The sequence below is a fragment of the Mytilus trossulus genome, unplaced genomic scaffold (assembly GCF_036588685.1).
Source record: "Mytilus trossulus isolate FHL-02 unplaced genomic scaffold, PNRI_Mtr1.1.1.hap1 h1tg000373l__unscaffolded, whole genome shotgun sequence".
Classification (NCBI taxonomy): Eukaryota; Metazoa; Mollusca; class Bivalvia; order Mytilida; family Mytilidae; genus Mytilus; species Mytilus trossulus.
In genome coordinates this window covers 4107153-4179241 of record NW_026963340.1, presented here as the reverse complement: position 1 = coordinate 4179241, position 72089 = coordinate 4107153, and the positions used below count along the sequence as shown (strand labels likewise).

The 72089-nt window shown below is 33.6% G+C and overlaps 3 long non-coding RNA genes across 3 annotated transcripts in view; all 3 read right to left on the bottom strand.

Annotated features, from left to right (window-relative positions):
• Positions 1–27577: 27577 nt before the first annotated feature.
• Positions 27578–30342, bottom strand: LOC134701961 (uncharacterized). Its single transcript, XR_010104275.1, has 2 exons — positions 30303–30342; positions 27578–27643 (listed from the first exon to the last, which is right to left on the bottom strand). It is a non-coding gene; the product is annotated as an uncharacterized LOC134701961 (long non-coding RNA).
• Positions 30343–65193: 34851 nt separating this feature from the next.
• On the bottom strand, positions 65194–67957 carry LOC134701960 (uncharacterized). The gene is made up of 2 exons (XR_010104274.1): positions 67918–67957; positions 65194–65259 (listed from the first exon to the last, which is right to left on the bottom strand). It is a non-coding gene; the product is annotated as an uncharacterized LOC134701960 (long non-coding RNA).
• A 1522-nt stretch (positions 67958–69479) lies between these two features.
• LOC134701929 (uncharacterized) overlaps positions 69480–72089 on the bottom strand; it is a 2828-nt gene continuing 218 nt past the window's right edge. The window contains exons 2-3 of the long non-coding RNA XR_010104261.1: positions 70850–70937; positions 69480–69584 (exon numbers count right to left, since the gene is read on the bottom strand). This is a non-coding gene — a long non-coding RNA (uncharacterized LOC134701929). The remainder of the gene's footprint in view (positions 69585–70849; positions 70938–72089) is intronic.

The following is a 72089-nucleotide window of genomic DNA, read 5'->3' as shown; positions in this document are numbered from 1 at the left end:
CATTTTTAGACACCCTCCTAAAAAACAAGCCGGGTGGGGGTTCAGAGATGCAAATTAAGTACTTAAATCAATATTTTATATTTTCGTGTATGGTTTATCACCCCCTCCTGTGGCCTGTCAATTACGAAAATGTGCAAACTGCAATAGTATCAAAACAGCACAGACAATGAATAATAGAGATATAATGTTGTACATATACAATTATCAAGGGGAAACTTCTTGCAAAGCATTATTATTTATAGTTCATTATTGTATTTAGTAGAAAAAAAGAATTTGGTGAAAATAAAATCACTATTTTTGTCGAAAATTCACAGATATTTGTACAGAAATTTTTGTTATGTTTAGCATGGGATCAACACAAGGGTACATTATCCTCAAAAATCTATGTAAAAGTATTTGAAACTAACGTTTGCTTTGTTAATTGTGCCTTCAATTTCAAAAATTAAGATATCTCGTAACTTCATACTACCAATTGAGTATAAAACAAGTATATAAGTTTCAAAAAGAAATTCTTAGATTAAACACCTAGATTTAACTTTAAAAAGTCATACCATTTAAAACAATACAAATCTACACACACAAACTACTGGCTTAATTTCAACTGATTTTCAACCCGAATCGCTATAAGATCATATATAAGCTCAACTGTGTCGAGGGGTCGTGTGAGGTTCATTTATTGTCTTGGCGTCCGTATTAAAATTTACTTGAACAAATGTTACGAAATGATTTCAAGACTGAATCTTGGAAAACCAATATTCATCAACAAACATGACCACTGTCTGTTAAAATGTATTCGAGTTTTTAGTTACAGCCGATTCCATTGGGTATGTAGGCAAAGGTTATATCTTTGGTTTGCTTGCTTGTTAGCTAAACCGTGAAGTCATTGTTAAGTAAGGTATATTACCCTCCTTTCGAATAAGCCTGGTTCTACAGACAGAAAGATATGTCATTTGTCTTAAAGTAGGGTAGTTTACATAACCTAACAATGACTTTTCTGTTCAGCAAGCAAGATAACCAAAAATATTCCCTTTGTCTACACACTTATTGAAATCGGCTTTAATATTGCAAATGTTCAAGCAATTAGGGCAAAACTTACCGAGTAAAAACGAACAAAATGTCTATCTACCTTGCACATTTCAGAAAATTCAGATCAGATAACGAAACTGGGTCCAGCAACATTTATAAGCAATTTATGATTTTGACCCTCACAGTTTCCATTCACCACAAATATTCTCGTTACAACGAATCATTTTAAATACAAAAATACCAGTTGCAGCCTTTTGTTTATCTATTGATATATGTATACGGATACAGTTATGAAAGGTAGCAGGGTTACCAGGGTGAGGAGTCCATGTCATCTGAAATAAATGCTTAGCATAGATCTAGAAAGCGGCAGATAATCATGACATTAAAAAAACTCTCTTCTTTTCGACTTTTTTCGAACAAATTGACACATAAAATGAATTATATAGTATTGTGGAATTTTTAACTTGTGTACAATTCATTGGTTACACCTTTTACTAGGATAACAGTCCTGTCAAGTATGAGCTGGGTAAAATATTTCAGAAAAGAAGATGGAAATGTGAAAGTTTCCGTGCGTCAGGTGCAACAGCATACGAACAGCTTACATGCCTCGTCAGAGTGGAAACTAAAAAGTCCACGAAAATTTGATTTAAAACCTTTATTCGTTCCAACAAAGTTATTGAGATTTTGTTGAGGATTTAACCATCTACGACAACAAAATTTCTTTTTTTTTTAGAATTTACAGCTCTTCTATAAATAAATGCAAAGCAAACCATTGATTAAATTGCTTGCTATGATTGTTTGGATGTTTGTAAACGACAGGTAAGTAGTCTGTTTACTATATACTACAATTTGTTTGGAAAATAAACATTAACTTAAATTCCTGTCAGTTTGTATTTGTCGATCAATCAAATCCCAGTATGTATTGAAATTCCGCCTACCTATTGTTTGAACCATCCAAGCAAACATAGCAAGCAAGTCAATCAAAGTTTTATAGAAGAGCTTAACTATATAAAGAAAGAAGCGTTTAAGTCTTTCGCCAAAAAATACTATAAATTTCGTTTTGTCCTATGTAAACTTCCGTACCATTTCCTTCCATTCATGATCATTAAATTGAACTGTAAAATATTTCTTGGTACCTTCTTAATTCCTTTATGAGTCTTATGTAAACATAATTATGACAATAACTGTTGTGAGAACAAGATTCACTGCACACTTTTAAAGTTCTGCTTCATCAAACATTAAAATGAGAACTTAAGTTTTGAGACTTTTTTAATCTACACGATTGGGATTTTTGTATATGAGAACATGGTTTATCTATCAGTTGAAAATGCGGCTTTGAACTAGCTTTCAGTACCTGCAAGCATTCGTTATTCAATAATGTGTGTCTTTGTGTTATTATTTTATGTAATAAATTGTTGTGTTGGCACACCACTGTAACAATGAAGGAGGAAATGAGGAGGGTTGGTTGGGTGGAAGTGGGAATGTCTATGCGGCATTGGCTTTGATCATTGTTGAAGCATCAATGTAAGGGCATTTAAAATATCTTAATAAAACTATTCTTATTTTAGATACTATATATTGTTATCTGATATTGGACGAAAGATGTTGCTCTTTTATGTAATTATTTAATACAAGTTACGATCATTTCAAAACACATATTAAACAGCCAAATGGATGCACAAGAGCTAAAATAGGAGTCATAGATCCTATTGACAACAATTATCTGCCCTATTTTATTGATTTTGTAACATTTGTTTCAAATATGACCAACTTCTTATCCAAAATCACCAGCACCGTATCAGGACCCACCAGCACAATGACAGGACCCACCAGCACAGTATCAGGACATGAATAAATTGAGAGAATGCTAAATTTTAATAAATTGCAATGTTTTTTCACAAAATAGTTTTGTCGCGTGGATTGCGGTATAGAAAGCGGACTCTATGAGCATTTTTGTTTTATTTTTTCAGTTCGAGATTTTCTGAAAATGAGCATTTCTGTGTTACGCTTATTGAAACAGTTTAGAGGGTCAACTTTTTAATGGTTTACATATGAACCCATAAGAAACAAAATTGAAAAATCTCAACTGTTTTCTTCCATTTTTTATGAGTGAAAACGTCAAAAATCATTATTTTTTTACATTTTGTCATTGATCACCAGCACCCGTCAGAACTAAATCACCAGCACAGTACGTTCTCTCGCAGGACAACCATACCCACCGTGTAACTAGTCAAAAAGGGTACAACATCACCATGAAATAACTATAAAATGAACAAATATTAGATATTTCGGATAACAGATATCTTCTTTAATAATAGCACGATGTCAAATGAATCATGTAAATATATTCAAACTTTTTCTAAATCTTGAAATTTATACAATGTGAGCGAACATCACAGACTCTGATACAATTTAAAAATTTCCAAACACGGCGCACAGATTACAAAGATATGCCAAATGAAAATAGTTATTTTCGATGTGAACTGGCACAACTCTAAATTTCCATAGATTGTGACAGTTTAGATGTTATAACTGCATTGAGGGCAGTCCTCAAACAAAAAAATCAAAAATGTCCATGTTTTAAAATATTATTCATTACTACTCCCCCATTGCAATTTCCAGCTCAGCTTATATTGTACTGTAGCGTCCCGTCTACAATGTCTACGGTTGAGTGTACATTAACTTTGCCAAAACGAGATTTTGTCAACATATTTTGTTTATATAGATTAGACCGTTGGTTTTCCCGTTTGAATTGTTTTACACTAGTGGTTTTGGGGCCTTTTATAGCTTGTTGTTCGGTGTGAGCCAAGGCTCCGTAATGAAGGTCGTACTTTAACCTATAATGGTTTACTTTTTTAATTGTTATTTGGATGGAGAGTTGTCTCATTGGCACTCACACCACATCTTCCTATATCTATGAAACAAAAAACAAAAAAGAACGGAAATGTTAAGTCGTTTACGTGTGAAGAATTGTTATCTGTTTTGATAATACTTGACAATTTCCTAATGGCTGGGCCTCGAGGATAGTAATTCGAATTGGACCAGATTTATTATGCTGCATACAGGTTATATATGTATAACTCAGTCATTAAATTTACTTCAGGTACACATACGTTACATTTTTATCATGATTTATCAAATATATTTCTAATTAAATATAAATTTGAATGAATTCATTTATGCCCTTTTCTGCAAGAATATTCTAACTTTATTTTTAACGAAGGCTTCTGGTATGTTAAGAAAACATAAACGGTTCTTGAATTAAAGACACAATAAAAACTTAAGATATAAAGTAAAACGCACAAGTCTGGCAAAAATTAACAGACAATGAGCGAAAAACGAAAAACTACATATCTATAATACTAAAATTACGAGGTCCAATTTGTCAGCCGTCATCAAGTAAAAACGACGAATCACAGAATTCAACTTTAAATATAACTAATATAGGACAAAGGTTTAGATAAAAATTACACCACTCCAGGCCCTTTTGTTTTCCACGTAATTAATATTGCCAACAATTAAGAAGTTCCGGGTCGAGTTCGATACCGATACCAATAGTATATTCACCTGTTACCTATTACTTTATCTGTACGTTCCGCATCTGACAGGCGTACCACCAAACGGTGTATTCAGGATTAATATGCTATATACACGGATCATAACCACAGGGTTGACACTACTGAATTGTCAAAATGTTACCTATTGTAGTATTTTAATCAGTAAGAATTACTAAGATAACAATACGAATACTAAAAATCTGGACTAAAAATAGGTACAGTTGTGAATTTGTTATTGGGCATGACGTAAAACAGCGAATCAAGGAATTCAATTTATTTTATAACTTATATAGGACAATGCTGTTGATTAAACAAATACTTCATTCCAGGACCTTTTGTTTTCAAAATAATTAATAATACCAATGATTGATAAGTTCCAGTTCGACGGGTTCAAACAGAAAGACTTGAAAGCAGAGAAAAACTGTGTATCTTACAATACTAATACTAAAATAAGGCTTACGCATAGTTATATACTTTAATTCAGTCACGGACCCATGATATCACGGGTGTGTTCTAGTTTTTATAAAAGTTATTGTTTTTTCCTGCCTCAAATTTAAAATAACTCACATGCAATGTATATAGGTAACATCTAAAATTAAATAATAATGCATATTCATTTATAATATCTAGTAAAAATAGTTAATCTACATAAAAAATTGAATTAAACATATTTAGATCACGCTTTCCAGTGTTCACGGTTGATATCCATAATTTTTCATTTTTTAAGGGTATAAAAATGATCTATTATGCCAAGGTGACATTTTTTCCGCACGGCACCAGGCTGTAATTGAATGAATATTTATTTGCAATCACTTGTAAACCATTAAATATTACTTTGGCACTGAATCTGTTGATTTTTAACTCAAGTCGCAGCAGTTTTTTGCAGCAGTATGACTTATTATAGGGCTTATTATTTCAAACATGCATACGCCATACATTCTAAAATAGTTTCCAGTATTGTACAAACCACAGTGGATTTGATGCTGGATGCACAAACCTCAACATATTTGAATAATTCGATGTACAAAAGCAAGATTTTGTGTTGATCCATCTTTGAAATTCAAAATGGCAGCTATTTTAAAAATAGCCACCTTGAAAATTAAGTTTGTATTCATTATTGAAAATTGACCTGAATTTAATCATTTTATCAAAGTGTAATGTCATTTAGTCACTGTTCTAGTTCCAGTTCGTTCCTTTTGATTTTGCCTAGCTTGTCATTTCATATACAAAGAAAAAGCTGTCATAAAAAGCTGCAATATTTTTTGTCTTGTGTCACACAAAAGCTGTGATTTGACATTATCATCTGCTGTAAGATGAAAACCAGTGCCTAACTTGTTTCTTAAGTTGCAATATATTACAATTTTAGATATAATATTGAGATATGTATGGAATATCAGTGAAATGGCAGGAATTTAGTACAACAAGACAAGAACATTGGAATGGCAGAAACTGAATCACTTAGAGGTATGGAGAAAACAACAGCTGCAAACACTTTTAAATAAAGGCAACAATAGTATACCGCTGTTCAAAACTTATAAATCCATGGACAAAAAACAAAATAGAGATAACAAACTAAAACCGAGGGAAACGCATTAAATATAATAGGAGTACAATGACACAACACCGAAACGCAACACACACAGAAACGGACCAAGCATCAGACAAAACCCCCACAAGAATAACACATATAACATCTTTAACACAGGACAACACAGAAATGACTTGTCAATAATTGTACCGAGAACTTTTAGCAGATAGTAAGCCTGATGCTCAAGGTACAGTACAGATTGACCGCAACATATAACAGAGCGAAGCTTGGATTGATGAAATAAGTGTTTGTCTCATAACGATGCAAGCCAGAAAGAGGCAATGAATATTTATGAGATCCTATCTGAAAAGTCTAATTGTCATGTCCCACACTTTACCAGCAATTATTTTTTTATTCAGGCACCTTTTTTGTAAAATTTTAAGTCACAGTATTAACTAGAGTATATAATGCACCAGCTGCAACCAATTAAACCGTCATTTTAAGGTGGAAGACCTAGGTTAAGGGAAATAACTCTGACAATCATCAGTACGTTTGTGTCAGCCATTTTCATAAATACGTTCTAAGCTTCTAGGATACATAGATTATTTCAATCTGTTTCAGGTAAATGCTTAAAATACATGAAAAAAACTTGACTATTACAAACGCATAACTGAATTTAAGAGTTATCTCCCTGGACCAAGGTCTACACCCTTAATATTTCTTCTAATAAAATATTATAATTTAAATGGTCAACCCCCCAAAAACACATGTTGTTATCCGTGTTATTGTCTGACATTAAATCATTCAAAGAATATCTAAATTAAGTAAACAGTCTTCTATTTTCACAAATCTGATAAATTATATAACAGAAACTTCTCCACTACTAGTTTTGGTTTGTTAAAACTAAAGGATGTGAGAACATTTTTTATTTTTAAGGGTGTTTTATATGTTGTCCCCAGGGGTAAATTCCCTCCTGTTACCGCTTGGTTTTTTTTCCACCCGTGAACATGTTTGAAAGACCAAACATTTATTTCTTGTAATGCAATGTGAAGAGCATCATTTCCCTAATGTATGACTCTATATGTTTAGGTGAGTAGCAACTAGTACACAAAATCTGAACTCCCCAAAGTTCAGAATTTTGAGAAAAATAATTTTGTTGTTCTCTCCTGTTACAGCCTTTTTGTATACCTTCTGAGAATATTTCATTGTCAGCACTATACCAGTACATGTGTTTTTATAGTATCTTATCAAATTGACATGTATAAGGAAGTAAATTTATACACAATTCAAGTAAATGAACACAAAGTACTGCGTAATTCCTTTCTGTTTCGTTCTGTCATGTTACCTGATTGAAAGTAACAGCATAAACATGACAAGTAACAGGAAGGATGTTCAAGACAATTTCACTGATGAATCAAGAAAGTTAATCTACTATAAGCCAACTATTACATTTAATATAAGTTATCATCACCATATTAAATAAATTTCAAAATAATATACAGTATATTGAATGAAAAAATAAGTATTTTGCTTATGATAACATCATAGAACATTGTGCAATTTTAGTATAGTAGATAGTAACAGAAAGGAATTTATTTTAGAAGTTTTCATTACCTAGGCACATTTTTCATCTTGCAAATAGTTTCAAAAGATAAATGACATTGTTTGGTGTTATCTTCCAATTGTGACCAGTCTGAAATGATGTATGTTTTCTAAACTATAAAACAAAGCATTTTTTTGTAGAAAAAAATCCTTTCTGTTACCAACTCTGTCCTGTAACCGCTGTCCTGTTACACAAGATACTTTCATGTTACCGACATATCTGACTATATTTTAGGATATTTGTATTGTAAATGTTAAAATCAATAATTGGCACTTGATAAACTATTGCAGGATATACTAGTAAACCACAAATAGTATCTTTAACTTATTCCTTGTTACCACATTTAACAATTGTTTAAATTACTGACAACAGTTCTTAGATCCTAAATGTGTGTTCTTCGATTTGTGTTATTAAAATACCGGGTCCAAAAATGTTCTCTTTTTTTTTTATAATTGTCAAAAATTAGTCTTTTTCAGATATTGTCTCCTATAATGAACAGATAATAGCAATATATCACTAGCTCCAGCAGTTTGAAGACAAGATAAACCATTATGCTAGTGGTAAGCTCTTGGTGGAATTGAGGGTTAGGCCAAAGAAAAAAATCACTATTGTAGTGAGACGAGTGGATAAGCTGACAGCAACTGAGGAAGCAGACACAGTTCAACTTCAAAGTGCATTTGCACAGTTGGGTACTTTCCAACAAACGGTGTATGTTGTGAGTGTATAAGTGGACAAAGCGAAATAAAGAAGATAAAATTCCTGCAATGAATACATCATCTAAGCCAAAATTTTACTTTAGCTAGTACAACGCAAGTATACCAAAATACATAACAAACTCCCTGCCTCGGATACTTCCAAAATGAGTTCGCATGAACTTTCAACGACACCAACTTTGTTGAAGTCCTATGTCAGGGCACTTGGCCTTTCATGACACTGTTTAAATTATTCAACAATAATCTTCATTTGAGAACATGCAAGACACTTCTTGTACTGATCAAGGATAACAGCAAATGGCTTTCGTGTCTTCTTACAGAATTTCAGAATTTCAAATGTGACGTAATTTTTGTGCATTCTAACCACTTTGTTTGTGACGTCACTTTTTTTTTACTCTTTACGTTGAGGTCTTGACTAAGTCGGATGTGTTTTTTTGTATTGGTTTATATAATGTATTAAGGTTTTGTTTTCTGCAATTAGTTAATACTTCAGTTTTATCATGTATATCTTTTATATTCATTTGATAAAATTTACTGTTTGCAATAGCACAAATTGTTCTAAATAATAAGGATGTTCTTATCACAAGCAGAAAACCTTAGCTGTATTTGGCACTACCTGTTTGAACTTTTGATCCTCAATGCTGTACAACTTTGTAGTTGTTTTAACTTTTGAACTTTTATATCTTGGCGTCACTGGTAAGTCTTGTGTGGACGAGGCGCGATTCTAGCGTATTGAATTTTGAACCTGATGCCTTTTGTTAGATATTTTTGATGTGTTTCTCTGTCTGATATGTTCTCCTATTTATTTGTATTTTAGTCCTGTAATATTATGTTGTCATATTTAACATTGCTATGAAAGTGCGAGGTTTGGCATGCCACAAAATCAGGTTCAGCCCACATTTTTGACTGTTCCAATTCAGGAATATGGCCATTGTTATATATTATAGTTCGTTTCTGTGTGTGTTACATTTGAACGTTGTGTCGTTTGATTTCTCTTATATTTGAGTGTGAATTCACATTACTTTAAGACGTGTCACGGTACTTATTATCCCAAATTCATGTATTTGTTTTTGATGTTATATTTGTTATTCTCATCGGATTTTGTCTAATGCTAAGTCTGTTTCTGTGTGTGTTACATTAAATGCTGTGTCGTTGTTCTCCTCTTATATTTAATGCGTTTCCCACAGTTTAAGTTTGTTACCCTGATTTTTTTTTCCATGGATTTATGAGTTTTGAACGCTGTATACTACTGATGCCTTCTCCTACACGCTCTAAACGAATACTATGAGTCAATCCTAATTGGTTCAGAGCAGCACACCATTACACAAACAATTGGCTCCAAGAGGATCCTGTTAAATTTATCCAATGCAGAACCAATGATGTCGAGTCAATCATTTCAATGGCAAATCCTCCTGATGCCACATTTATGACTCCAATAATGACAAACTCGTCAGTTCCTGGAGCTCTACACGCTTGCAGAATAGCGAGTTGACTCCACTGACGAGTAATACTAAGGATTGGCAGAGGAAACTGAAGGGAGCGTAGAAACAGCAAGAACATGCTGGTGCCCGAGGCAGGAGCCGAAGCTAACAACTCCCAAATATGCTAATATTCCATCAAAGAGGAGTAATGACTTGGATGGCGTTTATTTATCAATTAAACTGACTGTCGGTAGACGACAATGGGGAAAAAAAGGTGTGTAGGCTTTTTGATTGCCTGGCCGATGTTGCCTTTGGGTACGCTCGCAGGGTAAACATAGAGAGAACCCCAGTGACGATCAACAAAGCGTTAAAACAATTAAAAAAACTCAAATGACGATACATGGATAAAATATTCCAACAATACATAATAATGAGTTGGGCCAGCAGGCCAACGATCGGCTCCCAAGTCTTTTTGCAACACAACATCACCTAATGACAAAACCGAACAGAGGTCTACGTCCTCGTTCGATATGTCATCAAACGAACCATTTAAGATGCCTATCAGTGCGAGGCATTCTATATGACCACAATTTTAGCATGATTATGGACACTGCTGCAATGATAACATCAAGGATTTGCAAAATTAATTCTAGAAGATATCGAAGATTTTGATACCGAAACGCTTCGTGGTTTGAGTAAACCGGGGGTTAATAGGAATATTATAAAGAACACCTCTCTCGACATTGATAGAGTAAACATACAATGGGATGTGTGAAAAGCGCCGTTAACGTACGATGTGTGGTAAAGTGTTATTTTAGGATATATGTATTTTATATATAAGTAATACTGTAGTATTATATTGTTGCATGGTTAAACTATACAGAGTGTATATTTCAGGTTCGCTCAGGTGTGACTTTTATCAGGTGTTTCAATTGTGTTTTATTGGTATTGATTAGTGGTCAATTTCTTTGGCGGGAACTTCACATTTCTACATGGTCACTTTGTGTAATGGACACCATTTTCATTGTCTAGTAAATTGTAATATTATATTCTATTTGGAGTTTGGTTTTCCTATTTATAAGGTCAGTTATTCTTCTTATACTAATATATTAATTATCTATCCTTCTAATCATATGTATACATGATTTACGAATGTTATGAATGAATACATGTTTGAATGATGCGTAGATGTGATATGTTAGTGTAGTAATATAAAACTTAAAAGAACTTTAAATCTCTTTAATAATTGTGCTTTTATAGTTAAAACAGTAAATTATATAAAACAGCTAAATTTCAGTAAATAGATTAAACTATTGAGTTTTATGGATTGCATGTTTTATAATAATTTCAGATATTAAATAAAGTCATAAATCGATAAAGATAATAGCTATCTTATTTTGATATGCAGATTAGGTTAGTTATGAATTTAGTATTTGTACTGCAGGTAAATTCCATATTGATGACCCACCATGTCGGCATCAACCTGATGTGATTGTACTCTTATTGTATTCAAGCCTTCACAAATACCTGTGAGGTAGGTTATGTTATGTTGAATCTATGTGCGTTTTGCTTATTGTATTGTCTGCTCTAGAAAGTGCTTTATGCTTTGTTTGCACGTATGTTCTTGCTTTGCATGTATATGTTATTTTTTAAATATGCTTATTTAAATTTGGTATTTAACAGTTCATTGCATTACTGTTATAATGTATTACTAATGCATCGACATATGCATTATGATTAGATTTGGTATTTAGATGTATTCATGAGACAATAGAATTGGAGATCACTATTTCCGACTTAATGAAATTATATAGTATTATTGAAATGCTTGGAAAAGTAAACAGTTTCCTTGTTCATAATTGTTAACATAATGTTTTAAACCTTTTATATAGTTACTTAATTATATTACATCCATTAATATAATGTATTGTTATTACAGGGTGTTTATTTTGGATAACAATATAAACGAAATAAAGAATCCATAATTTTATATTGTCTTGGTGTATTCATTTGCCACGAAACAAGACTACAGATGTCATACATGGGCCATATATTTTGGACACAATGGAGGCAAAGAAACATCAGATTACTCCCACACTCACCATCAGCAACAATGTGATAAAGACGGCATTTGTTAACAGTGGAGGTGATATTTCAACTCTGCAAGTTCCACCAAACACTGTAATGACTGTTACCATTCAAATTAATAACCGATAAGTGGTTTATTTTAGAACAATGACAAGTTACGTATTGCTCTCGCACATAGTTGAAAAAGAAAATAGTTGTCTTTAACAATTTTCAATAATAGCAATCATTATATCCGCCTAAAGAAAGGTATACATATTGGTTACATATAATAATCTGACTATATGGTGGGTACGAGAGATGAAAACTCGTAAGACATGGTATTGCAGAGACACGAGACAAGGTGCCCTCGACCGTACCTCAAAGTTTACACAAGTACATTTTAAACATGCCACCACATTTAACCAACCTATAGTAACGGTCAAATGACTTAATCCAACCTATTCCATTTCAACTGAAATCTATTACAGAACAATTATAATAACATGTTACATACTGATTAACATTTTGATTTTCACTATTTTTTTTATATGCAGCCATATTTTCAAATGTGTGCTTTCTAAAAATAACCAAACTGTTTTATTTATATTTTTGAAATGTATTGAAAACAAATTCAAGAACATAAAGACCTTATAAAAAACATTACTTTTAGATCCGAAATTATATAAAATACTTTGCAGACAGGACAATCTTGATATTTATAACGTTTTTCCGCCTTCTTGAAAATGGCACCAATTTTGGATTTTTCTGAGTGGCTGAAATCAAAGGGTATACAATCAAGAACTGCTGTGCATTGTACCATACTTTCTTAAACAATTGACCAGTTCTGCTCTATATCTGCACCAATTAGCCGGAATAAAACAGAAGTATGTGACTAAGGAAAATAACATTCAGAAACACATTGCACATTTACGTCTTGTTAAATATTTTTCGGTAATCACAAGCCACGAACCGTTATCCGGCTCTTTGTAATTAAAATCGTATAAACATACTGTGTAAACAAGGAATGTAGACCATGGCATAGTATAATGTCATTCCACTGAGAAGTCTCACATTGAGAAAGAAATCACCATTCTACTCCTTTGTGTTCAGCATTAACATTGGGTGAATTAAATTAATTTGATAGTGTAAATTTTTGCAATACACAGTTTCACTATAATAAACATATTTGTATTGAATTGTTCAAAATGAAAAATCAGAAATAATTATTTATACATGATGATGCTTTTTTTCTAAATAATTGAATTATACATTTTTTTTGTTTGAACAGCCATAGGTTAAAGGGTTCGTGTATTGTTCAAAGTCAAGGTCCTATAATGCAGTTTTGATGTAACTGTAGGATACAATAAAAACAGACTGAGTTTGTAACATGGCGGAATCAGAAAATTTACCTACCTGAAATGTTGAACACTGTTGATGCTTATTGCATCAATTCCTTAATTGTAAACTAAATAGTTATGATTTACTTTTTTCATCATGTAAAGGTTTCGATCAGACTGGTTTAAAAAGACGAAAATTAAAGAGCTACACCACAAATTATACTGTATATTGGAGAACACTTATTTTAGAATCCTTTGTCAGGTACGTAGTCTTTCGGACATTTTTTAAAATAAACAGGCAGTGCATAGTTCTCATGTTGTATAAGCCTAGCGGAGTATAAAAATGTAAAAGACTGTCATCAAAGCTCACAAGGAAAATCTACATAAAGAAGACTTTCTTAATATTACTCATTTGACATTATCATTGCAACCATATGTCATTACAATATCTAGTTCCCTTATTTAGACATTTCCTCTAAATTGTCGGAAAAGAGTACGTAGTATTAGGGCGGTAGGAAGAGGAGCGAAAGATATGAGAGGTGCAGCCAAACTCATAGATCGGAAATAAAGTGAAAACGCCATAGTTAAAAAATAAAAATAGATATAAGAAGATGTGCTGTGAGTGCCAATGAGACAACTCTCCATTCAAATAATAATTTAAAAAAGTAAACCATTATAGGTCAATGTACGGCCTTCAACACCGGACCATACACTATAAAGGGTCCCAAAATTACTAGTGTCAAACCATTCAAACGGGAAAACCAACGGTCTAATCTATATAAAAAACGAGAAACGAGAAACACGTATAAGTTTCATAAACATACGACAACTACTGTACATCAGATTCCTGACTGAAATGTGGCGTAATGTTTGTGCCTTTTCGCCATCGTATGTGACGTCATTATAAAATGATTTACTGCGTTTAGGCCTGAACTGAGTCGGGTGTGTCTATTCTGTGTTGGTCTTAGCTTTATGTATTCGGGTTTAGTTTTCAGTAATTAGTTTATACTTCAGTTTCATTATGTATATCTCTTTCATATTCATTTGATACAATTTACTGTTTACAATATCATTAATTGTTCTAAATAATAAGGATGTTCTTATCCCAAGCATAAAAACTACGCCGTATTTGGCACAACCTTTTTCGACTTTTGATCTTCAGTGCTGTACAACTTTGTACTTTTTTTCACTTTCGATCTTTTATATCTGGGCGTCACTGGTGAGTCTTGTGTTGACGAGGCACGTTTTTGACGTATTAAATTTTAAACCTGATTTTTTTTTGTTATCTATTAATCATGTTTTTCTTTGTCTAATATGTTCTTCTATTTATTTGCATTGTAGTCCTTTAATATGATGTTGTCATTTCAATGTTATATTTAACTTTGCCATTTAAGTGCGAGGGTTGGCATGCCACAAGACCAGGTTCAACCCACCATTTTTATTCCCCTTTAAAAATGTCCTGTACCAAGCCAGGAAGATGGCCATTGTTATATTATTGTTCGTTTCTGTGTGTGTTGCATTTTAATGTTGTGTCGTTTGTTTTCTCTTATTTTTGATATATTAAGATAAGACGTGGCACAGTACTTGTTTATCCCAAATTCATGTTTTTGGTTTAAATGTTATATTTGTTATTCTCGCGGGATTTTGTCTAATGCTTGGTCCGTTTCTGTGTGTGTTGCGTTTCGGTGTTGTGTCGTTGTTCTCCTCTTATATTTAATGCGTTTCCCTCAGTTTAAGTTTGTTACCCCGATTTTATTTTTTGTCCATGGATTTATGAGTTTTGAATAGCGGTATACTACTGTTGCCTTTATTTAGGACAGGTGCAAATATTTGCAGCGGGATTACACGTTTTAATAGTACCAAACCTTCTCCTTTTTTCTGAAACAACGGCATAACATCATAATAATAGTACACATATTTTTACTGCGGTGATAAAATTTTCTCGAGGATGCGTTATATCATTTTTAAAGAAATATCATGATGCGGTTGATTAAAATGGCCAGAAAGAAGTATGAAGAAAGGATCTTTATTATCAGATCGCTGATGAATAATCCTTTACGCAAAGTACATTGTAACCGTTAATTGGTACTATTTACTAAATAATTCTTGTTAATAATTGTTTGAGAAATAGATATAGGAAGATATGGTGTGCGTGTCAATGAGGCAACTATCCATTCAAATAACAATTTATAAAAACTAAACCATTATAGAAAATGTTTGAATGATAAAATTGAGAACGGAAATGGGGAATGCATCAAAGAGACAACAACCCGACCATAGAAAAAAACAACAGCAGAAGATGCATTTTTAAATATTATCTCGTATCATCGTCATATACAACAAGTGTTAAATTTCATGCTCATTTCCAAAAGTCTAAACAACAAAGTTTCCATTCATACAAGTAAACTAACATATTATATATTAAATTATTCAAATCCGTCAAATATCAACCAGGCAAACTAATACAATTACCGAAAACACACGAATCATGAATTTACCGGAAATATGTCCCAAGCAAACATTAGATATTGAGTTGCTTTAAACAGAGGGGTTACGATAGTGAAGGCTTTAAACAGAGGGGTTACGATAGTGAAGCCTTTAAATAGAGGGGTTACGATAGTGAAGGCTTTAAATAGAGGGGTTACGATAGTGAAGGCTTTAAATAGAGGGGTTACGATAGTGATGGCTTTAAACAGATGGGTTACGATAGTTAAGGCTTTAAACAGAGGGGTTACGATAGTGAAGGCTTTAAACAGAGGGGTTACGATAGTAAAGGCTTTAAATAGAGGGGTTACGATAGTGAAGGCTTTAAACAGAGGGGTTACGATAGTGAAGGCTTTAAACAGAGGAGTTACGATAGTGAAGGCTTTAAACAGAGGGGTTACAATAGTGAAGGCTTTAAACAGAGGGGTTACGATAGTGAAGGCTTTAAACAGAGGGGTTACGATAGTGAAGGCCTTAAACAGAGGGGTTACGATAGTGAAGGCTTTAAACAGAGGGGTTACGATAGTGAAGGCTTTAAATAGAGGGGTTACGATAGTAAAGGCTTTAAACAGAGGGGTTACGATAGAGAAGGCTTTAAATAGAGGGGTTACGATAGTGAAGGCTTTAAACAGAGGGGTTACGACAGTGAAGGCTTTAAACAGAGGGGTTACGATAGTAAAGGCTTTAAATAGAGGGGTTACGATAGTAAAGGCTCTAAACAGAGGGGTTACGATAGTAAAGGCTTGAAACAGAGGGGTTACGATAGTAAAGGCTTTAAACAGAGGGGTTACGATAGTAAAGGCTCTAAACAGAGGGGTTACGATAGTAAAGGCTCTAAACAGAGGGGTTACGATAGTAAAGGCTTTACACAGAGGGGTTACGATAGTAAAGGCTCTAAACAGAGGGGTTACGATAGTAAAGGCTCTAAACAGAGGGGTTACGATAGTAAAGGCTTTAAACAGAGGGGTTACGATAGTAAAGGCTTTAAACAGAGGGGTTACAGTAGTAAAGGCTCTAAACAGAGGGGTTACGATAGTAAAGGCTCTAAACAGAGGGGTTACGATAGTAAAGGCTCTAAACAGAGGGGTTACGATAGTAAAGGCTCTAAACAGAGGGGTTACGATAGTAAAGGCTCTAAACAGAGGGGTTACGATAGTGAAGGCTTTAAACAGAGGGTTTACGATAGTAAAGGCTGTAAACAGAGGGGTTACGATAGTAAAGGCTCTAAACAGAGGGGTTACGATAGTAAAGGCTCTAAACAGAGGGGTTACGATAGTAAAGGCTCTAAACAGAGGGGTTACGATAGTAAAGGCTCTAAACAGAGGGGTTACGATAGTGAAGGCTTTAAACAGAGGGGTTACGATAGTGAAGGCTTTAAACAGATGGGTTACAATAGTGAAGGCTTTAAATATAGGGGTTACGATAGTGAAGGCTTTAAATAGAGGGGTTACGATAGTGAAGGCTTTAAACAGAGGGGTTACGATAGTGAAGGCTTTAAACAGAGGGGTTACGATAGTGAAGGCTTTAAACAGAGGGGTTACAATAGTGAAGGCTTTATTATTTGTCAATCTTAAAAAGATTAGATACGAGTTTTTTTTTGCTTGGTCCGTTTCTGTGTGTGTTACGTTTCGGTGTTATGTCGTTGTTCTCCTCTTATATTTAATGCGTTTCCCTCGGTTTTAGTTTGTTACCCCGATTTTGTTTTTTGTCCATGGATTTATGAATTTTAAACAGCGGTATACTACTGTTGCCTTTATTTGTTTTTTGTCCATAGATTTATGAGTTTTGAACAGCGGTATACAATTGTTGCCTTTATTTAGGACAGGTGCAAATAATTGCAGTGGGATTAAACGTTTTAATAGTACCAAACCTTCTCCTTTTTTCTGAAACAAGAGCATAACATCACAACTTAAATAGTACACATGTTTTTCTCGAGGATGCGTTATATAATTTTTAAAGAAGTATCATGATGCGGTTGATTTAAATGGCCATAAAGAAGTATGAAGTAAAGGTCTTTATTATCAGATCGCTGATGAATAATCCTTTACGCAAAGTACATTGTAACCGTTAATTGGTACTATTTACTAAATAATTCTTGTTAATAATTGTTTGAGAAATAGATATAGGAAGATGTGGTGTGCGTGCCAATGAGGCAACTATCCATTCAAATAACAATTTATAAAAAGTAAACCATTATAGGAAATGTTTGAATGATAAAATTTAGAGTAGAAATGGGGAATGCATCAAAGAGACAACAACCCGACCATAGAAAAAAACAACAGCAGAAGATGCATTTTTAAATATTATCTCGTATCATCGTCATATACAACGAGTGTTAAATTTCATGCTCATTTACAAAAGTCTAAACAACAAAGTTTCCATTCATACAAGTAAACTAACATATTATATATTAAATTATTCAAATCCGTCAAATATCAACCAGGCAAACTAATACAATTACCGAAAACACATGAATTATGAATTTACCGGAAATATGTCCCAAGCAAACATTAGATATTGAGTTGCTTTAAACAGAGGGGTTACGATAGTGAAGGCTTTAAATAGAGGGGTTACGATAGTGAAGGCTTTAAATAGAGGGGTTACGATAGTGAAGGCTTTAAACAGATGGGTTACGATAGTAAAGGCTTTAAACAGAGGGGTTACGATAGTGAAGGCTTTAAACAGAGGGGCTACGATAGTGAAGGCTTTAAACAGAGGGGTTACGATAGTGAAGGCTGTAAACAGATTGGTTACGATAGTAAAGGCTTTAAACAGAGGGGTTACGGTAGTGAAGGCTTTAAACAGAGGGGTTACAATAGTGAAGGCTTTAAACAGAGGGGTTACGATAGTGAAGGCTTTAAACAGAGGGGTTACGATAGTAAAGGCTCTAAACAGAGGGGTTACGATAGTATAGGCTCTAAACAGAGGGGTTATGATAGTAAAGGCTTTAAACAGAGGGGTTACGATAGTAAAGGCTCTAAACAGAGGGGTTACGATAGTAAAGGCTCTAAACAGAGGGGTTACGATAGTAAAGGCTCTAAACAGAGGGGTTACGATAGTAAAGGCTCTAAACAGAGGGGTTACGATAGTGAAGGCTTTAAATAGAGGGGTTACGATAGTGAAGGCTTTAAACAGAGGGGTTACGATAGTGAAGGCTTTAAACAGAGGGGTTACGATAGTGAAGGCTGTAAATAGAGGGGTTACGATAGTAAAGGCTTTAAATAGAGGGGTTACGATAGTGAAGGCTTTAAATAGAGGGGTTACGATAGTGAAGGCTTTAAACAGAGGGGTTACGATAGTAAAGGCTTTAAACAGAGGGGTTACGATAGTGAAGGCTTTAAACAGAGGGGTTACGATAGTGAAGGCTTTAAACAGAGGGGTTACGATAGTGAAGGCTTTAAACAGAGGGGTTACGATAGTGAAGGCTTTAAACAGAGGGGTTACGATAGTGAAGGCTTTAAACAGAGGGGTAACGATAGTGAAGGCTTTGCACAGAGGGGTTACGATAGTGAAGGCTTTAAACAGAGGGGTTACGATAGTGAAGGCTTTAAACAGAGGGGCTACGATAGTAAAAGCTTTAAACAGAGGGGCTACGATAGTAAAGGCTTTAAATAGAGGGGTTACGATAGTGAAGGCTTTAAATAGAGGGGTTACGATAGTGAAGGCTTTAAACAGATGGGTTACGATAGTAAAGGCTTTAAATAGAGGGGTTACGATAGTGAAGGCTTTAAACAGAGGGGTTACGATAGTAAAGGCTTTAAATAGAGGGGTAAGGATAGTAAAGGCTTTAAATAGAGGGGTTACGATAGTGAAGGCTTTAAATAGAGGGGTTACGATAGTGAAGGCTTTAAACAGAGGGGTTACGATAGTGAAGGCTTTAAATAGAGGGGTTACGATAGTGAAGGCTTTAAACAGAGGGGTTACGATAGTGAAGGCTTTAAACAGAGGGGTTACGATAGTGAAGGCTTTAAACAGAGGGGTTACAATAGTGAAGGCTTTATTATTTGTCAATCTTAAAAAGATTAGATACGAGTTTTTTTTTGCTTGGTCCGTTTCTGTGTGTGTTACGTTTCGGTGTTATGTCGTTGTTCTCCTCTTATATTTAATGCGTTTCCCTCGGTTTTAGTTTGTTACCCCGATTTTGTTTTTTGTCCATGGATTTATGAATTTTAAACAGCGGTATACTACTGTTGCCTTTATTTGTTTTTTGTCCATAGATTTATGAGTTTTGAACAGCGGTATACAATTGTTGCCTTTATTTAGGACAGGTGCAAATAATTGCAGTGGGATTAAACGTTTTAATAGTACCAAACCTTCTCCTTTTTTCTGAAACAAGAGCATAACATCACAACTTAAATAGTACACATGTTTTTCTCGAGGATGCGTTATATAATTTTTAAAGAAGTATCATGATGCGGTTGATTTAAATGGCCATAAAGAAGTATGAAGTAAAGGTCTTTATTATCAGATCGCTGATGAATAATCCTTTACGCAAAGTACATTGTAACCGTTAATTGGTACTATTTACTAAATAATTCTTGTTAATAATTGTTTGAGAAATAGATATAGGAAGTTGTGGTGTGCGTGCCAATGAGGCAACTATCCATTCAAATAACAATTTATAAAAAGTAAACCATTATAGGAAATGTTTGAATGATAAAATTTAGAGTAGAAATGGGGAATGCATCAAAGAGACAACAACCCGACCATAGAAAAAAACAACAGCAGAAGATGCATTTTTAAATATTATCTCGTATCATCGTCATATACAACGAGTGTTAAATTTCATGCTCATTTACAAAAGTCTAAACAACAAAGTTTCCATTCATACAAGTAAACTAACATATTATATATTAAATTATTCAAATCCGTCAAATATCAACCAGGCAAACTAATACAATTACCGAAAACACATGAATTATGAATTTACCGGAAATATGTCCCAAGCAAACATTAGATATTGAGTTGCTTTAAACAGAGGGGTTACGATAGTGAAGGCTTTAAATAGAGGGGTTACGATAGTGAAGGCTTTAAATAGAGGGGTTACGATAGTGAAGGCTTTAAACAGATGGGTTACGATAGTAAAGGCTTTAAACAGAGGGGTTACGATAGTGAAGGCTTTAAACAGAGGGGCTACGATAGTGAAGGCTTTAAACAGAGGGGTTACGATAGTGAAGGCTGTAAACAGATTGGTTACGATAGTAAAGGCTTTAAACAGAGGGGTTACGGTAGTGAAGGCTTTAAACAGAGGGGTTACAATAGTGAAGGCTTTAAACAGAGGGGTTACGATAGTGAAGGCTTTAAACAGATTGGTTACGATAGTAAAGGCTTTAAACAGAGGGGTTACGGTAGTGAAGGCTTTAAACAGAGGGGTTACAATAGTGAAGGCTTTAAACAGAGGGGTTACGATAGTGAAGGCTTTAAACAGAGGGGTTACGATAGTAAAGGCTCTGAACAGAGGGGTTACGATAGTATAGGCTCTAAACAGAGGGGTTACGATAGTAAAGGCTCTAAACAGAGGGGTTACGATAGTGAAGGCTTTAAATAGAGGGGTTACGATAGTGAAGGCTTTAAACAGAGGGGTTACGATAGTGAAGGCTTTAAACAGAGGGGTTACGATAGTGAAGGCTTTAAATAGAGGGGTTACGATAGTAAAGGCTTTAAATAGAGGGGTTACGATAGTGAAGGCTTTAAATAGAGGGGTTACGATAGTGAAGGCTTTAAACAGAGGGGTTACGATAGTAAAGGCTTTAAACAGAGGGGTTACGATAGTGAAGGCTTTAAACAGAGGGGTTACGATAGTGAAGGCTTTAAACAGAGGGGTTACGATAGTGAAGGCTTTAAACAGAGGGGTTACGATAGTGAAGGCTTTAAACAGAGGGGTTACGATAGTGAAGGCTTTAAACAGAGGGGTAACGATAGTGAAGGCTTTGCACAGAGGGGTTACGATAGTGAAGGCTTTAAACAGAGGGGTTACGATAGTGAAGGCTTTAAACAGAGGGGCTACGATAGTAAAGGCTTTAAACAGAGGGGCTACGATAGTAAAGGCTTTAAATAGAGGGGTTACGATAGTGAAGGCTTTAAATAGAGGGGTTACGATAGTGAAGGCTTTAAACAGATGGGTTACGATAGTAAAGGCTTTAAATAGAGGGGTTACGATAGTGAAGGCTTTAAACAGAGGGGTTACGATAGTAAAGGCTTTAAATAGAGGGGTAAGGATAGTAAAGGCTTTAAATAGAGGGGTTACGATAGTGAAGGCTTTAAATAGAAGGGTTACGATAGTAAAGGCTTTAAAAAGAGGGGTGACGATAGTAAAGGCTTTAAACAGAGGGGTTACGATAGTAAAGGCTTTAAACAGAGGGGTTGCGATAGTAAAGGCTTTAAACAGATGGGTTACGATAGTAAAGGCTTTCAACAGAGGGGTTACGATAGTAAAGGCTTTAAACAGAGGGGTTACGATAGTAAAGGCTTTAAACAGATGGGTTACGATAGTAAAGGCTTTAAATAGAGGGGTTACGATAGTGAAAGCTTTAAATAGAGGGGTTACGATAGTGAAGGCTTTAAATAGAGGTGTTACGATAGTGAAGGCTTTAAATAGAGGGGTTACGATAGTGAAGGCTTTAAATAGAGGGGTTACGATAATGAAGTCTTTAAATAGAGGGGTTACGATAGTAAAGGCTTTAAACAGAGGGGTTACGATAGTTAAGGCTCTAAACAGAGGGGTTACGATAGTAAAGGCTCTAAACAGAGGGGTTACGATAGTAAATGCTTTAAACAGAGGGGTTACGATAGTAAAGGCTTTAAACAGAGGGGTTACGATAGTAAAGGCTCTAAACAGAGGGGTTACGTGGTGAAGGCTTTAAACAGAGGGGTTACGATAGTAAAGGCTCTAAACAGAGGGGTTACGATAGTATAGGCTCTAAACAGAGGGGTTATGATAGTAAAGGCTTTAAACAGAGGGGTTACGATAGTAAAGGCTCTAAACAGAGGGGTTACGATAGTAAAGGCTCTAAACAGAGGGGTTACGATAGTAAAGGCTCTAAACAGAGGGGTTACGATAGTAAAGGCTCTAAACAGAGGGGTTACGATAGTGAAGGCTTTAAATAGAGGGGTTACGATAGTGAAGGCTTTAAACAGAGGGGTTACGATAGTGAAGGCTTTAAACAGAGGGGTTACGATAGTGAAGGCTGTAAATAGAGGGGTTACGATAGTAAAGGCTTTAAATAGAGGGGTTACGATAGTGAAGGCTTTAAATAGAGGGGTTACGATAGTGAAGGCTTTAAACAGAGGGGTTACGATAGTAAAGGCTTTAAACAGAGGGGTTACGATAGTGAAGGCTTTAAACAGAGGGGTTACGATAGTGAAGGCTTTAAACAGAGGGGTTACGATAGTGAAGGCTTTAAACAGAGGGGTTACGATAGTGAAGGCTTTAAACAGAGGGGTTACGATAGTGAAGGCTTTAAACAGAGGGGTAACGATAGTGAAGGCTTTGCACAGAGGGGTTACGATAGTGAAGGCTTTAAACAGAGGGGTTACGATAGTGAAGGCTTTAAACAGAGGGGCTACGATAGTAAAGGCTTTAAACAGAGGGGCTACGATAGTAAAGGCTTTAAATATAGGGGTTACGATAGTGAAGGCTTTAAATAGAGGGGTTACGATAGTGAAGGCTTTAAACAGATGGGTTACGATAGTAAAGGCTTTAAATAGAGGGGTTACGATAGTGAAGGCTTTAAACAGAGGGGTTACGATAGTAAAGGCTTTAAATAGAGGGGTAAGGATAGTAAAGGCTTTAAATAGAGGGGTTACGATAGTGAAGGCTTTAAATAGAAGGGTTACGATAGTAAAGGCTTTAAACAGAGGGGTGACGATAGTAAAGGCTTTAAACAGAGGGGTTACGATAGTAAAGGCTTTAAACAGAGGGGTTACGATAGTAAAGGCTTTAAACAGATGGGTTACGATAGTAAAGGCTTTCAACAGAGGGGTTACGATAGTAAAGGCTTTAAACAGAGGGGTTACGATAGTAAAGGCTTTAAACAGATGGGTTACGATAGTAAAGGCTTTAAATAGAGGGGTTACGATAGTGAAAGCTTTAAATAGAGGGGTTACGATAGTGAAGGCTTTAAATAGAGGTGTTACGATAGTGAAGGCTTTAAATAGAGGGGTTACGATAGTGAAGGCTTTAAATAGAGGGGTTACGATAGTGAAGGCTTTAAATAGAGGGGTTACGATAATGAAGGCTTTAAATAGAGGGGTTACGATAGTGAAGGCTTTAAATAGAGGGGTTACGATAGTGAAGGCTTTAAATAGAGGGGTTACGATAGTGAAGGCTTTAAATAGAGGGGTTACGATAGTGAAGGCTTTAAATAGAGGGGTTACGATAGTGAAGGCTTTAAATAGAGGGGTTACGATAGTGAAGGCTTTAAACAGAGGGGTTACGATAGTGAAGGCTTTAAACAGAGGGGTAACGATAGTGAAGGCTTTGCACAGAGGGGTTACGATAGTGAAGGCTTTAAACAGAGGGGTTACGATAGTAAAGGCTTTAAACAGAGGGGTTACGATAGTGAAGGCTTTAAACAGAGGGGCTACGATAATAAAGGCTTTAAATAGAGGGGTTACGATAGTGAAGGCTTTAAACAGATGGGTTACGATAGTGAAGGCTTTAAATAGAGGGGTTACGATAGGAAAGGCTTTAAACAGATGGGTTACGATAGTAAAGGCTTTAAATAGAGGGGTTACGATAGTGAAGGCTTTAAACAGATGGGTTACGATAGTAAAGGCTTTAAATAGAGGGGCAAGGAAAGTAAAGGCTTTAAATAGAGGGGTTACGATAGTGAAGGCTTTAAATAGAAGGGTTACGATAGTAAAGGCTTTAAGCAGAGGGGTGACGATAGTAAAGGCTTTAAATAGAGGGGTTACGATAGTAAAGGCTTTAAACAGATGGGTTACCATAGTAAAGGCTTTAAACAGATGGGTTACGATAGTAAAGGCTTTAAACAGAGGGGTTACGATAGTAAAGGCTTTAAACAGATGGGTTACGATAGTAAAGGCTTTAAACAGATGGGTTACGATAGTAAAGGCTTTAAACAGATGGGTTACGATAGTAAAGGCTTTCAACAGAGGGGTAACGATAGTAAAGGCTTTAAACAGAGGGGTTACGATAGTAAAGGCTTTAAACAGAGGGGTTACGATAGTGAAAGCTTTAAATAGAGGGGTTACGATAGTGAAGGCTTTAAATAGAGGTGTTACGATAGTGAAGGCTTTAAATAGAGGGGTTACGATAGTGAAGGCTTTAAATAGAGGGGTTACGATAGTGAAGGCTTTAAATAGAGGGGTTACGATAGTGAAGGAATTAAATAGAGGGGTTACGATAGTGAAGGCTTTAAATAGAGGGGTTACGATAGTGAAGGCTTTAAATAGAGGGGTTACGATAGTGAAGGCTTTAAATAGAGGGGTTACGATAGTGAAGGCTTTAAACAGAGGGGTTACAATAGTGATTATTTCTCCATCTTAAAAAGATTAGATACGAGTTTTTTTGTATTAATTAGATGAAGGAAGATGTGATATGAGTTCCAATGAAACCTAAGTCACAATTTATATAAGTAAACCATTTAATGTCAACATTCGGTCTTCAACATGAAGGTGTGCATTAAACCAAACAGGAAACTTAACAATATACAAAGGGCCCCAACAATGACACGTGTTAAGCTATATAAACGGGAAAATCAATGGTTTAATTCATTTACAAACGAGAAAGAAAAACGCGTATAAACCACACCAACAAACGCAACCACTAAACACCAGATTCTTGAATTATGACAGGTGCATACAGATGTAGAGGGTTTAACTGTTTTAATATGTACCGTTCATCCTGCTCTTGAACAAAAGTGTTACATCACAACATGGAAAGACACACTACAAAATGTCAAATGTAATGTCCTTACTCAAACTCCAAAACAGTGGTGACGTTGCTTCGCTAAACATAAAGTCAACGTAGCGTAGTAAAGAGGACGTAACGCTGTTTCGGAGTTTGGTCCTTACTCAATCAAAATACATATTAGCACATATGAACAATAAACTAATCGAACAAAATTGGTGTATGAAACAATGTTAATACATATTTTAAAAAATATACAATTCTAGCTGTTTGAATTGTTGTTTGTGTGTAAAATTAGTTTAACAGCTCTCGTTTATGAGCTTTTTATCTTTTAATTGCCGAAGTTTTTATTTTCATTTTCCTCTAGTGTGTTTCCTATAAAAAAAGCTTTATAAACCAAGAGTTTCGTTTTAGTTTACGTTACGTTTAACGAATGCAATTAAAAGCATTGCAGTTGCAATCATGGCTTAATTTCTCCTTTTAGAATATCAGCGTCAACATAAACTACGAATATATGCTATCGTTGCGGCCACAATTCTTAGATTTGCTCCTAAATTATGGTGGTACATAACACTACGGGGATATAACTTTCTAGAAACAGCTGAATCTTTTAACAACGTTCTAATAATAATGAAACATTAAGCTTCTCGATGATCAATATTAATGTTTGTTCAATTTCAAAGAAATTTTTCATAGACAGTGTGTGCTACTGTGGTCGACGTTTGATCCCCGAGGGTATCATCAGCTCAGTATTCATCTATTCGATGTTGACAAAAATATCAATTATAAGGTCGCTTTTATAAATTTCCAGTTTACCAAATTATGAACTTTCCGAACTACTAAGGATTTTTGTTTATTCCAAGTATAGATTACCTTACCGGTATTTGGTATAATGCTTTGGAATTTTGGATCCTCAATGCTCCTCAACTTTGAACTTGTTTAGCTTTTTTTTTCTTTTTTTTCTAAACGTCAGAGACGAGTATTATGTAGACGAAACGCGCGTCTAGCGTGGTAAATTAGAATCATATTCAAAACAGTATGGTCCTGGCCATTGATTGACGACCTACATTATCCCATTGACTGGGACAGATTAGGTGAACGTTTGTCGGTAACAATCACTGCTCACTTTGTACTTGTTAAAGACACTGAATCTGTGGGGTCACCAAAGGTTCTCAACACCTAAAAAAAGCAATTCGAAAAACGAATCCGGAATAATACGATGTTTTGATTTATATCAATAATATAAATCAAAACATAAAGGTTATTCCTGAATAATTTTTCGAATTATTTTATTATTAATTGCGTTAAGAACCTTTGGTGACCCCACACTTTAAATTCTATAATAAGTAAGAAGTGAGCAATGGTCGTTACAGACAAACGTTCACCTAATCTGTCCCAGTCAATGGGATAATTTAGGTCGTCAATCAATGGCCAGGACCACACTGTTTTGAATATGATTCTATAAGTCTGGTGACTTTATAACTATCAAGCTTTTCGAATTTTGTTCTTATATTTGACAAAGTGGCAAAGTAAATATTTTGTCCAAATATTATGAAAATTAAACGAGTCACATTGATTTAAATCAAGGTGTTTGGTATCAAGCCGAAATCGACGTACTATTTAAACACTCATATGTGTAACCATGACATGACCATACCAACCAATTGTCATAGTAGAAAAGAAACTGATCACTTCTATCTTACCCCAGGAGTAGGTTACCTTAGCCGTATTTGGCACAACTTTTTGGAATTTTTGGTCCTCAATGCTCTTCAACTTTGTATATGTTTTGGCTTTTTCACTATTTTGATCTGAGCGTCACTGATGAATCTTATGTAAACGCGCGTCTGGTGTAAGAAATTATAATCCTGGTACTTTTGATAACTACAAACTATAATTGATTGTTTTTGGTATTGTTTATTTTGCATTGGGATATTTCATTTCTATTTTATTTTTCAAGAAAGGAAAAATCTGCTTCAACGATTTTATTACATCAAGTACTGCAATGGCATACATCCTCTCTACGGACAAACTCTCTGAAAAGACAATACTATAAATTAACAGACACATAAAAATAACTACTATCTGATTTAAAAATGGAGATCACATGATATGTTTAAATTGTATAAATTGAAAAATATTTGTCAACAAGTGATTCTGTGTGCTATTGCTCACTAATAATATCCCCGCCTGTCAATCAATAATGCTGTAAATATTTTACTTTTTGTGGTTTGAAATCAGCAAGTTGCATAAACCTAAGATGAGCACAGGATTGATTTCAAATTTGATTTTTTTTTTATCAATTTTTTGAAAAAAAATCGATTCCCTTAATCAAAGACAAGATAGTTACTCTTGAAATCGGTGAGTAATCAACGATTATTGACCTCGTTAGGCAAATGTGTCATTTTGCACATAGGTGTTAATAATGTAATATTTAAAACAGAGAATCAATACAAAGGAGGTTAAGCAAATTTTCAAAATTGTAATGTAATAATGCTGGATTTTGATTGGATGATAAACATAGTATTTTTCACTTATTTCCTATATATTGAGAGATTTTTTCTCTGTTGGTGTATTTTTAACTAAAGGCTCTAAAGAGCCTGTGTCGCTCACCTTGGTCTATGCGAATATTAAACAAAGGACGCAGATGGATTCATGACAAAATTGTGTTTTGGTGATGGTGATGTGTTTGTACATCTTACTTTACTGAACATTCTTGCTGCTTACAATTATCTATATCTATAATGAACTTGGCCCAATAGTTTCAGAGGAGAAGATTTTTGTAGAAGATTACTAAAATTTACAAAAATGGTTAAAAATTGACTATAAAGGGCAATAACTCCTAAAGGGGGCAACTGACCATTTCGTCATGTTGACTTATTTGTAGATCTTACTTTGCCGACATTTATTGCTTTTTACAGTTTATCTCTATCTATAATAATATTCAAGATCTTAACAAAAAAAAAAACAGCATAATTTCCTAAAATTACCAATTCAGGGGCAGCAACTCAACAACGGGTTGTCCGATTCATCTGAAAATTTCAGGGCAGATAGATCTTGACCTGATAAACAATTTTACTTCATGTCAGATTTGCTTTAAATGCTTTGGTGTTTGAGTTATAAGCCAAAAACTGAATTTTACCTCTATGTTCTATTTTTAGACGCGGCAGCAATCTTTGTTAGTTAGCCGGGTCACGCCACACATTTTTAAAACTAGATACACAATGATGATTGTGGCCAAGGTTTGTTTTATTTGGCCCAGTAGTTTCAGAGGAGAAGATTTTTGTAAAAGATTACTAAGATTTACGAAAAATGGTTAAAAATTGACTATAAAGGGCAATAACTCCTAAAGGGGTCAGCCGACTATTTCAGTCATGTTGACTTATTTGTAAATCTTACTTTGTTGAACATTATTGCTGTTTACAGTTTATCTCTATCTATAATAATATTCAAGATAATAACCAAAAACAGCAAAATTTCCTGAAAATTACCAATTCAGGGGTAGCAACCAAACAACGGGTTGTCTGATTCATCTGACAATTTCAGGGCACATAGATTTTGACCTGATAAACAATTTTACCCCGTCAGATTTGCTCTAAATGCTTTGTTTTTTGAAAAATAAGCCAAAAACTGCATGTTACCCCTCACGTTCTATTTTTAGCCATGGCGGCCATCTTGTGTGGTTGGCCGGGTCATCGGACACATTTTTAAAACTTGATACTCCAATGATGATTGTGGCCAATTGACTCAGTATTTTAATGAGAAAATATTTTTACACTTCCTAAATTTAAGTGACGAAATTGATTTGAAAAACTTTCGTCAATGAGAAAACTTTTTCGTAAATTACGAAAGTGACGAGCGCTAGCAAAATTGTGAATTGAGAATGGTAAAGGGGTATGTGTCAAAGAGAATACATTCCGATCAAAGAGTAGACAACAGCCGACGGCCATTAATCAGTGTTAAGTTAACATTCCGTTAAAGTGGATACAAAGAACATTTGGTAGAATTGAAATAATTGTATCATGCTTACAAGTGGCATCTGTCAAAAATACCAGTATCGAGGTAAATCATTTTTCCTTTAACGAACGGCTTTAGAAATTTGCTCTTAACTAGGTTTATTTTGCAAAAACCACCTATACGAATGAAAGTACCAATACATTGTTTTTAAACAAAACATGATATACTAGTATCGAATACCAGGCGGTTGTAATAAAATCAACGGTACCAATTTTGTTGCACCAGATGCGCATTTCGAACATACATGTCTCTTCAGTGATGCTCGTGGCCAAAATATTTGAAATCCAAAGCTTATATAAAAGATGAAGAGCTATAATCCAAAAGGTCCAAAAAGTATAGCTAAATTCGTGAAAGGAATCAGAGCTTTGCATGAGGGAGATACATTCCTTAATTTATAATAATTTTTGATATTTTGTAACAGCAAATTTTAATAACACAAAAAATCCGTATTTTCATGCCAGTACCGAAGTACTGGCTACTGGGCTGGTGATACCCTCGGGGACTAAAAGTCCACCAGCAGAGGCATCGACCCAGTGGTAGTAATAAAATCAACGGTAACCTATCTGTGACATGTACTGAAGCTTTCATTATGCATGATGATGTTGCAGTTATATATTAATAGTTTGAAGGAAATTTAACATATTTTCTATTAAAGGCTAAACGAAGGAATATACTTACTCGTTGATACTCGCATATGTAACGAGAAGTATCAAATTTGTTCCAATCATACCAAAACCACAAACGTTGACCAATTACATAGTGTATCGTCACATAGACATTGCCAGGATTTAATCCAAAATCGGCTGAAATACACATGAAATGAACCAAATATTTTTTACGTATTGAAACAAGCAAGAAGAACAATTCCAAGTGACACACAATCTTGCGCAACCCTCTTAGTAAATTTAAAAAAACCCAGCTTCAATGTATAGTCTGCCTCGTCTTGTGGAAGATCTATCTGCTGCTAGTGTAGTATTCTCATAAATAAATTGTTCCTTACTGTTAGTTTAGAGGCACTGTTATATTCGAATATTTTTTCCACAATAGTTGGAAGAATATATCTGTCCACAATAGTCACCGATATCTATTCAAGTGTCATTAAACCCGATTCTTTTTCCAATAACTTTCTGTCGAATTTCAAAAAGAATAATTTTTACATGGAAATAACGTCAAGTCATTGGTTGAATTTCAAATGATTAGGACGTTTTTAACCAATCAAGACGCTTTGGTGTACACTTTTGAAAATATTACCAAGAATGCATTAGAATCTCAAACGGCATATTAAATGATAATATATGATTTGCTATGTTTAACCTCAAATAATTCTTATTTGAAAACGTATTCTGGAATGTAATGTCAATGAAAGGTACCTATCTAGTTTAAATAATATAAAAAAGAGATGTGGTATGATTGCCAATAACACTGTCCACAAGAGACCAAAATGACACAGACATTAACAACAATAGGTCACCGTAAGGCCTTCAACAATGAACAAGGCCCATACCACATAGTGTATTTTAAAGCGACACATCGACAGATTTAACTATTTGGACAGCAGCGTTAATGCTGCAATTGATTGTACTAATCTTTTTCAATACCATTTATTGAATTAAATCATATTAAGATTGTATAAAATAACAACATGCGAAATATGCAAAACCGATTGAATTTCAACCTATTAAGTCGAAAAAACGTTGTTGCTGGTCAGTTTGAACAAAGGTTCCGTACTTAAGGACCGTACTTTGACCTATAATGGTTTACTTTAACAAATTTTAACATGGATGGAGAGTTGTGTCTCATTGGCACTCATACTACATCTTCTTATATACATTGACAGCGCCATGAAAAAAAAATTTTATTAAAAGAAAACAGCAGTAAACGAAACACAATATTTAAAGACTAGCGGTGATATCAAGTGCTCTGGAAGTGTAAGAACATTCAGCACAAATAGTGCTCACCGTCGGGTTGTGAATGTAAGAACATTATCGGAAGATAACATTCGAAAAAAAACTACTTGTATTTGTTTTCATCCTTTTATCTAGTTACAAAGTACCTAATGCAAAAATGCTGATCTTTATTAGTCTATTAACTTTGTTTATACCTTTTGTATACACATCTATTGTTTGTTACATGTACTGTTCTACATTTATTCTTTTTTGTGTTGATGTTTACTGTCTCATCAACGTATCGTTTATATAATGTTAATGAATTATCCTAAATAAGTCAAATTTACCTGATCCAAATGGGGGAAGATCTTTTGAAAATGGACCATTTTCTTTGTAAAATGTATAGGTCCCATCACCGTCTCTATCATTTGCACCAGTCCATAAAGTATTTTCATTGGCTGTAAAAAGAATTAAATGTAAAATTAAAAAATCAGTAGAATAAAAATACAGTATGAACATAAATATCAACTCAAATGAATAAAAAAAAAGACCTTACAACTTGAAACAATTCATTACTTAGCGAAACTGATTAGAAACAACTCCCGTATTATTGGCCAGAATTGTTCAAAGAAACAAGATAAAGTGATACTGTTGAGGTTTATGGGAACAAAAAGAATAAGTTCAAACGATGTACACTGTTATGGTGCGTAACCGTATTGGTACAAATCTAACAAAAACTGTTTGCCTTTATAAGAATTAGTTTTGTAAATATAGAAAATATATTATATAAAATGAACATTTCAAATGTGATTTTTATTCATCATTGACTAAGTTAAATGTGTTTATAAAATCGCCTTCGTAGCTCACGAGTATAACCGGTTTTTGACATCCGGGTGAAAATACACTATTGTTTCTACGTCATGTTTAATGTAGAGAACAACGTACCGAATCTACATAATCAAAGATTAATTATTTTTTTGAGTGAGTTTATTAAAGCAAGAAAGTGTTTTTTTTTGTTCGCTGCTCTTTCCTTTAGTTTTCTATCTAACATTTTGTTCGCTGCTCTTTCCTTTATTTATCTATCCAACAATGTACCTCAAATACTTGGAAGCAAGTCTTGTAAATTGACTATTTCGTATCTCTGCAACTTCCTACTCGAAACTATCATTGAGTATCCATGTTCGAAATTGGCCGTTTCAAAATCTTAAGCATCATGGGTAAGTTCATTGTTCGTACTCCAAAGTGAAAACAACGTTACGTCATTGGTTAAATTTCCATTGTTTATAACGTTTCAAATCAATCAAAACGCTTTGGTGTACGCTTTTGAAAATATTACCCAGGATGCATTATATTCTGAAACGGATAATTATTTCGTACCTGATAGGTTAATAAATGTAAATTTTTGCTTATCATATACATTTTTAAATTAATGACATTGTGTACGAACATCGTTAATTGGCGAAAACTGAAAAAGAGAAGGATTGTCCATTCTACCCAATTGTAAGTTTTGAAATGCTTTTATATTTAATGTTTTAATACTGTTACATTTATCGAAATATATTTGAGATCATTTTGATTTGAAATAAAAATATATTTAACACAGATGAAATACTTCTAAGCATTATAACATTTCTAAAGAGTTATAATTGGTTGAATTAGGCAATACATAGAAACTTGGATATTTCTTCATCTAAACAAAATTATTGTATATTCTCAACTTACGATGAATAAATTCCTGGAAACATAACTGGCTTCTTGTTCCGTGTTTGGTCTCCACATGTAGGCACCTGGTGTACTGGCACAAATCGACTGCAATTTAGTAAGATTACATTCATATTCTTTTTTGTTGAATACCAAGTTTTGTTGATTTCGTGGGAACAGATGAACCACGAAATTAAATATTTAACCAATGACACATTTTTAATAGACTTTATGATGACGTCAGCAAAAACACCAAATTCAGTATCCACGAACATGTTAGTTTTCCTGTATCCACAACAATAAACGAATATACAGTAGATAATATATTTTTTTAAGCTGAGGTTAGAGGGTCAATACTAGCCAGCGTGAAACCCAGACATTATAGTTAAAAGTTAAAGCATTATACTTTATATTTGTTTTTGATTTTTTTGTTTTTGGTAAATAGACAGGTTTTTTTCATCTACATATGACTCCCATATCGTGATAGCTGTAGACTTTTATCATATTACCGACTTTTAACTCCCGGTTTATATTTTTCCGACAGGTTTCAACTGTTTTGGGATACCCTTGTACAAATAATAATCGGTGCAATTTTCGGGGAAAGTTTACTGTTTTCCGCGTATTAAGTCATGAAGAGAAAGCATTTATCATAAAACTTTCCCTCAAAATTGTGCAGATTGATAACTTTGTTCTTTCTTGACAGAGTACCAGAATGTTCTTACACAGAGAAGGTAACCTATAGAAAGACAATAACAATCAAAACCAAGGAGTAAACCAAAGAACATTTACATCAACAGTTATAGATAATAATTAAGAAACAACACCAACTCGTCTTAAAACCGAAACTGAAATCAGGTGCTCCGGAAGGGTAAGCATTTCCTGCACCGTATGCCGGAGTTTAAAGTCGGTAATATGCAAAAAGTCTTTTTGCAGTCAGTAAACCACCAAAATTCATTCAGGTTTTAATTGTGCTATTATTCTTTAATCAAATTATCATTGTTGACTCAGATTAAATGGTGTTCAACTGATTTCTGCTTCGTTCAACATCACGAAAAGCGTCACACATCTATGATGAGTTTATTCACAAAGTTTTTTATGTATGAAAATTGTCTTTTTATCCAAAATTAACCAGACCTTTATCAACGAACTGTATAAATTAAACATAGAAACAACACCAATACCATGATCATTAAAAACTAATAAAATCGGGTTTGAAATTCATCGTTCTTCGTATCATAAATCTGGTTATCTTTCGTTATACTTATAATGCAATGATAACGTAGTAAATTACCCAATTCAGGGAATAAAACAGACTTCTATAGTCTCACTTGATAAAAACAACAAAGATACCTTTATTGTAATCTCTTATTAGTTTTATTTTCTGCCTACAGATTAATAGTGATTTATAAACAGTCTCACCAGAGCTTCCTCCCACGGTTTTCTGTCGTCACCATATAAATAACAACTAGTACTATTGTTTTCGTTTGGTAACAGCCTGTAACCCTCTGGGCAAGTTTCTGGAACACATTGCGGTTTTAAAACTGAAAAAAACACCATATGGATTGAATTTAATCCAAAGTTGCGATTAAAACACAAAAAGAAAAAGCGATGACATATAGAAAATAACGTAATGAATGAACCGCCATGATCAAATACACAACGCCATTATCATGATTATAACATAAACGGTACAAATGTATTTGCACCAGATTCGCAATTCGATAGTTAATGTCTCGTCAGAGATGTTCAATTCAAATAAAGACAACAGTAGTATACAACTATAAATGAAAACATAAAACTTATTTAAAACATGAAGAGCTGTGAACCAAATATGGGGAAAAGAAAGTATAATAAAAGCCGGACAAAGAACTGGAGCTTTGCATGCGGTAAATATATTCATTCATTGTGAATAATACGAATATTCATGCTATATGTATATAGAAGATTCAGTTATTTCTTTGATTAAGAAGATTTGGAATGATTGCAAATGAAACAACTCTTCAAAACAAACCACATTGTTGTGTATGAACATTTTTATCTTACACAGCAGTTAATTATAGCAAAAAAATAACATTGAACATGGGGAAGAAAAAGAAAAAAAAGAAAAAAGAACAAAGGAAATATAAACAACAAAAAAGAATAGAAGAACAAAAAAAAACGAAAAGGAAAAAAAAGAAGAAAGGCCTATACTTACATTACAAGTAAATATCAAATTCATTTTAAAAGGGAACGTACTGTGTAAAGTGCACAATTATAAAATGTGTTACTGTAAATTTAGAAATAAGTAAGTGTATACATTTTTATGATTGTATTATTTTAGACTAAATGTTCGTTGACATTTATTATCGTGGTTTTGCGTAAGTCTGTATTCAATCTTATATAAGATCGGTCATTCTTTGAAATTTTAATTGAGTAGTATTCAACGCATAATAATGATTTTCAGTGTATGTTAAAACTACATGTACAGCTGACGTAATGCATTTTTTCTTTATTTATTGTTTATGAAATAGTCGTTTTTTATTGAAAGTAAGTCGACATTCATTTATGAATATAAAAATGATTGCAAAATAATCACATGTAAACATATAAACGTGCTTACCAAGTGTGGAATATGCAGACGTAAAGCCAAAACATAAAGAAAATCAGAAAATAAAATCTGAAAATTGTAACAAAAAAATATTCAAGGACACAGCTGAAACAACTTTCATTTATTTCTTTTTCTTTGACTGGAACATCACAAATGTGATATTATAAGTATAAACATGTCATACTTAGATGTTTTGTTTTTGTTGAGCACAAAATATTTCAGGAAAGGGAATGAATAACTGTTCCATGTTTCTTTTTCCCCAAAAAATAACTATCTCTGTCTATTAAATTCTTTGCATGCCATTCGATGCTTAATTTATTTGTTTACTTACATTTGCAACATGGTCGTCTATTGCAGCATTTTCCGGTATACGTCCATTCAGACCCGAATGTCTGATTACATGGAACACCTTTTTTTCCACAGGTACCGTTGGAGGCGTTGCATATTCCAGAAAGAACTGAATTGTACAATAATCCGATACACTATAGCATGATTTACTTTGATATATACATTAACATTACACAGTAGGAATATAGATATAAAGTATTTTTTTATTTCTCAAATTCATTAACCATGTTGAATATAGGACACAAAGAAGAATTTTGTTAATTCTTAGAAAAACATGTACATTTATATTGTAGTTGCGTTATGATTTCTCATAAATAGAATTTACTAAATTTGCTCGAGATGCTTGGTACACTGCTTAGAAGGTTAACAAATCGTTCTTCCTAAATGCAGATGTTTTTATTGTTCTTATGTCAACCTAGGAAAGTAGTGTTGGACAGTTTTGCACAGCTCTGTAGCTCACCAAAGTACTGATATTATCGTAATAACTGGACGGGATTAACTCCAAATTACTATAAAAACAAATGGTTGATAATTGTGGTGACACGATTGAATAATTGTAACATAAAAAGGTTATAATAGTTATGAAAAGTACCAGGATTATAATTTCATACGCCAGACGCGCGTTTCGTCTACATAAGACTCATCAGTGACGCTCAGATCAAAACAGTTTGTCTAATTTGAATCTCGTATGCAGAACGTTTGATCAGAGTGAAATGATCGTTACTTTTTATATTATGAGAAAGTCTAGCAGGTTAATCTTTAATCTTATCTACATTATTTTAAAGACAAAGAATACTTACTGCCGCCATTTGACACACCAATTGTGCAAAAGATAAAAACAATCAAACAACAATACTTCATCATAATTCTGAAATGAAAACTCGTCTATATGAATCTTATATTCCGAGTAATTTAGAAATAAACTAATTATCGATACAGGATTGCAGTTTATATTTGCATCAGACGCGCGTTTCGTCTACAGATATGGCATTATGAAGAAAGAACCGTTAACTTGTAGTAAGTGCAGTGAGCATGTAAGCATAAAATGCTATATTTTGATGGCTGATTTCAAGTTCCAAAAACATGTAACAGTTGTCAAACCAAATTTCTTATTTACCAATAGAAGAGTTTGGATGATGCATGCAAGCACTTTTAGCTTGTAAGTATTAAAGTGGTTTACAGGTTTTTTTCAAAGTATTTTGGTAGCGAGTATCATGTTTCATGTGTTAAAATCGGAAGTGGGTAATCGAACTGTCAAAAATAAAAGTTTTTGAAGTTATTTGTGTTAGGGATTCGTTTTGATTTTTTGGTTTCAAATTTTATTCTTTGTGTTTTCTATTTTAAATGCCATTGCTGTAAGAATTACAGTGACTGTCATATTTATCAAAAAAGTGTTTGAAATTCAACATTTTATATTCAGTCCAGTTTAAGGTTAAAGAAACATCCGAAAATTTACCAATTTGGTTCGACTTCTTGTTAAATAAAACGTAATTACTTGTCTCTTATAATCTAATATGAAGAAAAGTTTGTGTTGTGCAATATCAACATATAAACTTCAGAGAAGTTGTTCTGTAACAGAAATATAACAGAACCCGAATAGTGCTTGACAATGGACTAGCTAGTTCAGAATATATATTTGTTACTAGGCAGTAAACAACAAAGCCATATGTCGTAGGCTAACGTAGCTGATTTTATATTTCAGTACTCTTAAATATGACTTAATCATCGCTTTAAAACGATTTTTCATCGCTAGTAAAGTTTGTATTTTTATTCTTACACACTTGACGTTTTGCTGACTGAAATTTGTCTGATGGAATAAGCTGTTAAAGTGAAACCTGTTTAAACCGAAACTGTTCGTAATTTAAGATTTTGTTCGGTTTTGGCCGATGTTCGGTTTTATCAGATTCACAACGCGGTGTTTGGTTTATACTGCAGGTTTTAGGTTTAAACATGATTCGGTTTAACCAGTTTCCCCTTTATTACCTTTCATGATCAAATTGTATTGAAAAAAATAAATAACTTGAATACTGTTTGTACGAAAATAATTGAAAACTAAACTTACCGCAATGTGAAATAGCAGAGTCGGAGATAGAAAGATGATTTTTGAAATACAGTGGCTACTTAAATAGTAAGTTAAATAAAATTGCGTGGTGAATAATCTGCGTGGTTTAAAACATCGATTAGTTATACATGTTGTTTTCTGTCTCAATACTGAATGAATAAGCAAATATTGTTAAACGTGTTACTAGCTTTAACTGTCACCAAAATATTTTCTATTACTTATGGATATTGTTATTTAATCAGAAAATAGTAAATGACCACATTATTGATATTCATGTCAACACCGAAGTGTTGACTACTGGGCTGGTGATACCCTCGGGGACGAAACGTCCACCAGCAGTGGCATCGACCCAGTGGTGTAAATAGTTATCAAAGGTACCAGGATTATAATTATAGTCATTTATAGTCAAGAAATCTATACATTTTTGTTTCAATGTGTTTCAGACCAAAAAGATTAAAACTAAATTCTGTCGAGGATATATCTTAATACCAAAGATGTCTGATGCTGTGTTCCGTACTTTCTTGATCAATATTATACATTTGTTCCCCGTGTCTTTTGAAATTTTTGTTTGATTTTACGTCGGAAAAAAAAATGAATGAATATGATAAATACTTATAATGATTTTTGATATGATCGCTATTGAAAAAAAAGTTTAAGACGTTATGTACCTTAAACGCGCGTAACGCGTCCCAATGAAGTCCCAACGTTTCAGAGGGGAATATGATATTCAGAGGTAAAGCAACATGAAGTTTTGTTCAATGAAATTTCGAAAAATCTCAACCAATCAAAAGTTGACTAAACTTTTAATATATATAGTGAAATAAAATAACTTATTCGAACATTGATATGACAGTTGATTTACAGAAGTTTTTAAAAGGTGGTACCTAACACTACAGGGAGATAACTTTGTAAATTCAGTTAAACGTTTTACGGTGTGTTGTAAAAGAAATATCAAGCTTCTCAATGATCAAAACTGATGGTTGTCAAATTGCTATATAACCAGTGAAATTTTCTGACAAAACGGTTGGTTAAAAATTTTTGAAACTTTTATATTTTTGTACAAGGATCAAAGTTAGTACTTTGGCAAAATTTTATGAAAATTAAACGAGCCAAATTAATTTTAGTGAAAGTGTTGGGTACCACCTTAAAACATTTTTGATTAAAAAAAAATGTCTGATATATACGGTTTACGAATATAGTTATCAAAGCTACCAGGATTATAATTTTGTACGCCAGACGCGCGTTTCGTCTACATAAGACTCATCAGTGACGCTCCTATCGAAATAGTTATAAGGGCGTTTTTCAATAAAAACGTATTTTCTTGTCCCAGCCACTTTAAAAAAAATGTGTTTGATCTTTGCAAGTAATTTTTTGTGTAGTCAGTACATTGAATTAGATTTAACATTTTTAAGGAAAGAAACAGTAAATTGTTAGAGGGATTGATAAGATATTGACTCTTGAATGGTCCAAAACAACCAAAATGGCATGTCCCTTAATCGCCTGTTCAACTTTCATACTCTAAAATATAGTAAAAAAATGAGGAAATAAATGTTTTTTTTACTTTACATAAGTTCTTTAATAATTCAAAAGTATGTTCAGAGCCAACATATTTTAATAAACAGCTTTCAATATAGGTTTTTCAATTTCAGAAGGTGTGTCCCTCACAAAATGTCCACTACGAAACGAAGTCATTAAAATTTGCCAATAAACAGTTTTACAAAATCAATGTGATTTTTGTTTGCAAGAGATATAAACATTAGGGTCTTACAAAAGAAGTCATGCTTTTATAACGGCAATTAAATTGTTGGTAAGAAAAATTGAGCACATCAAATTGACCAGAGTGATACCGTATTTTTGTTATTGTCCACTACGAAACGGGTCAAATCTCCTGCAGAATCTGGTTTTAAAATTATGAAAAAAATATCAGTGTACAGCTTGATAAATGCTTTGATGAATACAATCAGTCTTGTTACTATTGCAATATAGGGATTATTGGAAAAAATAAAACATGCGAATACGTCCCTTACGAAACGGTCCCCTACGAAACAAGTATGAGAGAAAAACGTTTCGTAGTGGACACTACCACTACCATGCAGTTGTTTTTAATCTTTTTTCAATTATATTCGTGCAAAACAAATAACAAGGGTTAGTTTCATGTAATTTGTATTATTTTTTTATTAACATATAATAGGGTTGATGTCAACTACGAAACTTTTTGTCCACTACGAAACGGTTTTGTCCACTACGAAACGCATCGAAATGTCCACTACGTAACATGAGTTGAACCTTCATATGTGAAGTACTGTCTAATCTTTATCGATAAAAATGGTTTTCCAATTCAGAAAAAAATTATATGTTTCTAGTATTTGAAGTAAACAAACTAAAATGTCTATAGGAAACATTTAAAATTGCAAAAAATATGTGTGTTTAGAAGAAGTTTCGTAGGGGACAACTGTCCCCTACGAAACAGTTCACAAATTATGAAAATAATATCATTTTAAAGAATATTTAAGATTGCACTTTTTGTTTACAAACAGGTCTATTATAGAGGTATTCAAAATAACTCTTGAAATTGAATTTTAGACAAGTTGATTTTCCATTTTTTTAGGTCTGAAAAACACGCTTTTATTGAAAAACGCCCATAAACCAAACAAATACAAAGTTTAAGAGCATTGAGGATCCAAAATTCCAAAAAGTATTACGAAAACTGTAATATTTTATTTCGTCGTTTGTCTATTATGTTATTGTGATATTATTTAGAAGCTATTCTAATATATATTCAGTTATGATAGGAAATTAAAGTACTTTGATTATACATGTAAAATTGGGAATGGAAATGGGGAATGTGTCAAAGAGACAACAACCCGACCAAATAAAAAACCACAGCAGAAGGTCAGCAACAGGTCTTCAATGTAACGAGAAATTCCAGCACCCGGAGGCGTCCTTCAGCTGGCCCCTAAACAAATATGTACTAGTTCAGTGATAATGAAAGCCATACTAATTTCCAAATTGTACACAAGAAACTAAAATTAAAATAATACAAGACTAACAAAGGCCAGAGGCTCCTGACTTGGGACAGGCGCAAAAATGCGGCGGGGTTAAACATGTTTTTGAGATCTCAACCCTCCCCCTATACCAATGTAGAAAAGTAAACGCATTACAATACGCACATTAAAATTCAGTTCAAGAGAAGCCCGAGTCTGATGTCAGAAGATGCAACTAAAGAAAATAAACAAAATGACAATAATACATATATAACAACAGACTACTAGCATTTAACTGACATGCCAGCTCCAGACTTCAATTAAGCTGACTGAAAGATTATGATTTCATCATATGAACATCAGGCACAATCCTAGCTCATTATACAATAATAATTAGCCACAGTCTTTATATTTCTTTGTTCATATAATTGATTATGCAAGTTATGTACGTCTTGATAATGTACGTGTAACATATTTCTGACTTCGTCGTCAATATTTTTAGTTTTGATAAAGTAAGCAGAAATTTACATATAACTTTTAAAGTAAACTAGAAATATAAATAATATCAATTTATAGGTGTCGGTTAGTTCCCTAAGCTCTTATTTTCATAGTATATACCTTTCTATACACTATCCAACTTAGCATATATTGAAACTTGAGTAATCCTGTAATTAGTCTATTGATATGTTTTTGCTGACTAGGTGTAGCTCATTTACGTAGTTTTGTAAATCTACTCACTATTATCATTGTAAGATATTGACTACCGAATGAAAAGATTACATTTTCGTCATCTGCGTGGTATCGTCTATTCTAGACGATCCGGTACATCTTACATTTCCTTGTTGGTATCACTTTGTTAGATTAGTATTAAGACAATGCTAAGATATAGGAATAGTTGGTGTGAGTGCCAATGAGACAACTCTCCATCCAAATAACAATTTAAAAAAAGTGAACCATTATAGGTCAATGTACGGCCTTCAACACGTAGCCTTGGCTCACACCGAACAACAAGCTATAAAGGGCTTTACCAAAATTACTAGTGAAAAACTATTCAAACAAGAAAACCGACGGTCTAATCTACATAAAAAAGAGAAACGAGAAATACGTATAAATTACATAAATAAACGACAACTACCTACTGTACATCACATTCCTGACTTAGGACAGTTGCTTTAATTTGCAGTGGGATTAAACGTTTTAATGGATCCAAGCCCTCTTCTTTTTTTCTGAAACAATAGTTTCAGATGTAAATATAAAATCTGTTTTCAGTCTTGTATCACCATCACTGTTGATCTGATGTACACAATCTGTCGTAGAGTTTTCACTGGTTCAGACGTACTTATAATATAATTGTTTAATATGTGACTGCATCCATCATGAGCTGATTGGCCATTATAAAAAAGTGTGTCAGAAATCATATTGGATATTCTTCCTCAGTCATAATAACCATCCATTAATACCGAACGGGACAAAGTTTGTTATTTATTATTTATAGCTGTTGATGTAATTTTCCTTTATCTTGATGCATCATTTTCTTTGTTAAAACGCTAAACAAAAAGATATGAGAGCTTCATTAGTTGTACAGAGCTTAGATAGTTGAATGGTCTAGCGCGTTGTGCATAGTGAAGGGCGATTAGGTGCCATAATATATCAGTGGCGTGAGTTAAAGAAAGGGCCAGAGAAGAATAAATATATTTCGTGTAAGGTATAGTAAGAGAATGATAGAACAGAAACTATGGAATTTCATTTCTATATACGTATACTATTTCTGTACATTGATGTCATATTTGGATAGATTCAAATATAAAAGCTTATTATGCATCATTTTCCTTCTTAATATAATTGATTATGTAAGTTATATATTTCTTGATGTTGTATGTGTAACAACTTTCTCACTTCGTATCAATATATATATGTATATAATTATATCGTCAGCGGAATTTTACATTTCTCTATCGGACTACAGTTGCATTGCCGACAACTGATTATTAAATAAATATGTTTAATTCCGATGCAAAGACAAAATAAGTGAATCAATTTTAAAGCCAAAGTATGCAATCTATAATGACCTGACAACAGTATCGTAACTTAATCCCTTCTTGATAAGTTTGTTTGAAGCTTTTGAGCTAAATACTGACTTTGTTGTGCTTTGTAAAGAATTTTATGATAACAGATTGGATGTGAAATACCTGAACGTATAAGATGTCTGCATGTTGAGTTATATTTACGACTGATATTCTTGTACCGATGACAAAATTTTGTAAATGCTTTGACTAGTTTGTGATATCGAAAACCCTGGTGTAATAATTTTTCAGTAATGCATAAATTTCTCTCGCTGAAATTTTAAACGTTGTTACACACACTAGCGAATCGTACACGTTGAGATATATGAACACTGTAAGATGGTATCAAGGGAAATTCACCATCTAAAAATGGATAAGTAGAGATAGGAAATAAAAGACCATCTTTTTTATCATAACTTATTGTATTAAAATTTCCGTTAATGATATAGATATGAAGATAAAGGAAAGGGCAGTGGTCTATGGAACGCCAACACTGTCTTGTTATGACCATTTTCATTATATGATGTGCATTTACCTTTATATGATGTGCTTTTATCTTAATATGATGTGCACTTGTCATTATATGATGTGCAAACACCTTTATATGATGTGCAAATATCCTTATATGATGTGCAAACACCTTTATATGATGTGCAAATATCCTTATATGATGTGCAAATATCCTTATATGATGTGCAAACATCATTATAGTATGTGCAAACATACTTATATGATGTGCAAATATACTCATATGATGTGCAAATATATGATGTGCAAATATACTTATATGATGTGCAAACATTTTAATATGATGTGCAAACATTCTTATATGATTTGCAAACATTATTACATGATGTGCAAATGTACTTATATTATGTGCAAAGATCCTTATATGATGTGCAAATATACTTATATGATGTGCAAAGATCCTTATATGGTGTGTACATATCCTTATATGATGTGCAGTTTCCCTTATATTACGTGCAAACATCTTTATATGATGTGGTTGTGTCATTATATTATGTGGTTGTGTCATTATATTATGTGCGTGTTATCTTATATTATGTGGTTAGGTTTACTTCATTATATGATGTCGAAACGTCATTATATGATGTGCTTTCATCGTCGTTATGGTCAATGAACATGATTACGATTAGAATGATTACTGTCTACGTCATAACTAATTCCGATCTGCTTCTGTAAACTATTAACCCGGCTCATATATGTGTATATCGCTAGCGAAAGTGCAATTTATAGGGAAAATGAGACAATGCAATTTAACAAATTCAACGTTTCAAACATTTCGGTTGAAGATTAAAATCAGTTAATACAGGAGCTAGTTGAAGAAATCTCCGCCTGTGGAGAAAATGATAACACATAAGAGCCTTTTATAACTTGCTATTCGGTTTAAGCATAGGCTCCGTGTTGAAGGTCGTACTATGACCTATAATTGTTTCCTTTTACAAATTATGACTTGGATGGAGAGTTGTCTCAGTGGCTCTCATACCACATCTGCTTATTTCTATTCATTGCAAAATACACCATTGAAATCACAGGATTTTACGTAGACGATACAGTTATTGAGTTAAAAGGAGGGGACACTGAAAATCACACTTTGCCCCACTTTTTCCAATTTAGGGTATTTAATATTTTTATTTTCCAACCGAGATGAATGCATTTTAATCCTCTTTTTCGTCTCTTAAAAAAAAATAAATAAAAAGCATTAACTTTGTCATTACTGTGTCCACCTTATTACTGTGTCATCACTGATTGTTTCAACACTTGCCCACTCGCTAGCGTCTCCTTGTATCATCGGTACAGCGGATATAGGTACTAACCAAGGGGTCGTGATCGATTTTTCGTCTGACACGGTACGACAATCTTTGTTTTGTTTACATTATATCAATGTGTACTTCATTCAAAACATATTTGTTGTTTTAAGAAATGATTTGGTCGTAGGTTGGTGATTAGAGAAGTCTCACTATTTGCCCAAAACAAGAATCCTTACTTAAAACATGTGCAAATACTTGTCAAAGAAGTTGTCGCTCGTCTCCTCCGATATGATTCTATATTCATTGCAACTCTTTTTCTGATAGAAGGCCACTGTTTGTGCGTAATAAGTATAGCTGTTTCAAAAATTGGCATTGAAATATTTTGTACATATGTTATTTTTCGATATTTTATTCTGACAAGAAGCGTTGTGTATAGCTGACCAGATTTATCCTTCTGTACGGTGCATAGTTTAATGAATGTACGGTATATAGTTTTTCATTCTTCGAAGTACCTACAAAGCTATATCCGCTGTACCGATGATACACGATAGTAATTATACATCGGAATACTTTGCTTGCTTGTGACAATGGTGTTCGACAAGGAGAAAACTTATCACCTTTCCTATTTTATTTACTTTTGATTGACTAAAATAATTTCTTAGTAACTAGACATGTTCCATGACTTAACAGAACTATACCAGAAGATCTGGAAAGATAATTAGAAATATATCTTAAGTGTTTTGTTATATTGTTTGCCGATGACACGGTGTTGTTGGCTGAAACAGCACAGGACCTGCATACTCAACTCAATGCTTTCCATGATTATTGTAAGGCTTGGAACTTGAAAGGAAAGTTGTCAAAATTAAAGTTTTAGTGAGGGTTTTTTTTGGACGGAAGACAAAAATCTCCGATTTTCTTACAATGATACTAACATTGAGATGATAAAACAATATAACTATTTGGGAATTGTTGTTATTAAAACGGGAAATTTCAATATGACAAAAAACATTTATCGATAAGGCTTTAAGCCATGTACGAAAACTTGAAAACAGGAAGGATGTATAATGTCAACTTCAGCTTGTTCGTTTATAAAAAAAATATATAAACACGTGCGTTTGTCCTCCAGCTGGATTAGTAATTTTGAAACCTCTCTCTCTTGTTTTGTAAATACTGTAAATAGTTATTATTTTTATCTCTGTATACTGATGTCATACATTGACATTGCTATTATATAGATTTAGAGGCCATAAGTATACCGGTATGGATGATTGATTGACTGTTATTTAGCGCCACTTTCAACACTTTCATGCTACTTCGTGGCGGTGAGTTTATATTGGTGGAGAAAGCAGAAGTGCCCGGAGAGACCCCCTGACCTTCTTTTGGAAAGCATACGATTCTGGTCAATTAAGATTGGAATCGAGCTTACCTGCCACGTGCGGGATTTGAAATCGCTCACCTAAGTGTTGACATGCTAGTGATACAGCAGTTCGACTACTTATAAAAAAGAAGAAGTGGTATGACTGCTAAAGAGACAACTCTCCACAAGAGGTCAAAATGACACAGAAATTAACAAGTATAGGTCACCGTACCGGATACAACAATGATCAAAGCCCATATCGTATATTCAGCTATAAATGGCCACGAAATGACAATGTAACCACTCGATCACCGAGCGCCCATCACTTTCACCCGAAATGGATTAAAGGAGATATGGAGTGAACCTGAACTCGGTGTATTACATTAACGTGCAGCTTTTTATCATGTTTTTGTGCATATATTTCACAGTTTCAACTATAGATGATTATGGGTGGATTATTGAGGTCCAGCAGAAAATTGATATCTGCATATTCGTACAAGAACATGTTAATGTGGTATGAATATTAACCCTGTTTTTTACTAGACCGACACCCTGAGCCGGATTTTTTAACATGCTAGTTCAAAAGGTAGCATTCCGAAGGAAGACATGTAAATCACCTTACCCGGACACATTTTTCTGATTCCGAGCCGACCAGCTTTTGCTCTTAATCCTTAATCCCGCGTGCTTATATAATTAGCTGGGAAGCAGCATGTAAATAAGAATTTTAAAGTCTTTGGTTTTAACCCGGCCGGGGTTCGAACCCACGACCTCTCTCACTCAAGGCGAACATGCTACGACGAACGTACCACCACTAGACATGCAGTAACCCGCAATATATAAAAGGTTTCGTGGGAAGCCGCTAATATACTAGTATTCACCTCTAGACTCAATTAAACAGGGCTAACTTACCGACCATTGATATTTTCATGTGAGGGTGGGGGGGCAAGTTGTTTTGTAAATGTTGGATTCTAAATTTCTTGAAAGAGATTTGATCTATTTCAGAAGGGAAGCGAACTAGTTTGTTTCTATTTAAAATGAGGAAAAAAAAACCAATGATAAAACTTTAAAAAAAAAATAAACCATGTGTTTTTTTTTGTTTTTTTTTTTAATTTCGAAAAAGGAAATACACGTGCTCCTTCCCTCAAATTAGAGTCGGAGTCCAACACATTTATTTATTAATATATAATGTACAGATCATCTGTTGCAGCTTTGGATACAAGGATCTGACAACACGTCATTTTATTTTCTGTCCTTGTATATATTACATCAGCCAATGACATTTCAGCCTTCAAATTTTTGAAGGTGTGTATCAATCCAACAAAACCAGAGAATTGAGCTTTTAATTTGGTGTCTTAATGACTTAAAACACTGCATTTATTTATTTTTTACTGAGACCTGTTGTTCTCTTACATATAGAGAGTGGTGTTTTGAATTTTTCAAAGTGAAGATTTACGGCAGCGGCTTTTTAATATTTTGCGTTTATCCTGGAAACCTAATAGATTAAAAAAAAAAAAATAGTGCAATGTGTCTGAATATACTCTATAGTAAAGGTACTTTTTGGGTAGTTTTGGCTTTTCAGAGTATTGTTGTTTTATTGGCTATTATCTTGATAACTAATAATAGAGAAACCTTTTCTTGCAAGGTATAGACAAGAACATATATAATCAATTTACTCAAGTATGAAAATTGTTTGCGACTTCAGGGAACTAGATTCTTCTTATGATGCACTGTTATACCACTGTCCCAGGGTTAGGGGAGGGTTGGGATCCCGCTAACATGTTGAACCCCGCAACATTATTTATGTATGTGCCTGTCCCAAGTCAGGAGCCTGTAATTCAGTGGTTGTCGTTTGTTTTTGTGTTACATATTTGTTTTTCGTTCATTTTTTTTTTACATAAATAAGGCCGTTAGTTTTCTCGTTTGAATTGTTTTACATTTTCTGATCGGGGCCGTTTATAGCTGACTATGCGGTATGGGCTTTGCTCATTGTTGAAGGCCGTACGGTGACCTATAGTTGTTAATGTTTGTGTCATTTTGGTCTTTTGTGGATAGTTTGGCAATCATACCACATCTTCTTTTTTATATTAGTTTGGATTTGCCTTTGTGGTTTCATTAATATTTACTACACCTTCATTCAATAATAGCATCGGATGAAAAATTCTCTGCTAGAAGAAATTGTTGAAACTAAATTTTCAGGTTTTAACAATTCAGATGAGCGAAACGAGGCGTAAAGATTGATGCCTACGGTTGACGAAGAATTCGCCATAACATTATACCGCGGCAAATGTATAACTATATAAAATTGAATGCCACTTTTCCTATCCCCACTTTTTTTTGGTTACAAATGACCGGTTCCTTATATGAGCCATTACTCTATCAGAGTCCGATTTATTCCCAATTGTTTGTTTCTATCTTAAGAATATATAAAGAGAAACTCGAACATCTAACATGATCAGAAAGGCACTATTTACATAAATGAAAATACTAAACTTCGTGTATTATCTTCTAATAGAAAAATTGCTAACGTTAGGTATACCGAAATTGACAAATATAATGCCTTCCCTCGTTAAAACGATCATATAGCATGACATAAAAGAATTATTTATTCAATTCAATAACCTTAACCGCATTGTAGACTCCGTATGTTTATTATTAAAGATTTGCGATTTAAACAATACTTTGCAATTCATATATATTTTTACAATTTTCCTACAATATCAGATGTGATTTTTTTGCATCTTAAAACGAGATACTAACATGCCAAGGTTTATCTCAAGTCTAAACCATTTTCCAAACGGTAGCAACAGATTTGATCCTAATAAGGAGTAACGGTTACTCCGCAGAAGCAGATCGGAATCAGTTATGACGTAGACAGTAATAATTCTAATCGCAATCATGTTCATTGACCATAACGACGATGAAAGCACATCATATAATGACGTTTCGACATTATATAATTAAGTAAACCTAACCACATAATATAAGATTACAAGCACATAATATAATGACACAACCACATCATATAAAGATGTTTGCACGTAATATAAGGGAAACTGCACATCATATAATGATATGTACACATCATATAAATATATTTGCACAGCATATTAGTATATTTGCACATCATATAAGGATCTTTCAACATAATATAAGTATATTTACACATCATATAAGGATCTTTCAACATAATATAAGTATACTTTCACATCACATAAGAATGTTTGCACATCATAGAAGTACATTTGCACATCATATAAGTATATTTTCACATCATATAAGTATATATGTGCATCATATAAGTATGTTTGCACATCATATAATGATGTTTGCACATCATATAATGATGTTTGCACATCATATAATGATGTTTGCACATCATATAATGATGTTTGCTCATCATATAATGATGTTTGCACATCATATAAGGATATTTGCACACCATATGATGACAAGTGCACATCATATAAAGGTAAATGCACATCATATAAAGGTAAATTCACAACATATAATGAAAAATGGGCATAATAAGACAGTGTTGGCGTTTCATAGTGGTCGTTGTTAGTATTAGCCTTATTTAAAATTAGTTCATCGGGATAACTTTCTTAAGTACACATAATGAAATCGTCATTATTGAGAGCCAATTTATAATCTAAATATCTGAAAGTATTATTATTATTTGTTTTTGTTCTACAATGTTAATGTGGTAAACAGAATCGCCATTCCACAAACTATGAACGGCAATCGTACAGACTATGCCAGTTATTCTTTTTGTTGTTTAACATTTGATATCGCTTGACCACACTAAGACATCGACTCAATCGACTGACCATTCCAATCAAAGCCCACACCACTGCTTGGTCTAGGGATGTCTCAATCGACTGACCATTCCAATCAAAGCCCACACCACTGCTTGGTCTAGGGAGGATAGGCTCATTCTAAATTTATTTTGGATAAGGAAATTAAAGACTGCGAAACCAAAAGGACAATGAAAAGGTGAAGTTCTAATTTGTGAGTTCTGTTCAAATATCCAACCTTGTGATACCCGAAAATGCGTTTTATTTTCAGATATAAATGTTGCCAAAGTTAACAGTCGAATACCAGGTGATGTCAATAGCAGACATTCGTTCTTTTGTCTGATTAGCAAACGTATGCAAAGTATTTAGTAATTATAAGTTCAATAAAACTGCTATCTAACTATGATTCAATAGGCACTAGATTGATATTTCTGAAGAAAACAAAACCCAAATAAAAACATGTGTTTCCTCTCATAGTATAGCTTCTAAAAGTTATCTTATCTGCATTAAACATAAACCCGTAGTTCATCTTAAGAGTTAAATTTGATGCATATAAATCTTATAATTTTATTTTTCACTCAACAATATCACAATACAATATCCCGTAACTGCATAGAGTCGTTGACCTCTAAGTTCAAATTATCTACAACTGTTGGACACACAATTGGTAATGTTCATTCTTCGCATGTTTTAAGTACAGCTCTTTATTACAACCAGGCAGAGTGCCATATACATGAAATACATGATATACATGAGGGGTTCCAGATTTTATCTATAATTGGTCTAGTAGAAGCAATAAATGAATACTGCTAAAAAAAAATTTAGTGGTAAAATATGAGTGGTTGAAATGGTAACGGACACCCTATTTTTTAGTTCATAATCGTTGTAAAATCTTTCAAAAATCAGCTAAATCACCACAATTCGGAGCCTGATTATGAATAGAATCATGCATTTTTCATTAATGTTCATATGTTACTTTGATACAACTTGGTTTAAGCTTCATTTTTATGAAGATTGCATGTCAACCAAATTTGCATTTTTTTTTTTTAAATTGCAGTAAAAAAACACATTTTCAACTTTTTGAAATAGGGATTTGAGAAATTTTCTCTGTTTTTTTCAAAAAAGTGCAAATGTGTACAGAATAGTTTGCACTGTAGTTATGTAGGTTGAATACTTCTTTACCAAATTAAATAAAAAAAATGTGTGGGATTTTCTTAAGTTCTATCACCATAGCAACCGATGTTTCCTTGGAAACGGAGTGTTTAATTGCAGAATATTGAAGTTTAAGAGCCTTTAGCAATAGTTGAAAAATTAGACTTTGTCTTGCTGGAAACAAATTGCTAGTGAAAAATTGTCCATGGTTATATAATTTGATAACTTTGTTTCGCTCACCTGTCCCACAGACCAAGTAAGTTTATTTAGTCTGTGGCGTCCGTAATCTGGTCTTGGCAGACATCAAGTATTATGCAAACTGGGTCAGATACCTATAAGTAAATTATATGCTATTTTTCTTGAGTGTGATAAAATTTCTTTTTTTAGCCCATTTTATGAATACACCCGTATTATTACAGCCTTTTGTCATCACAGGCTTTTTCCTATTATTGATAAACCTGAAAATCGTAAACGACATTTTCTCAAATTAAAATATATAAATAGAGGTATTGATTTTATTAATTTGTCTAGCATATTCAATGACTCTTCTGTCTATAGCTTAATACCTCCATATTTTGATAATAAAGAACAACCCATTATTTCGTATTCTTATAAAAAACCGAGCAGAAATTTGATTTTCAATTATACGTCAATTACAACAGACGTCAATATAGAAAATAATGTTCCTTCCACTTGAGATTGCGAAACATCTAGTTTTAAATATGTTCCCTATGGTCATGTTATCACAGGAGACCTCAACATAGTCGATGACCGTGAAGTCATAACTTTTCTAAAGAAAGGACCGAAATACCGTCCTCCATCTACAATAGATAGGAAACAGTGTCGTCAGGTCATTAAAGACGCTCTGTCTGCCTATTGTAAAAATTGGTGCAAACGTGAAAAATCCGATAAAAAATCTTTAGACAGTTATTTGAATAAAATTATGAATACTGTTGATATTCGAATATCTCATTTAGAAAACAATTTTGAAATTAATAATAGGAACCAATATATACCCATTTCTAGAATAAAAAACAAACTCAAGGTACTCGCAGAGCGGTTTGTGTTCGTACCGGCAGACAAGGCAGCAAATAATGTAGTGGTGGTGTGACGCATATACTACACGAAAGTTCTTCAAAACGAAATTATCAATTCCTCTACATTCAGGTCAGTGCGCACCACAGAGATTCAAATCGTTAACAAGCATACCACTGCCACTGCCCAGCTTAAAGCATCTTCCGAACATTTGAAAGTCCCTACCATGTACTGGTTACCGAAATTACACAAAAAACCATTTAAATTCCGTTTCATCTCCGCTTCGAGTAAGTGTTCTACTACTAATCTATCAGTGCTTCTAACCACATCCCTTACTATTATCAAAGAACTGGTTATTAACTTTTGTAATAAAGCTTATGAAAATAATGGTATTAATTATTTTTGGAGTGTTAAAAATTCTTTAGAGGTTTTAGATAAAATACATGCTCTCAATGGTCCTAACAATTCTGTTGACAGTTATGATTTTTCTACTCTGTACACTACACTTCCACACAATCTTATAAAGAAAAAGTTTTTGTATTTGATAAAATGGTCTTTCGAAAAATCTCATTGTAATTTTATTTGCTGTAACTCGTTTAAGGCCTTTTTCTGTAACGAAAAAGGAAAGTATGCTAGATACACTTACTGGAAATGTGAGGATATGATTGAAGCTTTAAACTTTCTGCTTGATAACATTTATGTACGTTTCGGCGATAAAGTGTATCGTCAGGTAGTAGGTATTCCTATGGGCACCAACTGTTCCCCTTTAATAGCAGATTTATTTCTATATTGCTATGAATCTCAGTTTATGACCAAACTCAGTAAAGACCCATCATTGTTACATTTGGTTGATACATTCAAAAATACCTACCGTTATCTGGATGATATTTTTTCGTTGAATAATCCAGAGTTCTCTAAATATACTTCAGAAATTTACCCAAACGAACTTACTTTAACTAAATCTAACATAAACAGCAGCAGTTGTCCTTTTCTATGTTTAGACATTTCAATTTCAAACGGGAAACTTCACACTAAAATTTACGACAAAAGAGACGATTTTTCATTTCCTATTGTTAATTTTCCTTTTTTAGACGGCGATGTGCCTTTGGCTCCATCATACGGTGTTTATATATCGCAACTCGTTCGGTTTGCCCGTGTGTGTTCTGATGTCATAGATTTTAACGAACGTAATCAATGCATCACTGGTAAATTGTTGTGTCAGGGATTTCGATACCATAAATTACTTAAAACTTTTACTAAATTCTTTCATAGATACAAAGATTTGATTAGTAAATTTGGCTATACCTGTAGAAAGCTTATTAAAAATGGTATTTCTCATCCTAAATTTTATGGTAGTATTGTACTTAAAGCGAGGAAATCACTATGTGATCCTTGTAAACTCATCGAACCTTTAAACAAACTTATAAGTAAGGGTTATCGTACCAATATTGTAATTAGATCTCTGAATATAGTTCACATTGGCACTAATATTGATTTTGTCATTAGCAAATTAAAACATAACTAAATTTCATTATCTTTTGAGGCGAGATGTATAGAGGACACAGCCACGTTTACTTTTATTTCTATAGAAGTCGCTCTTCAATATACTACTACCTGTATCGATACATTTATTTTTGGCATTGCACAAGTCATGTCTTCTTTGACTATTAATGACGTTAAAATACTAAATCCCTGTGATGTGTTTTAGTCGATTTTAGTCTCTGATGCATGATTTTTTACTATTAATTGGTTTTGGCTTTTAACTAGCTGTCAGTAACTGCGAGTACTCTCAAATCGTATTTTCTTGTTAATTCGACCTGTTGATACTGTTTATAATGCTTTTTTGTCATTTTTTATTTATATGTATCTTTGCTGTATACCAGCTTTGATTATTTGTAATATCTTCAATTTTTCACTTATTCTTACAACATTTGTATAAACTTCAAGATTATAAAAAAACGGTTTTTTTCTAAAGTGAACATTGATTGGTTAAATATTTCTCAGTGTGTTTGAATTTGTTTATTAGCCTTTTGGTCATGAATGTTTGTCTCTAATATTTAATTAACTGTGCATTTGTATTCAGATATCGCAGATCAAATTTATTCGTTCATTGTGTAATCATACGTTTTTTGATTGAGTTAAGTCTGCCAATTGATATTTTATCGTATGTTTTTATATGTTGTGATGTTATGCTATTGTTTCAGAAAAAGGGAGAAGGTTGGGGCCCATTAAAACGTTTAATCCCGCTGCAAATGTTTGCACCTGTCCTAAGTCAGGAATCTGATGTACAGTAGTTGTCGTTTGTTTATGTAATATATACGTGTTTCTCGTTTTGTTTATATAGATTAGACCGTTGGTTTTCCCGTTTGAATGGTTTTACACTAGTTATTTTGGGGCCCTTTATAGCTTGTTGTTTGGTGTGAGCCAAGGCTCCGTGTTGAAGGCCGTACTTTAACCTATAATGGTTTAATTTTTGAATTGTTGTTTGGATGGAGAGTTGTCTCATTGGCACTCACACCACATCTTCCTATATCTATTGTCTTTCTCTGTTGTCGTCTTTTAATTATTTCTAACTATAAAAGATGGATGTCATTAATTCTATGTTAATCTGCAATGTTTGCAAGATAGAGTCCATTACTGATTATGCACATAGAATAAGTTGAGTGACGCAGGCTCTTCAGAGACTAATTTTTATTTAACAGATGAAACCAAATTTATGATTACAATCATATAACTAGGCTTCAAATAAAAAAACATGCCAAAAAAAAATCTCTAGTTACTTACTCATCATCCACATTTCAATGTTTTCTTGTGTTTATTGAACTTAGTTACCATTCAATCATGATAATCATATATATTTGAAACGAACCACATATTTCAAGCAACTTGTATGTTGTGATAACATTCTCTGCTTCAAAACTATTTGATTAATCTTTCATTGGACATGCAATTATCAAAGTGGTTTACAAGGCACTGAGTATGTTTTATGCCCCACCTACGATAGTAGAGGGGCATTATGTTTTCTGGTTTGTGCCTCCGTTCGTTCGTCCGTTCGTTCGTCCCGCTTCAGGTTAAAGTTTTTGGTCGAGGTAGTTTTTGATGAAGTTGAAGTTCAATTAATTAGAAACTTCGTACACATGTTCCCTATGATATGATCTTTCTAATTCTAATGTCAAATTAAAGTATTGACCACATTTTCATGGTCCCCTGAACAAAACAAAAGATAGTGTGAAGCTCAGGTTAAAGTTTTTGGTCATGCAAGGTAGTTTTTGATGAAGTTGAATTCGAATCGACTTGAAACTTAGTACACATGTAAACTATGATATGATCTTTCTAATTGTAATTAAATTGCCAAATTAAAGTATTGACCCCAATATCACGGTCCAGTGAACATGTAAAATGATAGTGCGAGTGGGGCATCCGTGTACTATGGACACATTTTTTGTTTTAATAATGAATTATATCAGATATATTGACTCAAATTGTTTTTGAATTTGATACGTTTGAAATTGGAAATTAAATAATTTACATCTATCATGTCTATGTTTCAGGAATATTTGCAGACAGACTCCCTAAGCATGAACAGCATGAATGACTGCATATCAGAATCTGTTTATTCACAGTCATCTCAATATTCAGAGTGGCAAGATTCACAGGAAAGTGCATCTAGAAAAAAGAAAATGTCACTGAACACTTTTCTTGAAACAGTAGATATATGTCCTGTGAAAACATTAACTGTTCACTTTGATTTTGCATCTGAGAGCACCAAACATTATTATGTCAGGAAGGCAAAAAGAATATTGCACTGTGTCTTTTGTGTACTGGTTCCACAACAGAATCACTAATTGAGGAGGTTCTATATGAATCTAGTGCATGCAAAGATCAGACTCTTGAGTCATTTTCAAAAGCATATAGCAGTTTGTCAAGTTGGGGAACACAGATACAAATTCTTTCTCTTCTAGTACAAGCTTACAGTTACATTCAACTCAAAAGCATTGAATCGTTGTGATTTAGCTGATTTTTGAAAGATTTTACCACGGTTATTTACCAAAAACATAGAGTGTCCGGTACCATGGCAACCACTAATATTTTCCACCCAAAATTACTTTTTGAGCAGCATTCATGTATTGCTTCTACTAGGCCAATTATAGATAAAATCTGAAACCTGCATGTATCGCACTTTGTCTGGTTTTTAAAAAGAACAGTACTTAACTGTTAAATTTGTAATAATGCACCGACATTTACCTTAACTATACATGCAGCCGTGTGATATTCTATGTAAACTTGTTGTGACTCTACACGATATATCGGTATAAATCGCAAATAGTTGTTTCAGTGTCGAGATGAACTGTGCATCTTTAACATTCATGGCCACTCTTTTAATCAGAGATTTTGTTTTCTGTTTAGATGCAATCGTTGAAATTCCCATGGATTTTTTGAAATACTAGACTAGATTACATTCATTAGTGGGAATCTAATGTATTTGATTAATATTCGCAATACTGCTCGCTTAGTCATCATGTTTTTGATGTTATATTTGTTATTCTCATCGGATTTTGTCTAATGCTTAGTCCGTTTCTGTGTGTGTTACATTTTAATTATGTGTCGTTGTTCTCCTATTATATCTAATGCGTTTCCCTCTGTTAAGTTTGTTACCCCGATTTTGTTTTTTTCCATGGATTTATGAGTTTTGAACAGCAGTATACTACTGTCCTTTACCTACACACTCTAAACGAATACTATGAGTCAATCATAATTGGTTCAGAGCAGCACACCATTACGCAAACAATTGGCTCCAAGAGGATCCTATCAAATTTATCCAATGCAGAACCAACGATGTCGAGTCAATCATTTCAATGGCAAATCCTTCTGCTGTCACTGTTATGACTCCAATTATGACAAAATCGTCATTTTCTGGAGCTCTACATGCTTGCAAAATAGCGAGCTGACTCAACTGACGATCAATACCAGGAATCGGCAGAGGAAACGAAGGAGCGTAGAAACAGCAAGAACATGCTGGTGCCCGATACAGGAGCCGAAGCTAACAACTCCCAAAAATGCAAATACTCCATCAAAGAGGAGTAATGACTTGGATGGCGTTATTTACCAATTAAACTGACTGTCGGTAGTCGACAATGGGGAAAAAAGTTTGTAGGCTCTTTGATTGCCTGGCCGATTTTGCATTGGGGTACGCTCGCAGGGTAAACATAGAGAGAAATCCAGTAACGATCAACACAGCGTTAAAACAATTAAAAAACTTAAATGGCGATACATTGATAAAATATTCCCAATTATGCCAATCGGCAAATCTTTTTTGTTAATGTCGCAGTATCGCCGACCGATAAAGGGAATATGGGCAGTCCTTATGTAAATGAGGTGAGTAAACACGTTCAAATTGTCACAAAACTATGTGATGTGATGATTTCAATTAATCAGCAAAACATTGGATTGGCTTATCAATATAACCTTCGTCCTTCTGATTAATATGAACCTGGACGACTACCAGATCCATGGAAGATCACCTAATCAATATGCACGTAGAAGATCCCCTGAACAATATAAAAGCTGTATATCGCCAGATAGAAATACATCCAAGTTTAATACACATCCGACAAACATCACCCCCTTCAAGCTAGAGACCATATAGTCCTTAAGGACAACAGTCAGCATCTCCACGGACAAAAATCTTGGTTATTTTAGGCAACGTTCACCTTCACCTGGACACAGAGCAAATTAAAGCGTACCCTTACAACGGAGTCTTTACACAACAATGAGTCGGGCCAGCAGGCCAACACTCGGCTCCCAAGTCTTTTTGCAACACAACATCACCTAATGACAAAACTGAACAGTGGTCTAGGTCCTCGTCCGATATGTCATCAAACGAACCATTTAAAATGCCTATCAGTACGAGACATTCTATATGACAACAATTTTAGCATGATTATGGACACTGCTGCAATGATAACATCAGTGAATTGCAAAATTAATTCTAGAAGATATTGACGATTCGGATACCGAAACGCTTCGTGGTTTGGGTAAACTGGGGGTTGATATGAATATTATAAATAACACCTCTCTCTACATTGATAGAGTAAAAATACAATGGGATGTGTGAAAGGTGCCGTTAACGGACGATGTCATACATGGGCTAGATATTTTGGACACAATGGAGGCAAAGAAACATCAGATTACTCCCACACTCACCATCAACAACACTGTGATAAAGACGGCATTTGTTAACAGAGGAGGTGATATTTCAACTCAGCAAGTTCCGCCAAACACTGTAATGACTGTTACCATTCAAATTAATAAAAGAACCGACAAGTGGTTCATTTTAGAACAATGACACGTTACGTATTGCTCTCGCGCATAGTTGAAAAAGAAAGTAGTTGTCCTTAACAATTTCCAATAATAGCAATCATTATATCCGCCTAAAGAAAGGTACACACATTGGTTACATATAATAATCTGACTATATGGTGGGTACGAGAGATGAAAACTCGTAAGACATGGTATTGCAGAGACACAAGACAAGGTGCCCTCGACACTGTCTCAAAGTTCACACAAGTACATTTTAAACATGCCACCACATTTAACCAACCTATAGCAACGGTCAATTGGCTTAATTCAACCTATTCCATTTCAACTGAAATCTAGTACAGAACAATTACAATAATATGTTACATATTGATTAACATTTTGATTTTCACTATTTCTTTTTTTTAATATGCAGCCATATTTTCAAATGTGTGCTTTCTAAAAATAACCAAACTGTTTTATCTATATTTTGAAATGCATTGAAAATAAATTCAAGAACATAAAGACTTTATAAAAAACATTACTTTTATATCCGAAATTATATAAAATACTTTGCGGACAGGACAATCTTGATATTTATAACGTTTTTCCGCCATCTTGAAAATGGCACCAATCTTGGATTTTTCTGAGTGGCTGAAATCAAAAGGTATACAATTAAGAACTGCTGTGCATTGTATCATACTTTCTTTAACAATTGAGCAGTTCTGCTCTATATCTGCACCAATTAGCCGGAATAAAACAGAAGTATGTAACTAATGAAAATAACATCCAGAAACACATTGCACATTTACGTCTTGTTAATTTGTTTTCGGTAATCACAAGCCACGAACCGTTATCCGGCTCTTTGTAATTAAAATCGTATAAACATACTGTGTAAACAAGGAATGTAGACCATCGTATATTATAATGTCATTCAACTGGGAAGTCTCACATTGAGAAAGAAACCACCATTCTCCTCCTTTGTGTTCAGCATTAACATTGGGTGAATTAAATTATTTTGATAGTGTAAAGTTTGACAATACACAATTTCACTATAATAAACATATCTGTATTGAATTGTTCAAAATGAAAAATAAGAAATAATTATTTATACATGATGATTCATTTTTTTTCTTAATAATGGAATTATACATTTTTTTTGTTTGAACAGCCACATGTTAGAGGGTTCGTGTATTGTTCGAAGTCAAGGTCCTATAATGCAGTTTAAATGTAACTGTAGGACACAATAGAAACAGACTGAGTTAGTAACATGGCGGAATTAGAAAATTTACCTCCCTGAAATGTTGAACACTGTTAATGCTTATTGCATCAATTCCTTAATTGTAAACCAAATAGGTATGATATACTTTTTTCATCATGTAAAGGTTTCGATCTGAATGGTTTAAAAAGACGGAATTTAAAGAGCTACACCACAAATTATAATGTTTATTGGAGAACATTTATTTTTGAATCCTTTGTCAAGTGCGTAGTCTTTCGGACATTTTTGAAAATAAACAGGTAGTGCATAGTTCTCATGTTGTATGCGCCTAGCGGAGTATGAAAATATGAAAGACTGTCATCAAAGCTCACAAGGAAAATCTACATAAAGAAGACTTTCTTAATATTACTCATTTTGACTACCCAAAATTACTAGTGTAAAACCATTCAAACGGGAAAACCAACGGTCTATGCTATATAAAAAACAGGAAACGAGAAACGCGTATTAGTTTCATAAACAAACGACAACTACTGTACATCAGATTCCTGACTGAAATGTGGCGTAATGTTTGTGCCTTTTCGCCATCGTATGTGACGTCATTTTAAAATTTATAATTTACTGCGTTTAGGCCTGAACTGAGTCGGGTGTGTCTATTACTGTTTACAATAGCATTAATTGTTCTAAATAATAAGGATGTTCTTATCCTAAGCATAAAAACTACGCCGTATTTGGCACAACCTTTTTCAACTTTTGATCTTCAGTGCTGTACAACTTTGTACTTTTTTTCACTTTCGATCTTGTATATCTGGGCGTCACTGGTGCGTCTTGTGTTCACGAAGCGCGTTTTTGACGTATTGAATTTTAAACCTGATTCTTTTTGTTATCTATTAATCATGTGTTTCTTTGTCTAATATGTTCTCCTATTTATTTGTATTGTATTCCTGTAATATAATGTTGTCATTTCAATGTTATATTTAACTTTGCCATTAAAGTGCGAGGTTTGGCAAGCCACAAAACCAGGTTCAACCCACCATTTTTATTCCCCTTTAAAAATGTCCTGTACCAAGTCAGGAAGATGGCCATTGTCATATTATTGTTCGTTTCTGTGTGTGTTCCATTTTAATGTTGTGTCGTTTGTTTTCTCTTACTTTTGAGATATTAAGATAAGACGTGGCCCAGTACTTGTTTATCCCAAATTCATGTATTTTGTTTAGATGTTATATTTGTTATTCTCGTGGGATTTTGTCTGATGCTTGGTCCGTTTCTGTGTGTGTTGCGTTTCGGTTTTGTGTCGTTGTTCTCCTCTTATATTTAATGCGTTTCCCTCGGTTTTAGTTTGTTACCCCGATTTTGATTTTATCCATGGATTTATGAGTTTTGAACAGAGGTATACTACTGTTGCCTTTATTTAGGACAGGTGTAAATATTTGCAGCGGGATTAAACGTTTTTATAGTACCAAACCTTCTCCTTTTTTCCGAAACAATAGCATAGCATCACAATAATAGTACACATATTTTTACTGTGGTGATAACATTTTCACGAGGATGCCTTATATCATTTTAAAAAAAATATCATGATGCGGTTGATTAAAATGGCCATACAGAAGTATGAAGTAAGGATCTTTATTATCAGATCGCTGATAAATAATCCTTTACGCAAAGTAAATTGTAACCGTTAATTGGTACTATTTACTAAATAATTCTTGTTTATAATTGTTTGAGAAATAGATATAGGAAGATGTGGTGTGCGTACCAATGAGGCAATTATCCATTCAAATAACAATTTATAAAAACTAAACCATTATAGAAAATGTTTGAATGATAAAATTGAGAACGGAAATGGGGAATGCATCAAAGAGACAACAACCCGACCATAGCAAATACAACAGCAGATGATGCATTTTAAAATATAATCTCGTATCATCGTCATATACAACGAGTGTTAAATTTCATGCTCATTTCCAAAAGTCTAAACAATAAAGTTTCCATTCATACAAGTAAACTAACAAATCATATATTATATTATTCAAATTCGTCAAATATCAACCAGGCAAACTAATACAAATACTGAAAACACATGAATCATGAATTTACCGGAAATATGTCCCAAGCAAACATAAGATATTGAGTTGCTTTAAACAGAGGGGTTACGATAGTGAAGGCTTTAAACAGAGGGGTTACGATAGTGAAGGCTTTAAATAGAGGGTTTACGATAGTAAAGGCTTTAAATAGAGGGGTTACGATAATGAAGGCTTTAAACAGAGGGGTTACTATAGTGAAGGCTTTAAATAGAGGGGTTACGATAGTAAAGGCTTTAAACAGAGGGGTTACGATAGTAAAGGCTTTAAACAGAGGGGTTACGATAGTGAAGGCTTTAAACAGAGGGGTTACGATAGTGAAGGCTTTAAATAGAGGGGTACGATAGTAAAGGCTTTAAATAGAGGGGTTACGATAGTGAAGGCTTTAAACAGAGGGGTTACGATAGTGAAGGCTTTAAATAGAGGGGTTACGATAGTAAAGGCTTTAAACAGAGGGGGTACGATAGTAAAGGCTTTAAACAGAGGGGTTACGATAGTAAAGGCTTTAAACAGAGGGGTTACGATAGTGAAGGCTTTAAATAGAGGGGTTACAATAGTGAAGGCTTAAAATAGAGGGGTTACGATAGTAAAGGCTTTAAACAGAGGGGTTACGATAGTAAAGGCTTTAAACAGAGGGGTTACGATAGTGAAGGCTTTAAATAGAGGGGTTACGATAGTAAAGGCTTTAAATAGAGGGGTTACGATAGTGAAGGCTTTAAACAGAGGGGTTACGATAGTGAAGGCTTTAAATAGAGGGGTTACGATAGTAAAGGCTTTAAACAGAGGGGTTACGATAGTAAAGGCTTTAAACAGAGGGGTTTCGATAGTAAAGGCTTTAAACAGAGGGGTTACGATAGTGAAGGCTTTAAATAGAGGGGTTACAATAGTGAAGGCTTAAAATAGAGGGGTTACGATAGTAAAGGCTTTAAACAGAGGGGTTACGATAGTAAAGGCTTTAAATAGAGGGGTTACGATAGTGATTATTTGTCCATCTTAAAAAGATTAGATACGAGTTTTTCGTATTAATTAGATGAAGGAAGATGTGATATGAGTTCCAATGAAACCCAAGTCACAATTTATAAACTTAAGGTAAATCATTTAAGGTCAAAATTCGGTCTTCAACATGAAGGTGTGCATTAAACCAAACAGGAAACTTAACAATATACAAAGGGCCCCAACAATGAAACGTGTTAAGCTATATAAACGGGAAAATCAATGGTTTAATTCATTTAAAAACGAGAAAGAAAAACGCGTCAAAACCACATCAACAAACGCTACCACCAAACACCAGATACTTGTCTTATGACAGGTGCATACAGATGTAGTGGTTTTAGCCGTTTTAATAAGTACTACCGTTCATCCTGCTCTTGAACAAAAGTGTTACATCACAACATGGAAAGACACACTACAAAATGTCAAATGTAATGGCCTTACTCAATCAAAGAACATATTACTAGTAACACAAGTGAACACTAATCGAACAAATTTGGTGTATGATACAATGTTAATACCTATTTTAAAAAATATACAATTCTAGCTGTTTGAATTGTTGTTTGTGTGTAAAATTAGTTAAACAGCTCTCGTTTATGAGCTTTTTGTCTTTTAATTGCCGAAGTTTTTATTTTCATTTTCCTCTAGTGTGTTTCCTATAAAGAAGCTTTATAAACCAAGAGTTTCGTTTTAGTTTACGTTACGTTTAATGAATGCAATTGAAAGCATTGCAGTTGCAATTATGGCTTAATTTCTCCTTTTAGAATATCAGTGTCAACATAAACTACGAATATATGCTATCGTTGCGGCCACAATTCTTAGATTTGCTTCTCAATTATGGTGGTACATAACACTACGGGGATATAACTTTCTAGAAACAGCTGAATCTTTTAACAACGTTCTAATTATAATGAAACATTAAGCTTCTCGATGATCAATATTAATGTTTGTTCAATTTCAAAGAAATTTTTCATAGAAAGTGTGTGCTACTGTGGTCGACGTTTGATCCCCGGGGTATCATCAGCTCAGTATTCATCTATTCGATGTTGACAAAAATATCAATTATAAGGTCGCTTTTATAAATTTCCAGTTTACCAAATTATGAACTTTCCGAACTACTAAGGATTTTTGTTTATTCCAGGCATAGGTTACCTTACCGGTATTTGGTATAATGCTTTGGAATTTTGGATCCTCAATGCTCCTCAACTTTGAACTTCTTTAGCTTTTTTGTCTTCTTTTCTAAACGTCAGAGACGAGTATTATGTAGACGAAACGCGCGTCTAGCGTTGTAAATTAGAATCATATTCAAAACAGTATGGTCCTGGCCATTGATTGACGACCTACATTATCCCATTGACTGGGACAGATTAGGTGAACATTTGTCGGTAACAATCACTGCTCACTATGTACTTGTTAACGACACTGAATCTGTGGGGTCACCAAAGGTTCTCAACACCTAAAAAAAGCAATTCGAAAAACGAATCCGGAATAATACGATGTGTTGATTTATATCAATAATATAAATCAAAACATAAAGGTTATTCCTGAATCATTTTTCGAATTATTTTATTATTAAAGACGTTAAGAACCTTTGGTGACCCCACAGTTTAAATTCTATAATAAGTAAGAAGTGAGCAATGGTCGTTACAGACAAACGTTCACCTAATCTGTCCCAGTCAATGGGATAATTTAGGTCGTCAATCAATGGCCAGGACCACACTGTTTTGAATATGATTCTATAAGTCTGGTGACTTTATAACTATCAAGCTTTTCGAATTTTGTTCTTATATTTGACAAAGTGGCAAAGTAAATATTTTGTCCAAATATTATGAAAATTAAACGAGTCACATTGATTTAAATCAAGGTGTTTGGTATCAAGCCGAAATCGACGTACTATTTAAACACTCATATGTGTAACCATGACATGACCATACCAACCAATTGTCATAGTAGAAAAGAAACTGATCACTTCTATCTTACCCCAGGAGTAGGTTACCTTAGCCGTATTTGGCACAACTTTTTGGAATTTTTGGTCCTCAATGCTCTTCAACTTTGTATATGTTTTGGCTTTTTCACTATTTTGATCTGAGCGTCACTGATGAATCTTATGTAAACGCGCGTCTGGTGTAAGAAATTATAATCCTGGTACTTTTGATAACTACAAACTATAATTGATTGTTTTTGGTATTGTTTATTTTGCATTGGGATATTTCATTTCTATTTTATTTTTCAAGAAAGGAAAAATCTGCTTCAACGATTTTATTACATCAAGTACTGCAATGGCATACATCCTCTCTACGGACAAACTCTCTGAAAAGACAATACTATAAATTAACAGACACATAAAAATAACTACTATCTGATTTAAAAATGGAGATCACATGATATGTTTAAATTGTATAAATTGAAAAATATTTGTCAACAAGTGATTCTGTGTGCTATTGCTCACTAATAATATCCCCGCCTGTCAATCAATAATGCTGTAAATATTTTACTTTTTGTGGTTTGAAATCAGCAAGTTGCATAAACCTAAGATGAGCACAGGATTGATTTCAAATTTGATTTTTTTTTTATCAATATTTTGAAAAAAAATCGATTCCCTTAATCAAAGACAAGATAGTTACTCTTGAAATCGGTGAGTAATCAACGATTATTGACCTCGTTAGGCAAATGTGTCATTTTGCACATAGGTGTTAATAATGTAATATTTAAAACAGAGAATCAATACAAAGGAGGTTAAGCAAATTTTCAAAATTGTAATGTAATAATGCTGGATTTTGATTGGATGATAAACATAGTATTTTTCACTTATTTCCTATATATTGAGAGATTTTTTCTCTGTTGGTGTATTTTTAACTAAAGGCTCTAAAGAGCCTGTGTCGCTCACCTTGGTCTATGCGAATATTAAACAAAGGATGCAGATGGATTCATGACAAAATTGTGTTTTGGTGATGGTGATGTGTTTGTACATCTTACTTTACTGAACATTCTTGCTGCTTACAATTATCTATATCTATAATGAACTTGGCCCAATAGTTTCAGAGGAGAAGATTTTTGTAGAAGATTACTAAAATTTACAAAAATGGTTAAAAATTTACTATAAAAGGCAATAACTCCTAAAGGGGGCAACTGACCATTTCGTCATGTTGACTTATTTGTAGATCTTACTTTGCCGACATTTATTGCTTTTTACAGTTTATCTCTATCTATAATAATATTCAAGATCTTAACAAAAAAAAAACAGCATAATTTCCTAAAATTACCAATTCAGGGGCAGCAACTCAACAACGGGTTGTCCGATTCATCTGAAAATTTCAGGGCAGATAGATCTTGACCTGATAAACAATTTTACTTCATGTCAGATTTGCTTTAAATGCTTTGGTGTTTGAGTTATAAGCCAAAAACTGAATTTTACCTCTATGTTCTATTTTTAGACGCGGCAGCAATCTTTGTTAGTTAGCCGGGTCACGCCACACATTTTTAAAACTAGATACACAATGATGATTGTGGCCAAGGTTGGTTTTATTTGGCCCAGTAGTTTCAGAGGAGAAGATTTTTGTAAAAGATTACTAAGATTTACGAAAAATGGTTAAAAATTGACTATAAAGGGCAATAACTCCTAAAGGGGTCAACCGACTATTTCAGTCATGTTGACTTATTTGTAAATCTTACTTTGTTGAACATTATTGCTGTTTACAGTTTATCTCTATCTATAATAATATTCAAGATAATAACCAAAAACAGCAAAATTTCCTGAAAATTACCAATTCAGGGGTAGCAACCAAACAACGGGTTGTCTGATTCATCTGATAATTTCAGGGCACATAGATTTTGACCTGATAAACAATTTTACCCCGTCAGATTTGCTCTAAATGCTTTGGTTTTTGAAAAATAAGCCAAAAACTGCATGTTACCCCTCACGTTCTATTTTTAGCCATGGCGGCCATCTTGTGTGGTTGGCCGGGTCATCGGACACATTTTTAAAACTTGATACTCCAATGATGATTGTGGCCAATTGACTCAGTATTTTAATGAGAAAATATTTTTACACTTCCTAAATTTAAGTGACGAAATTGATTTGAAAAACTTTCGTCAATGAGAAAACTTTTTCGTAAATTACGAAAGTGACGAGCGCTAGCAAAATTGTGAATTGAGAATGGTAAAGGGGTATGTGTCAAAGAGAATACATTCCGATCAAAGAGTAGACAACAGCCGACGGCCATTAATCAGTGTTAAGTTAACATTCCGTTAAAGTGGATACAAAGAACATTTGGTAGAATTGAAATAATTGTATCATGCTTACAAGTGGCATCTGTCAAAAATACCAGTATCGAGGTAAATCATTTTTCCTTTAACGAACGGCTTTAGAAATTTGCTCTTAACTAGGTTTATTTTGCAAAAACCACCTATACGAATGAAAGTACCAATACATTGTTTTTAAACAAAACATGATATACTAGTATCGAATACCAGGCGGTTGTAATAAAATCAACGGTACCAATTTTGTTGCACCAGATGCGCATTTCGAACATACATGTCTCTTCAGTGATGCTCGTGGCCAAAATATTTGAAATCCAAAGCTTATATAAAAGATGAAGAGCTATAATCCAAAAGGTCCAAAAAGTATAGCTAAATTCGTGAAAGGAATCAGAGCTTTGCATGAGGGAGATACATTCCTTAATTTATAATAATTTTTGATATTTTGTAACAGCAAATTTTAATAACACAAAAAATCCGTATTTTCATGCCAGTACCGAAGTACTGGCTACTGGGCTGGTGATACCCTTGGGGACTAAAAGTCCACCAGCAGTGGCATCGACCCAGTGGTAGTAATAAAATCAACGGTAACCTATCTGTGACATGTACTGAAGCTTTCATTATGCATGATGATGTTGCAGTTATATATTAATAGTTCGAAGGAAATATAACATATTTACTATCAAAGGCTAAACGAAGGAATATACTTACTCGTTGATACTCGCATATGTAACGAGAAGTATCAAATTTGTTCCAATCATACCAAAACCACAAACGTTGACCAATTACATAGTGTATCGTCACATAGACATTGCCAGGATTTAATCCAAAATCGGCTGAAATACACATGAAATGAACCAAATATTTTTTACGTATTGAAACAAGCAAGAAGAACAATTCCAAGTGACAGACAATCTTGCGCAACCCTCTTATTAAATTAAAAAAAACCCAGCTTCAATGTATAGTCTGCCTCGTCTTGTGGAAGATCTATCTGCTGCTATTGTAGTATTCTCATAAATAAATTGTTCCTTACTGTTATTTTAGAGGCACTGTTATATTCGAATATTTTTTCCACAATAGTTGGAAGAATATATCTGTCCACAATAGTCACCGATATCTATTCAAGTGTCATTAAACCCGATTCTTTTTCCAATAACTTTCTGTCGAATTTCAAAAAGAATAATTTTTACATGGAAATAACGTCAAGTCATTGGTTGAATTTCAAATGATTAGGACGTTTTTAACCAATCAAGACGCTTTGGTGTACACTTTTGAAAATATTACCAAGAATGCATTAGAATCTCAAACGGCATATTAAATGATAATATATGATTTGCTATGTTTAACCTCAAATAATTCTTATTTGAAAACGTATTCTGGAATGTAATGTCAATGAAAGGTACCTATCTAGTTTAAATAATATAAAAAAGAGATGTGGTATGATTGCCAATAACACTGTCCACAAGAGACCAAAATGACACAGACATTAACAACAATAGGTCACCGTAAGGCCTTCAACAATGAGCAAGGCCCATACCACATAGTGTATTTTAAAGCGACACATCGACAGATTTAACTATTTGGACAGCAGCGTTAATGCTGCAATTGATTGTACTAATCTTTTTCAATACCATTTATTGAATTAAATCATATTAAGATTGTATAAAATAACAACATGCGAAATATGCAAAACCGATTGAATTTCAACCTATTAAGTCGAAAAAACGTTGTTGCTGGTCAGTTTGAACAAAGGTTCCGTACTTAAGGACCGTACTTTGACCTATAATGGTTTACTTTAACAAATTTTAACATGGATGGAGAGTTGTGTCTCATTGGCACTCATACTACATCTTCTTATATACATTGACAACGCCATGAAAACAAAATTTTATTAAAAGAAAACAGCAGTAAACGAAACACAATATTTAAAGACTAGCGGTGATATCAAGTGCTCTGGAAGTGTAAGAACATTCAGCACAAATAGTGCTCACCGTCGGGTTGTGAATGTAAGAACATTATCGGAAGATAACATTCGAAAAAAAAACTACTTGTATTTGTTTTCATCCTTTTATCTAGTTACAAAGTACCTAATGTAAAAATGCTGATCTTTATTAGTCTATTAACTTTGTTTATACCTTTTGTATACACATCTATTGTTTGTTACATGTACTGTTCTACATTTATTCTTTTTTGTGTTGATGTTTACTGTCTCATCAACGTATCGTTTATATAATGTTAATGAATTATCCTAAATAAGTCAAATTTACCTGATCCAAATGGGGGAAGATCTTTTGAAAATGGACCATTTTCTTTGTAAAATGTATAGGTCCCATCACCGTCTCTATCATTTGCACCAGTCCATAAAGTATTTTCATTGGCTGTAAAAAGAATTAAATGTAAAATTAAAAAATCAGTAGAATAAAAATACAGTATGAACATAAATATCAACTCAAATGAATAAAAAAAAAGACCTTACAACTTGAAACAATTCATTACTTAGCGAAACTGATTAGAAACAACTCCCGTATTATTGGCCAGAATTGTTCAAAGAAACAAGATAAAGTGATACTGTTGAGGTTTATGGGAACGAAAAGAATAAGTTCAAACGATGTACACTGTTATGGTGCGTAACCGTATTGGTACAAATCTAACAAAAACTGTTTGCTTTTATAAGAATTAGTTTTGTAAATATAGAAAATATATTATATAAAATGAACATTGTAAATGTGATTTTTATTCATCATTGACTAAGTTAAATGTGTTTATAAAATCGCCTTCGTAGCTCACGAGTATAACCGGTTTTTGACATCCGGGTGAAAATACACTATTGTTTCTACGTCATGTTTAATGTAGAGAACAACGTACCGAATCTACATAATCAAAGATTAATTATTTTTTTGAGTGAGTTTATTAAAGCAAGAAAGTGTTTTTTTTGTTCGCTGCTCTTTCCTTTAGTTTTCTATCTAACATTTTGTTCGCTGCTCTTTCCTTTATTTATCTATCCAACAATGTACCTCAAATACTTGGAAGCAAGTCTTGTAAAATGACTATTTCGTATCTCTGCAACTTCCTACTCGAAACTATCATTGAGTACCCATGTTCGAAATTGGCCGTTTCAAAATCTTAAGCATCATGGGTAAGTTCATTGTTCGTACTCCAAAGTGAAAACAACGTTACGTCATTGGTTAACTTTCCATTGTTTATAACGTTTCAAATCAATCAAAACGCTTTGGTGTACGCTTTTGAAAATATTACCCAGGATGCATTATATTCTGAAACGGATAATTATTTCGTACCTGATAGGTAAATAAATGTAAATTTTTGCTTATCATATACATTTTTAAATTAATGACATTGTGTACGAACATCGTTAATTGGCGAAAACTGAAAAAGGGAAGGATTGTCCATTCTACCCAATTGTAAGGTTTGAAATGCTTTTATATTTAATGTTTTAATACTGTTACATTTATCGAAATATATTTGAGATCATTTTGATTTGAAATAAAAATATATATTTAACACAGATGAAATACTTCTAAGCACTATAACATTTCTAAAGAGTTATAATTGGTTGAATTAGGCAATACATAGAAACTTGGATATTTCTTCATCTAAACAAAATTATTGTATATTCTCAACTTACGATGAATAAATTCCTGGAAAACATAACTGGCTTCTTGTTCCGTGTTCGGTCTCCACATGTAGGCACCTGGTGTACTGGCACAAATCGACTGCAATTTAGTAAGATTACATTCATATTCTTTTTTGTTGAATACCAAGTTTTGTTGATTTCGTGGGAACAGACGAACCACGAAATTAAATATTTAACCAATGACACATTTTTAATAGACTTTATGATGACGTCAGCAAAAACACCAAATTCAGTATCCACGAACATGTTAGTTTTCCTGTATCCACAACAATAAACGAATATACAGTAGATAATATATTTTTTTAAGCTGAGGTTAGAGGGTCAATACTAGCCAGCGTGAAACCCAGACATTATAGTTAAAAGTTAAAGCATTATACTTTATATTTGTTTTTGATTTTTTTGTTTTTGGTAAATAGACAGTTTTTTTTCATCTACATATGACTCCCATATCGTGATAGCTGTAGACTTTTATCATATTACCGACTTTTAACTCCCGGTTTATATTTTTCCGACAGGTTTCAACTGTTTTGGGATACCCTTGTACAAATAATAATCGGTGCAATTTTTGGGGAAAGTTTACTGTTTTCCGCGTATTAAGTCATGAAGAGAAAGCATTTATCATAAAACTTTCCCTCAAAATTGTGCAGATTGATAACTTTGTTCTTTCTTGACAGAGTACCAGAATGTTCTTACACAGAGAAGGTAACCTATAGAAAGACAATAACAATCAAAACCAAGGAGTAAACCAAAGACCATTTACATCAACAGTTATAGATAATAATTAAGAAACAACACCAACTCGTCTTAAAACCGAAACTGAAATCAGGTGCTCCGGAAGGGTAAGCATTTCCTGCACCGTATGCCGGAGTTTAAAGTCGGTAATATGCAAATGGTCTTTTTGCAGTCAGTAAACCATCAAAAACCATTGAGCATTTTATTGTACTATTATTCTATAATCAAAATATCATTTTGGACTCAGATTAAATGGTTTCTGATTTCGGCTTCGTTCAACATCACGAAAAGCGTCACATATCTATGATGAGTTTATTCACAAATTGTATAACTGTATAAATTAAACATAGAAACAACACCAATACCATGATAATTAAAAACTGATAAAATCGGGTTTGAAAGTCGTCATTTTTCGTATCATAAATCTGGTTATCTTTCGTTATACTTATAATGCAATGATAACGTAGTAAATTACCCAATTCAGGGAATAAAACAGACT